Below are 72089 nucleotides of genomic sequence, written 5' to 3'. Positions count from 1 at the left end.
AAACACAGCAGCCAATCTGAACAGCAAGATTCCACAAACAGCACTGAGGTTAATCACCAGAGAATCTGTTTTCGTGATGTTGGTTCAGGGGTATATGTTTGGTCAGGACGTGGGCATGTTTTCATGTCAACATTTCACAACTGTTTAAAAAGTCATTATTTAACTCCTTTGTAATGTAGTGTTTGGGATCATCTACATCCACGTGACTGGAAACCCAGCACCTCTGATTCACATCCCACCTTAACGGCGGCTATGACAGCGCCATACCCCCTTGGCTCGGCTCATGGATGTGAGCACCGAAGCCGTGAGAGGGATTTGAACATGCATTCTCTCGGGCTGTGACACCAACCTGAGAAATCCGACAGATGGGGAAACTGCAGCACCTGAGGTTCCTGTTGATATCACCAACTTACAGAGCACAGGCTGCCAAAAACTACAGCCCAAACCCCATCACAGGGACCTCACCTCGATCGGGGGGGGGGGGGAAGGTGGGTCTACACAGTGTAGTTGCCATGACATTGGGAGATTACCACTTACCAGTGCTCAGCTTAGCCACCAGTCAGTGCTGCAGGTTTAATACTCACGACAGGTCTCAGTGAGTGGCACTGACCCGTTGGCTAGTGTTAACCCTGTGAAATGTGTTCTTTTCTCAATCATACAGCAGCAAGACCTGTGGGTCAACCATTCCGCAGACACATTATCCTGTCTGTGCTTGGATGTGGGAGTACACTGGCTCACAAAGGGAGAAACAATCAGAGCTTTCCAGAAACTCACCCCAGGACAGAGGCTGGAGGAAAACCGTGGCCCAACTCACTAGCCATGGGCACTCGGTTCTACAGCACCAGCACCTCCCACCATCACCGTGGGAATCACCTCCCACCATCACCGTGGGAATCTGAGATGCAAGTGACGACCATAACAATATTAATGTATAAAGTGTCTCGATCAATAGGAATTTAATGCATTAGGACATTTGGCAGGAGGGAGGAGTTTGCAGTCACATGACATGAGGTGGTGTGTTTAAGAGGGGGAACCACCCCCTCCTGCCAAGAGCACCCGCCGCCTGCCTGCAGCCCTGGTAAAGGTGGAGTGGTCTGACAACCGAGTGCCCCTTAGGAACCCGAACCACACTCCGAACTCAAACCAGCCTCTTGGTCACTTCATGCTCCTCCAGATTTCCACAGACATCGACCCAGAAGCAGCTGCCAAGATGTCCCCCTCCACACTGATCTGAAACACACCAAGGTCACCATCACCCCAATGCTTCCCAACATTCCTTCAAACACACAGCCCCCTGCCCTCCCAATGCAACAGAACGGCTCTCTCCCCCCTCACCTCAAGGCAAGGTAGCCAATGGGCACAGACCCCTGGGTGTGAGAATGCCAGGGGTAAAGACAGTCTGCTTGAAGGCATTTGGTGATTCCTTCTCTGGTCAGTCTTTGTAACATGGGTGTGCCATTCGGTCCATCAAGCCAGCCTAGCCACGCACTATCGCGAGCTGTGACACCAAGGCCAATATTTCCTAGAAACCCATCGATTACTGTCTTGAATCTACTCAAGGATTGAGCTTCCACACGTCCGGAGTGGACACTTTCAAAGGGTCACTACCATCTGAGCGGGTAAATTCCTCATCTCAGTCTTTAACGGCCTACATTGTCCTGAGATGATTCCTCCCCCCTCACCCCGGTTCTAACGAGGCCAGTCCGTGGGGACATCCGGCCTGGAAGGATTTTATAAGTTTCAATGAGAGCATCTCACATCTTCAAACAGACCTCGTTTGCTCAAATCTCTTCCCATAAAACAATCCTCCATCCCCGGGATTATTCTGAGACTCCAGGTTTGAGGAAGGGTCACCAGACCTGAAACAGTAACACTGTGTCTCTCTCCACAGATGCTGCCAGACCTGCTGAGTTTCTCCAACATCTTCAGTGTTTGTCTTACATTGCCATCCTCTGGGGTTCTTTACTTGGTGTGGTTTTATTTTAATCCGGTGGATATCTGGTGCCCTGGGTCTACAGAAGGTAGACCCCTCGTTACACAAGGGATTTCAGAGTCAACACTTCTCCAGGAGAGGTCTCCCCAGGATTCTGCAGCATTTAATCCGAACTCAGATCCCCTTGCAACAAGCACCGTCAGAGCTGATAGACCACAAAGCCATGCCCAATCCAAACCCCCTCCAACACTTTCTGAAAGGGTGGGGCGAAGAGTTTTCTGGGCCATTGGTAAAACAGAGTCCACAAACCTACCCCAGGGTGAGGAGGAGTATGGCCCCAACAAGGAGCACTCTCAGTAGGAAATGGCAACTCCAAACTCACGCCACCCCCCCCCCCCCCCCCCAGCACACAATCCACTCAACATACTCACCCCATTCATTACATCAACGTGGGGTAAAGTGCAAATTGTGTGGGGGGGCTCTGTTGGCACATGCACCTGGAAAAGGAGAGAGACAGGTATCAGCTCCTGATCAACACAGACAATAAACCGACACGGTGAATCAAGCACCAACGTTCCACACACTGCAGCTGTGTACCAGCTCGAAGGTGGCAAAGGGACAGGGAGTGGTCAGCTGGAGGTGGGTCTTCAAATGGTAAAGTAATTCAGGATAAGAGCAAACTGGAGTCAGGGGAGCGTGACACCATTTCGGAGTGAACAGGTGAAGCACAGGGACCCCAGAAAGTGCACTTCACTCCTACAATCCCTCTGGATGGTGGGAGGCCCAATGGTTGACAAACACGATATGGGACAACAGCTGAATGCAGTTAAACTGCAGGTCAGTCTCGATTGATGTGAATCAGATGACCAGTGACCACAGCCTGGACTCTATACCCATCTCGAAGCCAGTGTACTCCAACTAGTAGATAGAATACAACATGGGGGTCATTGAGGAAACCAACGATCGCTACAGACCACGTCAGTGCCAAGAATCAGACCCTCAATAACCCCCTCGAGCTTACCTTGATGCTTTTATCAGTTGACGAAGTGTACAAGGTTCCGAGGGAGTGTTTGATCCCTGTGAGCTGGGAGCGGTGACCAACATTAAAACACTGAGGGAGAAGCCAAAGAAATGGTCACTGAGAGAGAAAGGTGGAAAGACTGCACTTTTTATATTTCTGTACTTTTGATTATGGTCTGAAATGGGGAAAGAATTGTTGAAGGATTGCTGCACCTTTTTAAAAGCAAAGTCCTTGACCCTCACTATTAGCACTATTTACACAGCTGCTGGTTCAAGGAGCATTTCCAAATGACCTTTGACAAGGTGCCGCACAGGAGGCTGCTAAATACCAGTCTGTGGTGTTGGGGCCAGTACTGGTGTGGTTCGAGGACTGGCTGACTAGCAGAGGTAGAGCGAGGAGAAAGGAGTCTCTCTCAGGATGGTATTCAGTGGGTCATGGATTCCTGCAGGGCTCAGTGTTGGGATCACAGCTACTCACATCATACTTTAACAACCTGGACGAAGGAACTGAGGGCACTGCTGCTACATTTGCAGGTGGAGCATAGGTGGAGGGACAAGTTATGTTGAGGAAGCAGGGAGCTACAGAAGGACATGGAGAGGCTGGGAGAGTGGGCAAAGAAGGGGCAGGTGGAAAACCATGTGGGAAAGTGAGAGGTTATGCATTTTTAGGTTGAGAAAAATACTATCCATGATTGAACAGCAGAACAGATCGGTTGGGCTGAATGGCCTAATGCCGTTCTACTACCTGTGGCCTATTGTAGTGAAAGCAGAGTTTGCAGATAATAGACAATAGGTGCAGGATTAGGCCATTCTGCCCTTCCAGCCTCACCACCATTCAATATGATCATGGCTGATCATCCTTAATCAGTATCCTGTTCCTGCCTTATTTCCATAACCCTTGATTCCACAATCCTTGAGAGCTCTATCCAACTCTTTCTTGAATGAATCCAGAGACTGGGCCTCCACTGTCCTCTGGGGCAGAGCATTCCACACAGCCACCACTCTCTGGGTGAAGAAGTTTCTCCTCATCTCTGTCCTAAATGGTCTACCCCGTATTTTTAAGCTGTGTCCTCTGGTTCGGCACTCACCCATCAGCGGAAACATGTTTCCTGCCTCCAGAGTGTCCAATCCTTTAATAATCTTATATGTCTCAATCAGATCCCCTCTCAGTCTTCTAAACTCAAGGGTATACAAGCCCAGTCGCTTCAGTCTTTCAGTGTAAGGTAATCCCGCCATTCCAGGAAATGACCTCGTGAACCTACGCTGCACTCCCTCAATAGCCAGAATGTCTTTCCTCAAATTTGGAGACCAGAACTGCACACAATATTCCAGGTGTGGTCTCACCAGGGCCCTGTACAGCTGCAGAAGCACCTCTTTGCTTCTATACTCAATCCCTCTTGTTATGAAGGCCAGCATGCTATTAGCCTTCTTCACTACCTGCTGTACCTGCATGCTTGCCTTCATTGACTGGTGTACAAGAACACCCAGATCTCTCTATACTGTCCCTTTACCTAAATTGACTCCATTGAGGTAGTAATCTGCCTTCCTGTTCTTGCCAAAGTGGATAACCATATATTTATCCACATTAACCTGCATCTGCCATGCATCTGACCACTCACCTAACTTGTCCAGGTCACCCTGTAATCTCCTAACATCCTCCTCACATTTCACCCTGCCACCCAGCTTAGTATCATCAGCAAATTTGCTAACGTTATTACTAATACCATCTTCTATATCATTAACATATATTGTAAAAAGCTGCGGTCCCAGTACTGATCCCTGTGGTACCCCACTGGTCACTGCCTGCCATTCCGAAATGGAGCCGTTTATCACTATTCTTTGCTTCCTATCAGCCAACCAACTTTCAGTCCAAGTTAATACTTTGCCCCCAATACCGTGCACCCTAATTTTGCTCACTAACCTCCTATGTGGGACTTTATCAAACGCTTTCTGAAAGTCCAGGTACACTACATCTACTGGATCTCCCTCGTCCATCTTCAGAGTTACATCCTCAAAAAATTCCAAAGATTAGTCAAGCATGATTTCCCCTTCATAAATCCATGCTGACTCTGACCTATCCTGTTACTACTATCCAGATGTGTCGTAATTTCATCCTTTATAATAGACTCCAGCATCTGTCCCACCACTGAGGTCAGACTAACTGATCTATAATTTCCTGCTTTCTCTCTGCCACCTTTCTTAAAAAGTGGTACAACATTAGCCACCCTCCAATCCGCAGGAACTGATCTGAATCTATCGAACTCTGGAAAATAATCACCAACGCAGCCACGATTTCTCGAGCCACCTCCTTCAGTACCCTGGGATGTAGACCATCAGGCCCCGGGGACTTATCAACCTTCAGACCTAACAGTCTCTCCAACACCAATTCCTGGCAAATATAAATTCCCTTAAGTTCAGGTCCTTCAGCCACTGTTACCTCAGGGAGATTGCTTGTGTCTTCCCCAGTGAAGACAGATCTGAAGTACCACTTCAATTCTTCTGCCATTTCTTTGTTCCCTATAATATATTCACCTGCTTCTATCTTCAAGGGCCCAATTTTAGTCTTAACCATTTTTTTGCTTTTCACATACCTAAAAAAGCTTTTACTACCCTGCTTTATATTTTTGGCCAGTTTACCTTCATACCTCATTTTTTCTCTGCGTATTTCCTTCTTAGTAATCCTCTGTTGTTCTTTAAAAGCTTCCCAGTCCTCCGTTTTCCCACTTATCTTTGCTATGTTATACTTTTTCTCTTTTATCTTTATATGTTTCTTAACTTCCCTCGTCAGCCACGGCCACCCATGCCTCCTCCTAGGATCCTTCTTCCTTTTTGGAATGAACTGATCCTGCATCTTCTGCATTATACACAGATATATCTGCCATTGTTCCTCCACTGTCATCCCTGCTAAGGCATTGCACCATTGAACTTTGGCCAGGTCCTCCCTCATAGCTCCATAGTTCCCTTTATTCAACTGAAATATTGTCACTTCCGATTGTACCCTCTCCCTCTCAAATTGCAGATTGAAGCTTATTGTATTATGGTCACTACTTCCCAATGGCTCCTTCACTTCGAGGTCCCTATCAATTCTGGTTCGTTGCACAATACCAGATCCAGAATTGCCTTCTCCCTGGTCGGCTCCAGCACCAGCTGTTCTAAGAATCCATCTCGAAGGCACTCCACAAAGTCTCTTTCTTGAGGTCCAATACCATCCTGATTCTCCCAGTCTTCCTGCATGTTGAAATCCCCCATAACAACTGTAGTAACATCTTTCTGACAGGCCAATTTCAGCTCATGATTCAACTTACATCCAACATCCAGACTACTGTTTGGAGGCCTGTAGATAACACCCAAGAGGGTCTTTTTACCCTTAGTATTTCTCAGCTCTATCCACACTGACTCTACATCCCCTGATTTTAGGTTCCCCCGGCGCTAGGGACTGAATATCATCCCTTGCCAACATGACCACCCCACCCCCTTCTGCCCGTCAGTCTGTCCTTACGATAGCACGTGTAGCCTTGAATATTCATTTTCCAGGCCCTGTCCACTTGAGGCCACGTCTCAGTTTTCCCCACAATATGGTATCTGCCAATTTCCAAAAGAGCCTCAAGCTCATCCATCTTATTTCTAATGCTTCGTGCATTCATGTATAGTATTTTTAATTTGTTACTGCCCTCACCCTTTCCATCAACTCCTATTTCACTCAACCTTACAGCATGATCCCTTTCTGAATTTTCTGCCTCATTGATACAGTTGTCTTTCTTGACTTCCCTTGTTCTAACTTTCCCTCCAATTTCCTTCTTAAACATCCAGTTTGTCCCCTCTCTCCAGATGAGCTGGAGCCGAGAGGGGTGTCTACAGGAATCTGCGGTTGGCAGTAAGGAGATGGTTGGTCTATGGACTAGTGACCAGCTATCCATGACAAAAGACTCCTGCCCAAGAACAGCTAGGTGATTGGCTCCCAGCTAAATGAACATTTTGAGGGCATGAATGTTTGGAAAACATCAGAGGTCAAGAGAAGGTGCTGTTGATATTTGCTGTAAAAAACATGTCACCCTGAAGCTAGCCTGTCTCTATCCTCTGCACAGGTGCTGTATGAGTCAGGGACCTTTCGAAGAGTGAAAGCGTCATCCACTACCTCCTGCACGTAGTGAATGTATCCAGTGAAGACAGATCAAGTAGTAGTGCTCAGGTCAACAAAACAATAATCGCAGCAAGTTGTGAACACCGACTCACTCAACTGCCTTCCCAGTTTCTCCATCCATCAGAACACCAAACTTTATTGTGAATGTTTGCATCTGTATAGAGGGAGAGCTTTATAAGGGGATTAAAATTTTCACCAGTAGACAACGGAGCTATGGGCGGCACGGTGGCACAGTGGTTAGCACTGCTGCCTCACAGCGCCAGAGACCCGGGTTCAATTCCCGCCTCGGGCGACTGACTGTGTGGGGTTTGCACGTTCTCCCCGTGTCTGCGTGGGTTTCCTCCGGGTGCTCCGGTTTCCTCCCACAGTCCAAAGATATGCAGGTCAGGTGAATTAGCCATGCTAAATTGCCCGTAGTGTTAGGTGAAGGGATAAATGTAGGGGAATGGGTAGGTTGCGCTTCGGTGGATCAGCGTGGACTTGTTGGGCCGAAGGGCCTGTTTCCACACTAAGTAATCTAAAAAAAAAGTCTGGTATCGGTCTTTCTGACATCTGGGTCTGAAAGTCAGGTCAGACGGAGAATTCTGCATATTTTTGACAGTCTTTACCTTTTGTGAGAAGAGCAGTGACCCGAGGGAGCGGGTTTATTGTCGACACTGTAAGGGCCAACAGATTTATCCTTTCAGACAATAAACTGGAAGGAAAGTCCGAGACTGTGACATCCCTAAAATACCAGGAGAGGTTTGCAACTTGAAAAAGTCAGGTGCCGTATATTTTTATCTGTACAAGATTGCGTTGCTTTAGGAATGTTACAACGTAATAGAAACACAGTGACTCGGGGAGTCTGGGAGTTAAAGAAACAATGACAGCCCTTGGATTAGTTCAGCTGCAGTCTGCCCCGCAGCACTGAGAAACAGCAAAGGGATTGTGCTAACAGCATGTCATCATTACTAAAACCAAAATAAAACACAAGAGATATCTCGTTAACTTGAGATCTGGACTTTTGATTGACAGAAGTTGTTTTCCCTGACAATATTTTTCCAGCCATAATATTTGTGTCTGATGTCTTTTGAGTGAATGCATGTATGCTTGACATGTTAAAGGGTGAGGGTTAAGTTGCATAGTCATGAAGTAATTTGTTACTTTCCTGACAATGATGGAAGCTGGTGTGAATTAGTTTTGCCCTTGAATAGCACTCAGCTAGGCCGATCACCTTAGCAGTTTAATGGAGTATTTACACATCTGTGTCAGCTCTAGAATAGTGAGACTTGATCATTGGGCATTCTGAGCAAATGGAACAGCTGCTTGCCTGGTTCCTGTTAAATACCCCACATTACAGAGCTAAACAGCATCAAGGCCCATCAATACCATCCCCCCTCTACTACCCCCCCCCCCCCACCCCCCCCCCCCCCCCCCCCCCCCCCCCCCCGGCCCGGTGTACCGGGTCTTACCTTGACGTGTTGAAAGCTGCCACCCTGTTCGTCAAAGACATGGACCAGCCCCCACTTGTCCCCGGCCCACAGTTCACCGTGAGCGTAAGACATGGTCGATAGATAGGAATCCAACTGAGACAGAGAGAGAGAGAGAGTGAGAGAGAGACAGATAGTGTATCAGAGAGAGAGAGAGAGAGAGAGAGATACTCTCACTCACACAGACAGATAGAGTGAGAGAGAGACAGTGTATCAGAGAGAGAGAGAAAGAGAGAGATACTCACACACACACAGACAGACAGACAGAGAGTGAGAGAGAGACAGTATATCAGAGAGAGAGAAAGAGAGAGATACTCATACACACACACACACAGAGACAGAGACAGTGTATCAGAGAGAGAGGAGACAGAGAGAGAGAGACTCTCACACACAGACACAGACAGAGACAGACACAGACATATAGAGAGAGAGAGAGAGAGAAATATAGACACAGAGAGAGATACAGAGAGTGAGAGAGAGATCTTTTGACCAGGAAGCAGTTACAGAGTTGAGGGGTGGATTGATGTGAATTGAGGTCTTACAAGGATTTACAAACCTGGGACAGTTTTTATATCACGGCTTTTCTCAGGAAAGTGTGGTCAGGTACCGGGTGGCATTTGACCAGGAGAGGGGAAGAATGTTGTTACTGCTTTAAACTCTCAGGGACCAGGTCAGTGCCGCTATCGAGATTAAACTCTGGGGGACAGGGTCAGTAACGTGACGGTGATTAAACTCTGGGGGACAGGGTCAGTAACGTGACGGTGAATAAACTCTGGGGGACAGGTCAGTAACGTGACGGTGATTAAACTCTGGGGGACAGGGTCAGTAACGTGACGGTGATTAAACTCTGGGGGAGAGGGTCAGTATCGTGACAGTGATTAAACTCTGGGGGACAGGGTCAGTAACGTGACGGTGATTAAACTCTGGGGGACAGGGTCAGTAACGTGACGGTGATTAAACACTGGGGGACAGGGTCAGTAACGTGACGGTGATTAAACTCTGGGGGAGAGGGTCAGTAACGTGACGGTGATTAAACTCTGGGGGACAGGGTCAGTAACGTGACGGTGATTAAACTCTGGGGGACAGGGTCAGTAACGTGACGGTGATTAAACTCTGGGGGAGAGGGTCAGTAACGTGACGGCGATTAAACTCTGGGGGACAGGGTCAGTAACATGACGGCGATTAAACTCTGGGGGACAGGGTCAGTAACATGACGGCGATTAAACTCTGGGGGACAGGGTCAGTAACGTGACGGTGATTAAACTCTGGGGGACAGGGTCAGTAACGTGACGGCGATTAAACTCTGGGGGACAGGGTCAGTAACGTGACGGTGATTAAACTCTGTCTGGATGTACCTGAAGCTTTTGGAGAATGTGATTTGTTCGTCGATCAACCACAACTAATGTCCGATCCTCACTGCCTGAAAGGACAAAGTGGTCATTGGCAGCGAGACACAGCACCGCGCTGGAGTGGAGCTTCCAACTGGACAACATTGGGTAACCAGCTGCAATACACAGGAACAAAGAACATTACAGCACAGGAACAGGCCCTTCGGCCCTCCAAGCCTGCACTGATCCATATCCTCTATCTAAACCGGTCACCTATTTTCTAAGGGTTTGTGTCCCTCTGCCCCCTGCCCATTCATGTATCTGCCTCGATGCACCTTAAATGACGCTATCGTTCCTGCCTTTACCACCTCCGTTGGTAATGCATTCCAGGCACCCACCACCGCCTGCAGAAAGAACTTCCCACACATATCTCCCCTAAACGTTATCCCCTCTCACTTTGAACTCCTGACCCCTCGTAATTCAGTCCCACACTCTGAGGGGAAAAAGCTTCTTGCTATCCACCCTGTCTGTCATCGACCTCAATCAGGTCTCCCCTCAACCTCCATCTTTCTAATGAAAATAAACTTAACCTACTCAACCTCTCTTCATAGTGAGCACCCTCCATACCAGGCAACATCCTGGTGAACCACCTCAGCACCCTCTCCAAAGCATCCACACCCTTCTGGTAATGTGGCGACCAGAACTGTGTGCTGTATTCCAAATGTGGCTGACCCAGAGTCCTATACCCCTGTAACATGACCTGCCAACTCGTGTACTCAATGCCCTGTCCGATGAAGGAAAGCACGCCATATGCTTTCTTGACCACTCTACTGACCTGCGTCGCCACCTTCAGGGGACAACGGACCTGCACACCCAGATCTCTCTGTACAGCAACTTTCCCCAGGACTTTTCCCACTCACTGCATAGTTTGCTTTCAGATTGCATCACATTTGCTCGAATTGAACTCCATCTGCCATTTCTCCACCCAGCTCTCCAATCTATCTATATTCTGCTGTATTCTCTGACAGTCCCCTTCACTATCTGATACTCCACCAATCTTAGTGTCACCTGCAGACTTGTGATTCAGACCACCTATACCTTCCTCCAGACCATTTATGTATATCACAAACGACAGCTTGGTCCCAGCACCGATCCCTGTGGGACACCACTGGCCACAGGTCGCCATTTGGAGAAACACCCTTCCACTACGACTGCCTGTCTCTGTTGCCCAGTCAGTTCTGTATCCATCCAGCTAGTACACCCTGGACCCCGTGTGACCTCACTTTCTCCATCAGCCTACCATAGGGAACCTTCATATGCCTTACTAAAGTCCACGTAGATGACATCTACATCCCTTCCCTCAACTAACATCGTCACTTCCTCAAAGAATTCTATTAAGTTGGGAAGACATGACCTTCCCCGTATAAACCCATGTTACTTATCACTGATAAACCCATTTTCTTCCAAATGGGTATATACCCTATCCCTCAGGATCCTCTCCAGTAGCTTCCCTACCACTGACACCAAGCTCACTGGTCTATAATTACCTGGATTATCCCTGTTACCCTTCTTAAACAAGGGGACAACATTAGCAATTCTCCTGTCTTCAAGACCTCACCCATGTTCAAGGATGCTGCAAAGATATCTGTTAAGGCCCCAGCTATTGGTTAGCACTGCTGCCTCACAGCACCAGGGACCTGGGTTCAATTCCCGCCTCAGGCGACTGACTGTGTGGAGTTTGCACGTTCTCCCCGTGTCTGCGTGGGTTTCCTCCGGGTGCTCCGGTTTCCTCCCACAGTCCAAAGATGTGCGGGTCAGGTGAATTGGCCATGCTAAATTGCCCGTAGTATTTGGTAAGGGGTAAACGTAGGGGTATGGGCGGGTTGCGCTTCGGCGGGTCGGTGTGGACTTGTTGGGCCGAAGGGCCTGTTTCCACACTGTAAGTAATCTAATCTAATCTAATCTAATCTATTTCCTCTCTCACTTCCCTCAATAACCTGGGATAAATCCCACCCAGACCTGGGGACTTGTCCACCTTAGTGCGGTTTAGAATACCCAACACTTCCTCCCTCCTTATGCTGACTTGACCTAGAGTAATCAAACATCTATCCCTCACCCCAACATCCATCATGTCCCTCTCCTTGGTGAATACCGATGCAAAGTACTTGTTAAGAATCTCACGCATTTTCTCTGACTCCAGGCATATTTTTCCTCCTTTGTCCTTGAGTGGGCCAACCCTTTCTCTAGTTACCCTCTTGCTCCTTATACATGAATAAAAGGCTTTGGGGTTTTCCTAAAGATATCTCATGCCTCTTTTTAGCCCTCTTAATTCCTAGTTTCAGATTGTTCCTACATTCCTGATATTCTTCCAGAGCTTCACCTTCAGTCACCTAGACTTTCTGTACACTTCCTTTTTCCTCTTAGCTAGTCTCTCACTTTCACCTGCCGTCCATGGTTCCATAACCTTGCCATTTCTATCCCTCATTCCCACAGGGCCATGTCTCTCCTGCACTCTAAGCAACCTCTCTATAAAAGCTTATCAAATCTGGATTTACCGTCAAACTGCTGCTCCCCATCCACATTCCCCAGCTCCTGCCAAATTCTGCTATAGTTGGTCTTCCCTGAATTTAGCACACTTTCTTTACGATCATCCTCGCCTTTGTCAATGAGTATTCTAAAACTTATGGAACGGTGATCACTATTCCCAAAATAATCCCCGACTGAAACTTCAACCACCAGGCCAGGCTCATTCCTCGATCCCAGCTCCAGGATGGCCCCTTCTCCTGATTATTCCCATAATGCTCTAGAAAACCCTCCTGGTGCTCCTCACAAATTCTGCTCCATCCAGAACACTAACACTAAGTGAATCCCAGTCAATGTTGGGAAAATTAAAATCTCCCATCACCACCACCCTGCTGCTCTGACATCTTTCCATATTTATACCTCGATCTCCCGCTCGCTGCTGGGAGACCTGGAGTATAGCCCCAACATTGTTACCACACTCTATTTCTAAGCTCTGCCCATATTGCCTCACTGCACGAGTCCTCCACACTGTGATATCCTCTTTGACCAGTCGTGAAATTCCTCCACCTCTTTTACATCACTCCCTATCCCATCTGAAGCATTGATATCCTGGGATATTTAATTGCCGATCATGCCCTTCCCTCAACCCAGTCTCAGTAGTAGCAATAATATCATACTCCCACGTACTAATCCAAGCCCCAGATCCATCTGCCTTACCTGCCACACTTCTTGCATGTACCTCAGACCACCTGTCCCTTTGTGTTCATCATCGTTGTTAAGAAAGCATATAGTATTTTGGCTTTCATTAATAGGGGGATTGAGTTTAAGAACCGCGAGGTTTTGCTATAGCTCTACAAGTCCCTGGTGAGACCACACTTGGAATATTGCATCTAGTTCTGGTCACCCTACTATAGGAAAGATACAGAGGCTTTGGAGAGGGTGCAAAGAAGGTTTACCAGGATGCTGCCTGGACTGGAGGGCTTGTCTTATGAAGAAAGGTTGAATAAGCTCGGACTTTTCTCTCTGGAGAGGAGGAGGAAGAGAGGAGACCTGATCGAGGTGTACAAGGTAATGAGTGGAATAGATAGAGTCAATAGCCAGAGACCTTTCCCCAGGGCAGGATGATTGGTACGAGGAGTCAGAGTTTTAAGATATTAGGAGGATGGTATAGAGGAGAGTTGTGAATGCATGGAATGCGTTGCCAGCGATGGTGGTGGAAGCAGAGTCATTGGGGACATTTAAGTGACTGCTGGACATGCACATGGATAGCAGTGAGTTGAGGGGTGTGTAGGTTAACTGATTATATTTTACATTAGGATTAAACCTCAGCACAACATCGTGGGCCTGAGGGCCTGTTCTGTGTTGTACTTTTCTTTGTTCTAGGTTCTATCTGCTCCCAGCCTCCTCTTCCCCTTAGTCACGCTGACTCCATTATCTAGTTCCTTACAGGCTTTAGTTACTACCTCCTTCCTGTCCACTAACCACCTCATTTGGTTCCCATCCCCCTGCTACATTAGTTTAAACCCTCCCCAATAACAATAGTAAAAACCCCCCCAAGGACACTGATTCCAGTCCAGTCCAGATGTAGACCATCCACCTCCCCCCAGAACCTGTCCCAATGTCCCAAAACTCTGAACGCCTCCCTCCTGCACCATCTCTCAGGAGGTAAACAGTCAAGAGGTGGAATTAAACAACACAGAAACCAACCTCAATCCACACTGTTCACAATGAGTATGAGACTCCCTCTCTCTCGCTCTGAGGCAGAGCCAAGGAGGGAAAGTCACTGCACAGAGTCTGTGGGAGATGAAAAGGTCAAAGCTCTATCAGTGGGAATGGAACAGCAAGAGAAAGTGATTGGACTCAACATCATTCTCAACATCTACCTCTCCTGGTGGATCGGACTCTCCCCAGGGTATAGATCCCCCCCCTCTCCTGGTGGATCTGACTCTCCCCAGGGTACAGTTTTTCCCCCTCTCCTGGTGGATCTGACTCTCCCCGGGGTACAGCTCCCCCTCTCCTGGTGGATCTGACTCTCCCCGGGGTATAGTTCCCCTCTCTCCTGGTGGATCTGACTCTCCCCAGGGTATAGATCTCCCCCTCTCCTGGTGGATCTGACTCTCCCCGGGGTATAGTTCCCCTCTCTCCTGGTGGATCTGACTCTCCCCAGGGTACAGCTCCCCATCTCCTGGTGGATCTGAATTTCCCCGGGGTATAGGTTTTCCCCCTCTCCTGGTGGATCTGACTCTCCCCGGGGTACAGCTCCCCCTCTCCTGGTGGATCTGACTCTCCCCGGGGTACAGCTCCCCCTCTCCTGGTGGATCTGACTCTCCCCGGGGTACAGCTCCCCCTCTCCTGGTGGATCTGACTCTCCCAGGGGTACAGCTCCCCATCTCCTGGTGGATCTGAATTTCCCCGGGGTATAGGTTTTCCCCCTCTCCTGGTGGATCTGACTCTCCCCGGGGTACAGCTCCCCCTCTCCTGGTGGATCTGACTCTCCCCGGGGTACAGCTCCCCCTCTCCTGGTGGATCTGACTCTCCCCGGGGTACAGCTCCCCCTCTCCTGGTGGATCTGACTCTCCCCGGGGTACAGCTCCCCCTCTCCTGGTGGATCTGACTCTCCCCGGGGTACAGCTCCCCCTCTCCTGGTGGATCTGACTCTCCCCGAGGTACAGCTCCCCCTCTCCTGGTGGATCTGACTCTCCCCGAGGTACAGCTCCCCCTCTCCTGGTGGATCTGACTCTCCCCGGGGTACAGCTCCCCCTCTCCTGGTGGATCTGACTCTCCCCGAGGTACAGCTCCCCATCTCCTGATCCCTGTTCTATGATGATCAGGCTCCCACTGTTCACACTTGGCCCGAATCTGAAGATCCCCATATCAAACAGAACGTGCTCGAGTCGGTGGTCTCACCTCGTGGGTCATACAAGGTGACCGTCTTGTCATATGTTCCCGTAACCAGTACATCAGGCCGGTAAACCAGGCAGAGCACAGCTGCCTTCCCCCTGTGGAAATAAAACTTCAGTCAATCACCGTACTGCTCCTGCTGTAACTGGGCAGCACTGTCCACCTCCTCCCCCCCCCCCCAACTCTCCTCCTCCCCCACCCCGTACTGAGAGCAGCCCAGACTCAGTCACAGCCCTCTGCCCCCTCCCTGGCAGATCCACACAGTCAGACTGGAGGGCACCACAGCTGGCATTCCCAATGCAGCCTCCGTCGAGGCACCGTGCAGCAAGGGGAGGGGGTCGTCAGGACGGTGGGGTTTCTCAGACTCCCATTCCCCAGGTGCTGAGGGTACACAATAACCTCCCGAGAGTCAGCAAAGGTATCGGACATTCGGAAAGGATAAGCAGAAAAGGAGCAGGAGGTGGGGCAGCTCAGATAGACAAAAATGAAACCAGAACAGCAACAAGAAATAATTTTGGTTTGGAGAATTGAAATGTCAAATCAATTGGGTGGAGATGAGAAATATCAGAGGACGTAGACACTAGTCAGAAGCAGCTAATAGTCCCAATTCGCCCAACAGTGGCTCCACTCCACAACAGTTCATACACGAAACGCTCACAGAATACATTCGGGAGTTTCTTAGAATAACACACTTGGGAAGCAATCCAAGAGTGGGCTCGTTTTTGTACTCAGCAATTTGTAATGCTGCAAGATTAATTAACAATTTCATAGGAAGAGTGATCATAACTTAAAAAATTACACATTTACTTTAAGGGTGAGAAATCTGAGTCTAAAGCAAGTGCTTTAAACTTTGCCAAGGTGTGAAGTTGGAGTTTGTTAAAGTGGCCTGGGGAAATAGGTTACAGGTTAAGACCAGAGAGAAGCAGTGACAGGCACTGAAGGAGATATGTCACAGCTCAACAAAAACATATTCCATTCAGAAGGAACCCCTCAGTGAGAAGTGTGAACCGTCCATGGATGACTAAGAAAGCTGGCATCATGTCAGGTTTACAGAACACAGATACATGCTGCAGAAATTAGAGGATTGGTAACATTTTACAAAACAGCAAAGGATGGGTAAGAGAATTATAAAGAGGGAGAAATTGGAATATGAAAAATAATTAACAGTATATAAAGAGACAGTAAACATTCCCCAGTACTCAAATGGTATTGGTTTATCTTGGCTTTCCCAACATATTAAGGAACTTTGAAAGGTTACGGAGGGAGATAAGGGCTCGTGGTGTCAGTGGTGGTTTATTAACATGGTTGAGAATTGATAAACTGACAGGAAACTGTCGCTTAAAGGAATAACTGGTAAACTGTAACCAGGGGAGTGCTGCTGTGCCTTAACTAACACAATCTGTATTAACGACCTGCAGGTAAGGTCATAGAACAAGTTAGTTAGTGATTGAAGTCAGACAGGAAAGCAAGTTGTGAGGCAGAACCAAAGTCTGTAAAGAGACACGGCCCGGTTGAGTGAGTGACAGGAGACGTGTAACATGAGAATTCAGGAGGCTGCCCACTTTGGCAGGAAGAGGAGAAAGGCAGTATATTATTTAACTGGAGAGAGGGTGCAGAACTCTGAGCTATGGGGGAGCTGGTAGCCTGGGACAACAAGTCATTCAGACCGCACATCGAAGTTTGGCCTTTATCACAGGAAGGATGGAAATGTAAAAGGAACATGACAGCAGCTGTAGGCCTTTTGAGCCTACCCCATCAGACAACTGATGGGCCGAATAGCCTACTCCTTCTCTGATCTGAACTCAGGGAACAACCTGATCAGACAGCGGCCCAGTTTACTTCCAGCTGCCTTTGCAGGATGACGAGAATCATCACAGGAACACTTTCAGATCGTGGGAGCAAATTACTGCAGCTGCTGGAATCTGTCCCGACATCACAGCGTAGTGTCCACGGGGAGGCAGCAAGCTAACATTTCACAGCTCTGACAGTCAGAAAGACTGGCAACAGGAGCTTGCTCGCACTCCACACTTTCTGCCTGACTGGCTGTGATCTCCAGTATTTGTTGTTTTCATCACTTTCAGTTCTCCCTCCTGGAACCAGACTGGGTTGTGACAGAGGGGTTAGGGAGGGAGAGAGACACGGTCAGCTTCCTGGTCAGCTGTAAACCTGACTGACAGCATAGCTTCAGCCTCTCCCCCTTCAATGGAGGAGGCCGGAGCGGGGCCCAGTGGGATCCTCAGCTGCCCTCAGGGAACAGCAGGAAGGACAAGTCCCGTCAGGGCCAGGCAGCATCACCAGAGGGGGCCTGGGTCAATCCGCACCCCACCCCCTCCTGACACTCACATCACTGGAGCCAATGACTGAGGCACAGACATTACCTGATCTCTCGCACTCCTGCCCCCTCTGAAGCCATGTCCCAGAGCTTGACGCTACTGTCCCAGGATCCAGAGCAGAGTATGTGGTCCTGAGCTGCAAGAGCCCAAACCCAACCCTGTAACAAGAGCAGAGGGTCACACTGGTCAAGAACAGGCAGAGAACTTCACAACAGAATCTAGAACACAGCTTTCCAGAGCATCTTTCCTGACCTCCCAAAGTGCATGACAGCAGAAAGGGGTGCCCTGAACTGGAGTCAAGGTTCGCACAGCAAGATCCCATAAAACTGTGATACAATATTAACCAGATGAGATGCTTGGGTAATAGTGATGGGGCAGGACCCAGGTGTGAAAATATGTTGCAGCAGGTCAGGCAGCATCCAAGGAGCAGGAGAATCGACGTGTCGGGCATAAGCCCTTCTTCAGGAAACCTAATTTCCTGCACCACATTTCCAGCTCTGATCCCCAGCATCTGCGGTCCTCACTTTCTCCAGGACCCAGATGTCCCAACCGAGGGGACAGACATCATCCCTCTCATGCCTGGCAGCAGCAGCAGCTTTTCTCTCCCTAGCTGCAGGCCTGCTGTTCGGGCGATGAACTAGCCCAGTGCCACCCCCACCCTCAGCAGCTCAGCCCCCACACCGCTCTCCTCACCCTGTGTGTCCCCCGGGGTTGGTCTCCGAGAGTTTTCACCAGCACCTTCTCCCCATCCTGTCCTAAACGTCTCAGGTCCCAGATATTCACATTCCGATCCCTGGATCCAGAAACACACAGCGAAGCGTTCTGTAGGACAGCAAGTAACAAAACGGTTACAATCTCAGCCATCAGCAGTGAGTCTGCCCCGGGACGGCAAGGATGGGAACAGGCACCCTTACCGTTTGTCATTTACATAAATATTAAGTGGGTTGGGTAGAGAGGTTAATAGTGAAGATGGTTGTAGGTTACAGGAAGATACAGATGGGTTGGTCAGATGGACAGACCAATGACAGATAATCTTTAACCTGATAACTACGAGGTGATACACTTTGGAAGAAGAAACAAGATGAGGGAGTATTTAATGAATAAGGACACTGGGTAACTTAGAGGAGCAGAAGGATTGGAGGGTAATTATTCACAGATCCCTGAAGGCAGCAGAGCACGTGAACAGGAGGGTTAAGGCCGTATATGGGACACCTGCTTTCACTTAGTCATGGCAGAGAGTACTAAGAACAAGGATGTAATGCTGGAGTTGTACAGAGTGTTGGTCAGGCCACAGCTGGGGTAGTGTGTGTGTTTCTGGTCATCTCACTATAGGACGGATGTGCTAGCACTACAAGGGCTACAGACAGACAGACAGACCGGGAGGCACAAGGCGGGCAGACTGACACAAAGACCCTGCCCTGTGGACCCTGCAGTACTGATACAGTAGGTTTGGTGGGATCACTTGCTACCAATTTACCTGAATCAGCAAGACAGTGTCGACTGAGGCAAAATGTCCATCATTTAATGAGAAATGTTGAACCTTTGGATTACTCGTGGACCAAAGGGACAGATGCTCCTCAAGCTCGATACAAGCTGAGGGCCAATCAAATTCCTTTCCTATAAAAACAGAAACAGAATTAGAAAGAGACAAGTCTGACCAGAATCCAAACCACAGCTCTAACCTAAAAGTCACCCATTCACCCACTCTCTAACCTCAACACACATCCTGCCCTCAACCCCACCCAATCCCCCCATAACAGTCATGTCTCAGACAGGGACAGACCCAGACAGACAGAGACACAAACCTTCCAATACTGGGTAGCTCATCCCCAAGATCTTCTGGGCCCGGATTCTCCAAGTCACCTCATCAGTCAGGACGTACTGGAATGCTCGACAAACCAACGGCAACACTCCGAGCACAAACCTGGCATCCAGGTATGAGCAGATCTCCAGCACCAGCTCCCAGGGGAGGGACAACAGACCTGACTGATCAGTGTCCCCAGCCAGCACCTGGCTGGAACGCAGTTTCACGTTCAAGTCTGACGCACTCGATTTGGTGATGCGAGTCTGGCTCTCGCTGCTTGGCTCTGGGGGACAACTTTGAGGTCTGGGGCCAGACATTTCAGGGTTCCACACCCGGTCCACATACTCCTGGGCCTGGAGTTCCAGCTCATCCTCCTGTTCTAGATCAGACTCGCCCTCTGGGGTATGATGAGGCTGGGTGCTCAGTCTATCATGAGACTCACTCGTCATAATTTCTTCACTGCTCGAGTCTCAGTGGAACACAGGCTGCAAAAACAAATCGAACAATAATTCACTCGGTGAATCCTAGAAAGAAGCCACAGGTTAAAGTAACTCAGGCTGATGAAAGAATCTTTCCCCTTTCTGGGGAATCTGCAAATAGGGAACACAGTGTCAAAATAATTTAACAGGAACTCAGCAACAAGGAATTCCTTTTCTCAGAGAATGGATAGTTTTTGGAATTTTCATCGACATGAAGCCAAGCCTTTTCCATTCAACTGGTTTGAATGGAAACAGGTTTATGATTGTCAAAGAAGTCAATGGTTATCAGGGAGTAGACGGGAGAATGGAGCAGAGGCCAGTGATGATCATACTGACTGATGGAGCAGGCTTGAGGGGTTTAATTGGTTCTTCCTGACTCCTCAGCGTGCTGTGTTATGGGAAGTTATTGAAACACTTGTTCACAAATCACGTCATGGCACACTACATTTCATCAGCTTGACAAATCACCAGCATGACAGTTTGTCCTGGACACTGAGAATTACCTGTCCTGCACAAAGTGAGGCTATTTTCTAAGATCCAGTCTCAGGTACCTAGATTAAAAGCATTTTACCCACATTTTAAAGAGCAAATAGATATTTTGCTGCTTCATTGATTCTCACGCAATGTACAAAATATATTTAATGGAACATCCTACAAACCCATTGATCTGAGGAGAACGGGTAACTTCACTTTTTAGACATCAGTTTCTTCTCTGCTCTAAGGGGAGGAGATATGTTTGATATTATGAATAAGTAAAGGTAGAGTTAGTTCAGAGTATGTGAATGGGTGGCTCACATTTAAACTAAGTGATAAAATAATGAGCAACAACATGGAGAAAATAACATTGACATGGGGTGGGTTGTGATCTTGAACACGCTGCCTAAAGGGGCTGTGAAAGCAGACACCATCAGAACTTTCAAAAAGGAAGCAGATAAATGCTGAAAGGGAGAGGTTTGTATGGCTTGGGGAAGAGAAACTGGACTCATTTCAGAATCAAATCCGGACAGTGACCTCTCCGTGTGAAACTCCGCCCAATATAAACCAACCCCTATCCAGGGACTGTCAGAGCCCTGCCTCAGGAACACACTGCACCCCCTCCCATACACCCACAAGCAGGAATACCCCCCCCCTCAGGAATAATTCCCACTCCCCCCCCCCCACACACTCCCCCCCCACCTCAGGAATAATCCCCACTCCCCACACACTCCCCCCCCCCCCCCAGGAATAATCCCCACTCCCCACACACTCCCCCCCCCCCTCAGGAATAATCCCCACTCCCCACACACTCCCCCCCCCTCAGGAATAATCCCCACTCCCCACACACCCCCCCCGCCCCCCCCCCAGGAATAATCCCCACTCCCCACACACTCCCCCCCCCCCCCCCAGGAATAATCCCCACCCCCCACACACCCCCCCCCCCCCCTCAGGAATAATCCCCACTCCCCACACACTCCCCCCCCCCTCAGGAATAATCCCCACTCCCCACACACACCCCCCCCCCCTCAGGAATAATCCCCACTCCCCACACACTCCCCCCCCCCCCCCTCAGGAATAATCCCCACTCCCCACACTCCCCCCCCCCCTCAGGAATAATCCACACTCCCCACACACTCCCCCCCCCCCTCAGGAATAATCCCCACTCCCCACACACTCCCCCCCCCCTCAGGAATAATCCACACTCCCCCCCCCTCAGGAATAATCCCCACTCCCCACACACTCCCCCCCCCCTCAGGAATAATCCCCACTCCCCACACACTCCCCCCCCCCCCTCAGGAATAATCCCCACTCCCCACACACTCCCCCCCCCCCCCTCAGGAATAATCCCCACTCCCCACACACTCCCCCCCCCCCCTCAGGAATAATCCCCACTCCCCACACACTCCCCCCCCTCAGGAATAATCCACACTCCCCACACACTCCCCCCCCCCTCAGGAATAATCCCCACTCCCCACACTCCCCCCCCCCTCAGGAATAATCCACACTCCCCACACACTCCCCCCCCCCTCAGGAATAATCCCCACTCCCCACACACTCCCCCCCCCCTCAGGAATAATCCACACTCCCCCCCCCCCTCAGGAATAATCCACACTCCCCACACACTCCCCCCCCCCCTCAGGAATAATCCCCACTCCCCACACACTCCCCCCCCCTCAGGAATAATCCACACTCCCCCCCCCCCCTCAGGAATAATCCCCACTCCCCACACACTCCCCCCCCCTCAGGAATAATCCCCACTCCCCACACACTCCCCCCCCCCTCAGGAATAATCCACACTCCCCACACACTCCCCCCCCCCTCAGGAATAATCCACACTCCCCACACACTCCCCCCCCCCTCAGGAATAATCCACACTCCCCCCCCCCTCAGGAATAATCCACACTCCCCACACACTCCCCCCCCCTCAGGAATAATCCACACTCCCCACACACTCCCCCCCCCCTCAGGAATAATCCACACTCCCCACACACTCCCCCCCCCCCTCAGGAATAATCCCCACTCCCCACACACTCCCCCCCCCCTCAGGAATAATCCCCACTCCCCACACACCCCCCCCCCCCTCAGGAATAATCCCCACTCCCCACACACTCCCCCCCCCTCAGGAATAATCCCCACTCCCCACACACTCCCCCCCCCCTCAGGAATAATCCACACTCCCCACACACTCCCCCCCCCCCCCTCAGGAATAATCCCCACTCCCCACACACTCCCCCCCCCCCTCAGGAATAATCCACACCCCCCCCCCCTCAGGAATAATCCCCACTCCCCACACACTCCCCCCCCCCCCCTCAGGAATAATCCCCACTCCCCACACACTCCCCCCCCCCCTCAGGAATAATCCCCACTCCCCACACACTCCCCCCCCCCTCAGGAATAATCCCCACTCCCCACACACTCCCCCCCCCCCTCAGGAATAATCCCCACTCCCCACACACTCCCCCCCCCCTCAGGAATAATCCCCACTCCCCACACACTCCCCCCCCCCTCAGGAATAATCCCCACTCCCCCCCCCCCCCACACACACACACACACACACACACACCCCACCCTCAGGAATAATCCCCACTCCCCACACACTCCCCCCCCCCTCAGGAATAATCCCCACTCCCCACACACTCCCCCCCCCCTCAGGAATAATCCCCACTCCCCACACACTCCCCCCCCCCTCAGGAATAATCCCCACTCCCCACACACTCCCCCCCCCCCTCAGGAATAATCCCCACTCCCCACACACCCCCCCCCCCCCCCCCTCAGGAATAATCCACACTCCCCACACACTCCCCCCCCCCCCCCCTCAGGAATACCTCTCCCTCTGTGGACATCACTTCCCTGATCCCGCCCCTGCCCCTGCCCCCGCCCCCGCCCCCGCCCCCGCCCCTGCCCCCGCCCCCGCCCCCGCCCCCGCCCCCGCCCCTGCCCCCGCCCCTGCCCCCGCCCCCGCCCCCGCCCCCGCCCCCGCCCCTGCCCCTGCCCCTGCCCCTGCCTCTCTCTCCGTCCCCACCCCCTCAGGGTTGCGGCCTAGTGCTGTCAGGCCGGGCCTGCCCCGCGGCTGAGGCCGGGGATTTTCCGCTACCTCAGTCCCACCCTCAGCTTCCGCATCGCCCTCCGCCTCCCGGCGGCGCAGTCAAAATACGTCACTGACACAGGTCACATGACAACTGGAGCGCCATATTATGACGTCATATCAGTCAGGCCGCAGCCGAGCGCCGCAGCATTTGATTGGAGGATCGACACTCACTGGGCGTGGCCTCACGTACGTCACTGGCCTGCTGACTGGAGTACAGGCGGGTGGATCGCCAGACCCCCTGCGTGATTGGAGGATTGACCCTCACTGGGCGGGGCGTTCGACAGCCGAATGGAGAACAGGTCCTCAGTGGGCGTAGCGCCGGGCCTCCCACCTGATTGGCGGAGCGGCCCTCACTAGGCGGGGCACTAGCCCTCCCGCCGGTCTGGTGCAGTGGGCGTGGTATCAGGACACCCGCCTGATTGGCGGAGCGGCCCTCACTGGGCGGGGCACTAGCCCTCCTGCCGGTCTGGTGCAGTGGGCGTGGTACCAGGACACCCGCCTGATTGGCGGAGCGGCCCTCACTGGGCGGGGCACTAGCCCTCCTGCCGGTCTGGTGCAGTGGGCGTGGTACCAGGACACCCGCCTGATTGGCGGAGCGGCCCTCACTGGGCGGGGCGATAGATGATGCGCCGAGCTGGGGATTTGCGGAAGTCCGGCTCTAGGGTGGGACACAGTGGGAGCTGCAGCCCCGCTCATCGCTGTCGCTGTCCTGGAGTGTCCCCCCCCCCAAACAACTCAGGCCCCTGGAGCTGAGGCACAGGCCTTCCCCTTGAAGCCCCTTACCCATTGTGTAGGTCAGGGGGAAACACACTGAGCCCCTTGATCTAAACAGTGAGCTTCCTGTTTAAAGACGGTGGTTGGTTGTCTACCCTCCCCCTATTGCTAACTTTATAAAACAAACCTCACGTCATGCAGCATCCAGGAACAACCACTCTCTCCCCTCACAGCAGCTGATCATTTTAAGGTGCCAGCTCTTGGTTTACTTTGTTAATCTTATTGGAAATGCCATGTCACAAATGCTAAAGCATAGCAACATCCCAGACACGGCCAGCTCTGGTCTAGCCCCTGTAACACACAAGGTGCCTGAACTCAGTTACATTGTGAGGGACAAAAGAACGGCAGATAGTGGAAACCAAGCAGCATCACGCGCTATATCCCCTTCTTCAGGTCTCGGGGCTGGGTATAGGGCGAGCTGCAGATAAAGGGAGTGGGGCAGGGTGGTGAGATTCGGATAGGTGAAGACAGACGGTACGACCTGGGTGGTTAAGAGGAGGAATGACTCCGGTTGGTGGCTGAGAGGAATGGTAGGGAGGGTGAGGAGGGTTTCTTGAATTCCGAGCCACTCCAACCATTACAAAAACCTCATTTAGCATTAAGTACACTAGTTGAGAGAAACTTTAATCACTCACCAGTACACTATAAGCAGTACCTATTACAGAAGGTCCTGCACTCGGGATAAAGCAATGGGAATAACCAAGTGAGAACTAATAAGGGGATAAGGGAACTACATAGCTACGGTACAGGGTTAATACTTTCATCCAAATGACATATCTTTAGACTCAAAATGACTGCACCCAGCACTCACCCAGAGTGCAAGAGGAAATGGTCAGTAATCAGCAGCCTCGCATCTTAACATTCTCTTGAATAAACTCTTTATGCTTACTGCAACCCAGTCCGTCTCTGCCGCAAATTTAGCAGCAAGCTCGGTTTATTCAAAATATCGTTTCATTTGCATGACAGATGTTTTGCAACAAATTGTGCCTTTGATCCTGTCCCACAGCTACGTGATGAAGGACCAATGCTCCGAAAGCTACTATTCCAAATAAACCTGTTGGACTATAACCTGGTGTTGATTTTTAAACTTTATTCACCCCAGTCCAACACCAACACTTCCACATCAAAGCTGCAAGACTGAACAATCAAGTATACAGCAAAGCCTAGGAGCCCGTCTCCACTACAAAACCAAGACTGAAGTCACAACCCCAGGCACTTAAAAACTTCGATACTAAAAAAAAACAAGTGTCAAACAATTTAACTGCGTACAGTTTCCTGCACAGAACATGGATTTCTATTACAGACCAACCCACTATGCTAAGCATCTCTCAGAGCGATCAGTTTCAGTTAAACTGCGTTCACTCCCACCCTTCATTACCGCAAGCATAAGATCATTCACAATAACACTCCAGTTTGACTCAGCATTTACTGTATTCAAAGTGAGAAGGCTGTGCTGCCGCTCTTTAGGTTGTCTTTCAGATGAGATGCTAATATGAAGCTACATCCACCTGGCCCAGTGGTATACAGGCAGTTACTGGTCCAGTCAAGCCATTTGAAGCAACATCAGCAAATTCAAAAATACTCAGCATGACATTATTTTCAAACAACACCCAAAAAAGTGAAGTTGCTCATTTACCCATACCACTGGCTATGACTGCTTCCATTACCCAACAGTAGGAATGCCTTCCCACATCAATGTACTCCCACGATTTAGATACAGCATCACTGCGGTAACAGCAATAGGTCTACGAAATCGACAGGGTGGGTAATCGGAGACTTCTTCCACAGGTGGCAAGGTTAACTCCAAGAGGACCCAGGTGAGAGAAGGAATGTTTGGGGAGAATTGCAGAGAACATTTGTCAGAGACTGCACCTGGTAATAAGCAGTGGATCAAAATAAGGATAAGGAATCCGCGCAGGCATGGTGAGCCCCTATGCTGTATTGCATATTTGCAAGTAAAAAGTGAGGTCTGCAGATGCTGGAGATCAGAGCTGAAAATGTGTTGTTGGTTAAAGCACAGCAGCTGTTGCATTTACACATATCACAGCAGATTGAAATCAAGCACTTGAGGATAGAATGTAGGTTTAAATCATGATGAACACCAATTCCAATGGGCTATAACAGCACATGGACAGATGTGGTCAGAGTTAACACAATGTTTTCAAATTAATTAGACCTGCTTCCAGCTCCTGAGCTATTCCTCAGATGAAAAACAAATTGCTGGAAATACTCAATTCAGGCAATATCTGTGGACAGAGAGAAAGAGTTAACGTTTCAGGTTAATGACCTTTATAGGCTTCAGCTTCCCAGTATGAAACAGGACCTTCCAGGTACAAACTAGTGTCGCTCCTTATTTGTGCTCAGACCACATCCTGGAGAGGCCACAGTGAGATCATTAATTTCCATAACACAAGAACAACAAGACTGATACAAACTACAGTCGTGACAAAACAAATCTTGGTCCTTAAAAAAATACATAAAAATCAAAAAATCTTAGTTAAGGAAAGGTGCAAGCAGCTGGAATTACAACAAACATGCTGCACATTTACAATGTAACTCTGCTGGAAAAGGGCATGGAAGGGACAGGGCAGAGCTGAAAGTTCAGCAAGAGAATCGGAGAAATTCATGACTGAAACAGACAGCCCTTAACACCCACTGACCCCACCCCTTGCTGCATACCTCATTCAGTTAAGCCACCCATTAGTGTACAGACTTTCCCTCTCAAAATGACATCCTTGCATTACTGCCCCCACACAGGCTGGACAGGGCCTGCTGTGTTCAGGTCAGGTCTCTCTCTGGTTTCTCCCTCTCCCTGGACAGAAAAGGAATTAAATGTGGAATGACCTCCATCTCGATGCTGTAACAAAATGGCAATTGCAGGCTCCCAGGATCAGACTGACTGCTTTAATAAAAGGAGTGGGGTGTTTAAACAGATTGTTCTTGGATTTTCCACTCAAATCCAGACTGCTGATGGTGACAGGAACACAAACAGGGAATGGCAAAAGGCATGATAGGCAACTGCAGCCTGTTCGAGAATATCCCTTTCCTGAAACCAACGTCCAGTTTAAAAGACAGCCCTGCTCATTCCCTACTCATTTTGTAAACACAACACAAAATAAACATGGTTAGTTTTCTCAGTCTGGCAAAAGGACAACCTCAATTTACTACGGACAGAAAATAAAAACAATTGTAAGTCACCATAACAAGGGTTATGAAAACCTGTGTCAGGGCACTCCATCTCCAGCAGGACCTGCGATCCTCAAATGAGGAATATTCCTGAGCTGCAGAAGACCATGACAATCAGGCCGCCAGTACACAGCCAGTCAGGTCAATACAAACTCCCCACTCAGTGGCAGGGCCCCCATCTGGGAGGTGTACAGAAACTCCAGACCTCACGTATCAGCTTATCTCCAGCCCACCACCCCCAGTTACAGATACAACTAGATTTGCTGCTGTAACTAGGACCGCAGACAGGAGGCCTAGAATTCAAATTCACAAAATGTGCTTCAAATGATTTATTGAAAAAAAAACTGGAATTGTTACAAGTAAACACAAGAGTCCCATGGAAAGCTGCCATTTCTCAGTTAGCTTCCACCAACAGGGAGAGAGTTAGACAGATTGATATATCTTTAATCCCACTACAAAACATCTGCAGCAGCAACATCAGCAGAAAAATCTGAAAGGATCTTTCAGACAATAAGTTTGATAAATGGTTTCAATTCTTCCCCTTTCAATAGAAATGATCGAGTGCATAGAAACCGTTGATTCCATTAAAACAAAGCAGCCGGATTGGTCTCTTGTAATGTTTCTTTGCTTCCCGCCCCATCTCACCTCCCCCTCTGTTAGAAACAGGTTACATCTTGATTACACCAGCATGACATAAATACAATGCTGTTTATTTCTACGAATGATATTTAGGAAGATACACTGTATTGCGCATGCAACATTCACAGCCCACAAATAGCTAATCAGACAGCCCCAATTCACAGCCAGATAAATCCAATCCTTTGGGTCCAGTGGACAGGCAGAGGAACATTATTCACAGATTTACCCATCTCTCATGCTCATTCTCACTTGTGCTGTTGCTGAGGCCACAGCTATCAATTAAACAAACATTAATAAATTAACAGACACAGAATCGACTGGCAGGAAGATCAAGCCCAGAATTAAATCAGAATAAGAGCAAAATACTGCTGATTCTGGAACTCAAATAAAAACCATGTAGCACTGGAGAATCTCAGGCCTGATGACTCTCTTTCTCCACCCACAGATTAAGTCCAATAGGTCTTCTATCTGTGCCTGTGAAGAGTCACAACTCCAATTGGACTTCAAATGTGAACTCTCTCTCTCCAGATGATTCCAAACTGCTGAACTGCTCCAGGACTATGTAGCCAGTACTGAATTCATCATGGTTGATTGGAACCACAAGGAGACTTCCCCACTTGAAGATTTTGGGTCAGAGATCAGGGGAATCAGCTTAATCATTTTTCCCGGAGGGTATTCCATAGTAAATCACTGCCTGAAAGATCCCAGTCACCCCCTGGTGCTGCCTGTTCCTCCAGCTTTATGGCCATAGTGCACTCTTCCTTCAGGGTCGTTCTAGAGTTTGTTCCGACAGCCAGCTACAGATGTACCAGACACGGGTCCAAACACTTACACACCTGAGCGGTAAGAATCTATACTTGTAGGAAGTTCAAACGCTGACATCAACCAATTATAACGAGTAGAGATTCTTCCAAGTTTAGAACAATAAAAAGGAACATTTAAGGGCAGATGGGCAACAGAGAACTTATGTCAGCATGCTGCAGTGAGGATACAGGGTGGATGGGAAACATGAGTAGTTCCCAATAGCATGGGATAAGGAACAAACCTCAAGCTATTACCAGACCCTTCTCCACCCTGAAGGGTCAACACCATTTGTAACCTCACCCAACATTCATGCACCACCGATATGGTCCACACAGCTCATGTGCCCTAAATCTGACATACACACCTCAAACACCCCACTGGAAGAGCAAGGACTCACACAATCATCTGAGAAGCCACAGGAATGACAGACAGAACACTTCAACCTGAAAAGGAACTCCATTTTCCCCACCCAAACCCAGGCTATGGCCCCCAGACGAGTGACAGCTCCACTGCACATGGTGAGGTTTTCCCAGTCAAGGACAGGGTTTGGGTGAAGGCTCTTTCATTGAGCACCACAGACTTAGAGACAAGACTGGGAGACTGTAGGCCTCCCAACTGACCAATGGTGACCACAACAATGGTGACCAACATTCACCAAGTTCAAAAATCTGTGGAGAGTCAGGAAGCTAAATAATTGACAGGATATTGATCCAGGATTTACACAGGTGCAGCTGAATTTCCACACATCATCCCTCCAGCTGGTTCTCAGGTTGTGTCTAGCCCACCTTCAGGCAGCAGATTCTGCATTAGGGAAGAGTTGCCACAGGAGCATTAAAACCACAGAAAGCGATTTGTTTTTATTTTGAGAGAAAGAAAGTGACAGGCAGGCACATCCACAAGTGTGTTCGACACGAAGTTTTGCTTAAGATTGGAAATAAATTACATAAAACATCCAAGAGGAAGGGCTCAATCTGGCAACATGAAATGCCAGCCAATCAAATTAAATATCCTCTTGCCAGCCTTTGATCCCCCGCAGTTCCCACCAGCTAATTCACACTGGGGCTTTACCTGCCTATCCCAATACAGGAACAACTGACACGACTGACTTAGGATAAGGTCAACACTGCAGCATCTGATGACACGTGCTGGTCATGTTGTTCTGTTACATGGAGCTAACTAAACATCTTAAAAAAAGGCCACAGAAGCAACTAAGTCTTTTTATAAAAAGTTTGCTTTTTTTTCTCTTTGAACACTTGCCATTTAGTTTACACGTTTGCATTAAGGATATGGAGACGGGAGGATGCAGCAGCACATTATCACAAAACAAACCCAACAGTTCATAGTTCACCAGGGCATTGCCACAGACTGACAGTACAGACTTGCTTCATTACAGTATCAAGGTTACAGGCTTTCAGACCGGCCTCTCCTGTCCACTTCCGGCCTCGAGGGGAGCGCAGGGCTGAGTGTCTCTCCACGTTGTGACTCATTGGAAATGGTAGGGAAGCCTTGATCTACACACACATTACGACTTATTATGTTCTATTCAGAGATCACTAGACTATTATAGCTCACCTCCATGCAGTCTGATTTTAAACAGTGACTCTCTTGGATGACTGCTGGGGTATCTATGCGACAATACAAAGCTTGGTACACTCTCTAGTTTTAATGTGTTAAAAAAGATTTGTTTTCCTTTTAATTTTAAAAACATCTACTCTTAAACCACAGCACAAGCATCAGACTTGCAACTTTCCAAATTTAGATGTGGACAAGGCTGCTTGAATCTAGCTGATTGTTAATCTTGTGGAATTCTTCACTAAGCTTGCCTATATTTAATGTTTTTTTCCCTAAAATCCCCACACTTTGACCCCTCCCGAGTTGTCCAACTGAGAGATTTGACCCTCGAGAACTTTGGAATGTCCGTGTGTAGTGGAAGATTCTCTTCAGAGAGAAGGCGTGCAAGATCCCTCCGCTAATTAATCCAGTTTGCTCTGGTTTAGAGGCTCTATCCCCCCCGTATTTTCAGAGAAAGGGAGCTTGTTTTTGTCCCACCAACTCCACCCTAACCCCCCAGTGACAGGGCAGTGCAACTCCAAGATGTGGATGATTTCCCATTAGCCCGCCCAGCGACAGAAACCTGAAAGAGAGAGAGAGAGACACAGAATTTAGTATCAATCCAGTGTATAAACCAGCCAACAAATAACATTAAAATAATCACATGACCCCAAACAATTAAGAAACCAGTTTGAAACTGCCACAGTTACGCTCCTAAATGCTGCAAGCTATGCCTTCAAACAGATCACAGCCAGGCACAGAGATTTCTTTCAGCACTGGGGTAAAAATGAGAAGGAGGGGGGATCCAAGATGGCGGCGACCCAGCAAGACTGAGTCCACAGTGCTCTACCCAAAACTTGGGAAAAGTGGGCTATCCACCCCCACCACACTCACTAAACCATTTATAATAGTTGTTAACCTTAAATAGTTACCTATTAGTACATTTAAATAGTCTAATACTAGCTGGAAAATAAGTAAAGGGAAGGGAACAGGCGGCTCTAAGAAAGCAGGGACCCCTCCCCCACCCTCTCCCTCTTCAGCTGCAACAAAGGTGTCTTCAGCTACTTCAGGAGAGTTACCAATGAAGGTGAGCTTTGAGGAGATGTTTGCCAGGTGGGAGGCGAAGATTGATGCTTTTATCGATGAGTCTCGGCAGAGCAGAGAAGCACTATCAGCCGAGCTGCAGAAGCAGGGCAGAGACATTCAGGAATTGGAGTGCCGAGTCAGAGAGGTGGAGTCGAAGGCCGCAGCCTCAGAGACTGCGATAAAATCAACAGCCGACCACGTCCGTTTTCTCGAGAATCGAGTCCAGAACCTAGAAAACCACATTGATGACCTCGAAAATCGATGTTGTAGAAAAAATATTCGGTTGTTGGGCCTGCCCGAGCAGGAAGAGGGAGGCCAGCTGACAGCATTCTTAGAGCATTGGCTGCCACAACTTTTAAATCTGCATAATGGATCAGGCCAGGTAAGGGTAGAATGGGCCTACCGGGTCACAGTACGTGGGCCCGGCTCAACCCAGCGCCCACGCCCGGTCCTGTTCCAGCTGCAGAGCTATAGGGAGAGGCAGATGCTCCTGGAAGCCTCAAGAAATCTGGGAAAAGATCCCCAAGCTATGACCCACAAAGGATCCAGGATCATGCTGTTCCAGGACTTCTCCCCAGCTTTGGTCCGAAAGAGGAAGGCATTCGATGAGGCGAAGAAGCGTTTAAGGGACTTAAATATCCAGTACTCCTTACGATATCCAGCAACGCTACGCCTTAGCCACGAAGGATCCATATATAACTTCGGATCACCGGAGAAGGCTAAGGAATTCTTGGACTCTCTTAAATAAACTGTAAGAGATTGTGGACGCTGGTCTGCCTTTCCCATTATTTTGGTTTACATCCCTTCATCTTTTCTTATCTTTCCCCCTATGTGTGTATGTATATATATATATGTTGGGGCGTTTGGTTAATGTTGATGGGGAGAGGTGGTTACCTTATTCTATTTTACTTCTGTTTTTAGGAGCGGGGTTGTTTTTCTTTCCCCTGTTATTTTGTGGTATTATATTTAAGTATTACATGTTGAGATTGTAATCTTATAGTTATATATGGTATTAATATTCCCAAATATATTTAGATGTGGGTGTGGGTGGTGGTGGGGTGTTCACTGTTAACTCTAGCTTTATATTATATTTGAATTCTCCTCATTTTATTGAGGAACACCTGGGTCAAGGGTGGGGCACTGGTTGGAAGAGGGTAAGATGGACTGTGGGAGAGGAAGTGACGCTCCCTGGGAACAAGGGAGAAAATCTCCAATTCGGAATGTTTTATATCTTTTATACTTAGAAAGAGTTTTTTGTTATATTGTTTTGAGCGTATCAGAGAATCTTTACTTTTGTAAATCTTGTATGCTCCATGCTCGGGATGTTCTAGATAGGGTTTCCCCTCCCGAGGGTTTCTCGGATCTGTCCAGATGATTATGGCTGAACAGTCGGTTAAGTGGTGCACCTGGAATGTCAGGGGGAGTAATTCGCCAGTTAAAAGGAAGAAAATATTATCAAATCTTAAGAAGGAGAGAGTTGATATAGCTCTCCTACAGGAGACACACCTGTCGGATAAAGAACACTTAAAATTACGACAGGGCGGATTTGATCAGGCCTTTTTTTCCTCTTTTAATTCAAAAAGCAGGGGAGTCGTTATCCTTGTCCGGAAGAACTTCCCTTTGAAAATTCTAAATCAGATAAAAGACGAATCTGGACGATATATTTTGATTAAAGCCCTCATAAATGGAGAGGAATATGGGATCTTAAATGTATACTGCCCCCCGGCACACCCCTTTAAATTCATAACGGAAGCTTTTTCAAAACTGATGGCCTTTGGTGCTCGTCATACAATTATAGGGGGAGACTTTAATTGTATTATGGATCCGGAAATAGACAGGATTCCCAAGAGTGCCGCTGGAGTATCTCCCAGATCTAGACAACTGGCGGACCTGAATAAAGAATTAGGATTGGTAGATGTATGGAGATGTCTCCATCCACAGGGTAGAGATTTTTCTTTCTACTCTAATCCACATAAATGTCACACAAGAATTGATATGTTTTTTGCCCCATCGATTTTTCTAAACTCTATAGCAACCTGTAAAATAGGTACTATAGCAATCTCCGACCATGCCGCTGTATACATGGAAACTAAGGTAAAGAACAATGGGACATCTGTTCGGCATTGGCGTATGGACCCCTTCCTGATAAAAGATAGCAAATTTTTAAAGTACTTAGAACATAGAACATAGAAAAATACAGCGCAGTACAGGCCCTTCGGCCCTCGATGTTGCGCCGACCGAATCCTACCTAACCTACACTAGCCCAATAACTTCCAAATGCCTATCCAATGCCCGCTTAAATGACCATAAAGAAGGAGAGTTCACCACTGCTACTGGCAGGGCATTCCATGAACTCACAACCCGCTGTGTAAAGAATCTACCCCTAACATCTGTCCTATACCTACCACCCCTTAATTTAAAGCTGTGTCCCCTAGTAACACCTAACTCCATTAGCGGTAAAAGGTTCTCAGTGTCGACCCTATCTAAACCCCTAATCATCTTATACACCTCTATCAAATCTCCCCTAAACCTTCTCTTCTCCAATGAGAACAGCCCCAAGTGCCTCAGCCTTTCCTCATAAGATTTTCCTACCATTCCAGGCAACATCCTGGTAAACCTCCTCTGCACTCGTTCCAATGCCTCCACATCCTTCCTATAGTATGGCGACCAAAACTGCACACAATACTCCAGATGAGGCCGCACCAGAGTCTTATATAGTTGCAACATGACCTCAGGACTCCGGAACTCAATTCCTCTACCAATAAAGCCCAGTACACCATATGCCTTCCTCACAGCACTATTTACCTGGGTGGCAACTTTCTCCCAAGAACTTAAAACTTTTTTAGAAATTAATACTGGTACGGCTAGCAATCCGTCAATGATGTGGGAGACCATCAAAGCTTATGCACGATGTTTGATCATCTCCTATTCAGCGACCCAGAGGAAAATGAAGGGAGAGCAACAGCGTCTGCTCGAAGCTCGCCTAAAAGCAGCCGAAACAGCATACGCTGATAGACCTTCTATCACAAAATTGCAGAGGATTACAGCTCTTAGGACAGCTTTAAACACCGCGCTTACTCAAACGACTAAAAGGGAAATATTATTTGCGAAACAAAGATTATATGAATATGGCGACAAACCGGGTAGATACTTAGCATTTCTTGCAAAGAAAAAGAAAGCCCCTCAAACTATTCCGACCATCAAGGAAAGTACAGGTATCCTGACTCATGATCATAAAAAGATCAATGCGACCTTTAAAGAATTTTAATCTGAACTATATAGATCGCAGGATTGTGAAGATAGGATTAGGAGGATGCAGTCATTTTTTAAAAATTTGACCTTCCCGGGCCTGACTCCGGAACAGGTGTCGGCCCTAAATACCCCTTTAACAGTCCAAGAAATACTTGAGGAAATTAGGCAACTTCAGAGCGGAAAAGCACCGGGCCCGGATGGTTTTCAAGCTGAATTCTATAAAGAATTTACAGGAATATTGGTTGACCCACTTATGGATATGTATAATTTTGCGCATAGTCAGGTCTGTCTCCCGCCCACGCTGAAAGAAGCAAATATTTCTCTTATCCTCAAAAAAGGAAAAGACCCAGAAGATTGTGCATCTTACAGACCAATATCCTTACTAAATGTAGACTTTAAAATTCTCTCAAAAATGTTAGCACTAAGACTAGAAAGGGTACTGCCATATATTATAAAGGAGGACCAGACGGGATTTATTAAGGGCCGCAGATCATCCAATAATATCAGAAGGGTCTTGAATATGATCCAAGCCTGTCATCAGGGAAAGATACCAGGAGTAGTAATTTCATTGGATGCGGAAAAGGCATTTGATAGGGTTGAATGGTCATACTTATTTTACACATTGGAAAGGTTTGGCGTTGGACAGGTGTTTACCAAATGGGTTTCAACATTGTATAATGACCCCAAAGCAGCTGTTATTACTAATGGGTTAAGATCGGATGGCTTCAGTGTGGGTAGGGGCTGCCATCAAGGATGTCCTCTCTCACCATTGTTGTTTACACTGATAATCGAACCATTAGCAGAAGCCATCCGGACTGATCCTAATATAACGGCCCCGAGGATTGGTACAGGTAAACACAAAATTACCCTCTATGCAGATGACGTTCTCTTATTCCTCAGTAATCCTTTAATGTCAGTGCCTCGTCTAATTCAAGTTATTAATACATTTAGTGCATTCTCAGGCTATAAAATTAATTTTTCAAAATCGGAAGCCATGCCAATGGGTGGTCTGGCTATGATACCCCACTTAATGGACGGATCCCCTTTTCCCTTCCGTTGGTCCCTGGAGGGCTTCTTATATTTAGGTATTTTTATCACGCCAGTATTTGATCAGCTGCATAGGGCTAATTTTGTACAATTAATGGAAAGGATAAGGCAGGACCTCCAGCGATGGAGAGACCTTCCGATTTCCTGGCTAGGGAGAATAGCATTAATTAAAATGAATGTTCTGCCCCGTCTCTTATATCCTATGAGAATGCTCCCGCTGATGCTGCCAAGGCTAGCCCTACGTAAATTATATGGCTGGTTGGGCTCCTTTATTTGGAACCATAGAAGGCCCCTTATTAAGCTGAAGAAGCTACAGCTTCCACAGGCAAGGGGAGGACTGGACTTCCCAGACTTTAGGAAATATCAGTTAAGCTCCCTACTAAGTTACATAGCTGATTGGGTTTCATCTGATCCACAATCAATTTGGCTGGATATCGAAGCCTCCCAAGTAAAATACCCACTTATTAACCTTTTATTTTCAGATAAGAGGAAAATCATTACAGACCACTGTAAAAATCCCATAATATTAAACACAATTAAGGCCTGGAATATAATGCGGCAAAATGAGGGTAACTCACATAAAACATCCCCCCATGCACCAATAATAGGCGCATGGGGATTCCAACCGGGGATTACAGATGCCACCTTTAAACTCTGGAGATCCAGGGGCATCTCATGCTTAGGGGACCTATTTAAAGATGGGATCCTGATGTCCTTTGAGCAGCTGCGTCTGAAATTCGGAATACCTAATGGGGATCTCTTTCGATACTTCCAAGTTCGAGATTATATACAGAGGAAGACTACATTAATAGATAGTCTTTATAAATCAGACAGAGAACGTAATGTCTTACGACCAGCGGGGGCATCCTCCGTTAGTACTATATACCATTTGCTACATGATGGAGTCTCAGGAGACATGGATGACCTGCTTAAAACATGGGAGCAGGACTTGGGGCTAGAAATCTCTGAGGATATGTGGAATGACATTTGGGAAAATGCTAGAAGAATTGCTATCTGTAACAGAACTCAGGCTATCCAACTAAAGATACTTCATAGGGCCCATATAGCTCCGGCTCGACTGGCAAAATTTAAGGCAGGAGCATCTCCAATGTGTCCTAAATGCAAAATAGAGGTGGGTAGTCTTGCACATTGTCTGTGGACTTGTTAGAAAATCCGCAGATACTGGACTAAAGTGGCAAATACCCTGACAGAAATTTTTGGAACAGAAATTAGGGTGGACCCTGTATCTCTCCTTTTGGGCTTTTCGAACCTCTCATCTCTGGATATGCATGGGAAGAGACTATTTTCTATTCTCTCTTTCTGTGCAAGGAAAAATATTTTGGTGAACTGGGTGGCTGAGGGCCCCCCTGGACTTTCAAATTGGCCCAGATTAATTATGGAATATATCCCCCTTGACTTCCTCACAAATATGGTGCACCGAAAGACTGAATTATTTTATAAAATATGGCAGCCCTTTTTGAATTATATAAATGCAGATATTTCGGCTATCCTAACAAGGGCTTTTATTTAGTGAAGATTTCAGACCGGGCTGCTCCGGGGCCCCTTGGGAGAGGAATCCTGCGCGAATACGGGTTTTATTATATTTGATGTTTATACATTCCGAGCATGTAAGAGACTTAGGTATAGACTCTGGTTAGTTATAGGTTAGATTAGTAGAAAGTTGAGTTTTTTTTTCTTTCTTTTTTCGTTTCTTTTTTTTTTTTTTTTTGTTTTCTTTCTTTCTCTTTTCTTTGTTAAATTGTGACTATTGTATATATGATTTAATTGTACATCAATGTTTGTATTTGAGAGTTTTGTTTATTTTTGTAAATTTGCAAAAATGTTAAATTTCAATAAAAATATCTACAAAAAAAAAATGAGAAGGAGGAGGAAAACACAACAATCTTCCTAACCCACATCTCTATCCAAAAAAACCTCACTCAGGCCATAGGAATCAAACACCAGGGTTTGCTGAGGGAGATACTACATACTGGAAAGGGGATGGATCAGTAATGTCTGGCCCTAACCGATGCCAGTGCAGAAGGCCCACCTGACATGGTATCCATTAATCTCAGCTATACGCCATAGAATGCAGACAGCCTGTCCTTCAGAAGTGGTGGGAACTGCTCTGAAAATTGCTGCCAGTTCTCCTCACCAACCTGCTCCTTGAAGCCATGTAGGATCTGCAAGACAACACAGTACATGGTTAGAAAGCAGTGAATAGTAGGTCTCTCTAAAGACATGGCATTTGGAACATGCTTTCTGGGTGGGAATACAAGTATCATTGATAAACAGCCTATTGCCACACAGAAAATACCATTTTCTAAAGTTAAAAAAGGTGAAGTAAAGGAATTATCCAGGTGAACAGTTAGCCTTCCATGGCAGGGATCCTGACTCAATGGTCAGCCTGCTCGATGCAAGCTGCATCAGCCAGGGCTCTGGGAGGTGGAGGTTGGGTTGGATGATGGCAGGTTCCTAGTGCACCTGCACTAGACAACATTTATCCATTTACCAGCTGCCAGGACCTACACAACAGCTCGAATTAGTACAGCCCTGCTGCAAAAAAGCATCTGGTGCATTATCAACAGAATTAACATGGAGCCAAAGAGTCACTCAGTAGTAGCTAGGCAGAACTGAAGACCATGATCACCAAGACAACCAGGCAAGTTCAGCTCCAATTTAACGGAATTACTAAAGGCAGTGAACAGCAAGATGGAATGGTTAGGATTCCAGTCATTCAATGAAATGTGGTCAAAGTCTGCCAGGGAGAAGGGAGGCGTACTTCAGGAACATGCAACTGAGGAAATGCTGGAAACTGGTAATATACACACATTTCTCACTTGGATGAGTTTGAGTGTGTCTCAGAGATGCTAATATCCAGTCTTAAACAACACCATACCAAAGGGGACAAGGCACACTGCCATAGAGAGAGAAGTTAAGTCCTCAGTCTCGACCATAGAGCAACTATGGACACAGCTTGCTTTGCTCTTTATTCAATAGCATAAAGAGCATTCCACAGAACAGAAACACATGGTCACAGCATCGTTCAAACAGACAGACTGCTAGCTGGGAACTAACTGACAGCAGGTTTGGGTGGTGCAGAGAGGACATTGTCCACCGAATGAACACCCACCTTGTAAAACATGTCACGTAGGTCATCCTTTGGGTTCACCCATGAAGCAACTGCATCGCAGAAGAAAATGAAATCCTGTAAGAAACAAAATGGTCAGTTTTAATTAGCTTGCAAACTGCTTTCCCCATAAATGCAGTAAACATCCTTCCCTGGAGGAGTGTAGCTGCAACACGACAAAGAAGCTTCATATCTTCCGTAACAAAAGTAGCACCACACTCACTTCCAACAATATTCACTGTCCTTACCAATGACAGCATGTATTACTGCTGCTGCTGCGTCTACAAAGTGCACTTCAGTAGCTAACCAAGAGTTTCCCAACAGCACCTTCCAAACACATAGCCACTACCCTCCAGAAGGATGTGGGCAGCAGATCATGGGAATACTACCTGCTACTTCCCCAAAGTCAAACCATCCTAATTTGGAACTATAATCACTGTTCCCTCGCAAAATTCTGGAGCTCTCTCCCTAACCATGGGTCTGTAACTACAAATGGATTGCAGTGTTCAAGGGAGGCAGCTCACCACCACCTTCTGAAGTCACATTAGCGATGGATGGGTAACAAATGCTGACTTATAACAGTGACACCCAACAACCCATGCCAGAGGAGAACATACGAAAACACCCACTGGTCTGACAGATAATCAATCTGCCTGACATTAGTTAACTCAGTGACCCAGGACAGCCTCTCAAACACACAACGTAAAGATCTTCTTACCTGCACCACACCCCCTGGATTCACTCCAATCATCATACAGATCCCACGGAAGGCAGAGTCCTTCTCTTCATTATCACGGATATTTCTCAGAGATGTGCACCTGGGAATTACAAAGCCACAATGGCAGTTAAATGCAGCAAAATCCAAATCTGCACTAGGCTTATGACTCATCAGGATGTGGGTTTCAGGAATGACTGGCTCTGAGGAAGCTTGTAAGAAGCAGAACAGCAGCCCACACACAGCGACAGAGCTCACTCCTTCCATCCACACTGTCAACACTGAATGGTTCCAAGTGGAGATGGAAGGAAAAGGAAATGAATACTCACCATGGTCTGATGAACTGCTGTAACATTGGTGCAACTTCCTGGGGACACACATATCCCAAACGGCCAATAGTAATAGCTGTGGGGAGGAGAGATAGAAAGATGATTTTTGATTTGATTTTTCAATGGGATGGCTGCTGCTAAGAGCTACCCTCAAAGCCAACACGCTCAGAGTAGAAAAAGTTCAACATTCCTTAGTTCAGGATTCAAATGTCTGCGCTTTCTAATCATCACAGCAGTGTGGCACAACAACACACTAAACCATCCCAAAAAGGTATTGGACTGAACTTCAATACGGAGTGAACCAACCAAATGGCAGAATCGTTTCGGACAGACTGGGATGCTGTGGCAGAAACATATTTTCAGTAAGTTATCTATAAATGAGAATCCCATAATGGGATTTATAAGTCACATGCCTGCCCTAAAACCCACAAACCTCACAGGTCTGTGTACTTGCCAAGGGTTTTGGGAGACATAACAGATTTTGGCTGCTTCAGAATGCCCTCAATATTGCTGTTTAGCCTGAGACCAGAACTAAACATCTGCCATGAGGTGAAGTACAGATAGTGAATATCTACAGCATCCAGTGGTAACACACTTCATGGAGCGGAGGGTAGTTCCCAACTTGTCCTGCACTTCCTTTTACATCCAGCTCTTAGAGTTGGCAAATGTGTTGGGCAAGCCTAAATCCGAACAACCGTTTTATTAAAATCAGGTGGTCACGTGACTCCAAACAAGGACAGCACAGAGTGCACTTCTTTTGCGATCTTACCAGTGTTCTCGAGTAGAGTCTTGGGAGTGTTTGGTCTGTTGATTATTTCCACCAAGTTATTCAGAACCAGTGATACATACGGCTGCATCTCAGCACCTGTCAGGGCAGATCAATATTTATTTTCTACTTCCATATCATTCCAGTCATTTCCCCACACACCAAGATACCAAGAGGCTTCACATGAATACTACCAAATACATCATCTTCACCACCTCCAAACTCAAAACAAACTACCTCAAACTGCTGCAGACTGTGGGTACAAGGACCTCAGTGCTGATAGCAAGGAAATTCCCAGTATTTTGTGTACATTCTATGTGGCTCTCTGTTACCGTTATGCAACGGGGGGAAAAGCAAATATGAAAGTGGTGAACAGACTGCTTTGTTCTGGATGGTGTCAAGCTTCTGGTGTGTTCTTAGAGCTGCACTCACCCAGGGACAGGGAGGGTACTCCATTACACTCCTGACATGTGCCTTGTAGATGGTGCTCAGCAAGTCAGCTACTCTCATGGCTCCAAATTGCGCTTGGAAACACTATGTATATGGTTGGTCCAGTTCCCTTACTGGTTACATCCTGGTAATTGCCAGAATATTCACAGTGGAAATGAATTCATATGAACTATAAAATTCATCTGAAGGTTACCTTTGTTCTCAAAACAGTATGCTAGGAACACTCAGTAGGTAGCAACAATTAGAAAAACAAAGCAACTTTCTAGAAGATCTTCAATAAATCTATTTTCAATTGCTGCTAGTTCTCTCCCACGATAATGTTCAAACTTCAGCTCAAAGCAGCTGGGAACCTCTGGGATGAGATTCTCCCAACATCAAGAAACAGTTCACCTCACTGGAACAATGAGTAACTTTCACATCTCCAATCTGGTTAGATACACTTAACCAACTGATAAAACCACTAGAGCAGGTGGAACTTGAAAGCAAGCCCTCTAGCTCAGAGGTAGGGACGCTACCACTGCACAAGTGTTCCTCAAATCAGATTATATTATAAAATAGATTCAATCAATACCCCAACCTCCACTCCACGCTCTATGTAAAACAAGGACTTACCCATCTGCATGCAAATCTCCCCAATCGCCCAGGTGGCATTATTGCACACAGAAATAAACTCCGGGTTCAAGTTGGTTCCCAAGATTGGCATGAACTCCGCTAAAACAGAGAAGGAAGTAGTCAGGGACCCAAATGACACAGATTCACATCATTCCACCAACAGGGTAATGTTTCAGACTTGACCCTACTTTCTAAAGTTGCATTACCTTCCCCAGGACAGGGGTCATCCTGAATCTGGGTTGGAGGCTCGAGCTTCGAAGAGGACAGTGTCTGGTTTAAATAGCTCACTGGGATCTCTAAACCACTCCAGAACCATAAGCTAAGGTAACTAGAGGGCAGCTGCCAGCCAGGAGCTGCACAGGGATGGCAACATTCATCACAGACAAAGCACAGCAACAGAAAATCAAACAAACTGTAGAACAGACAGTACCAATAATCAAACCACAGCTCAGCAACGTGTGATCATTCATTTCCACAGCATCAAAAAATGACCCCCACTCAGGAGTTCCCCCAACTTTCACCCACCTGACAGTTACAGCAGGGAAGCACCTAACAAACTAGGAAGAAGCCAGCTCTGTACAAGAGGTCAGAGACACCCGGGGTATCCAACAGCACAAAACTTACCTATACACTGTTTGACATGCTGGAAACAAGCTTTGGTAAGATCCCCCAGAAGCGCAAACGAACTCTGCCGAACCTCAGGCATTGTATCCTACAGGGAGGGATATAATTAGCAACAGATCACACCACCATACAGTCAACATTATCCTCTGCCTCACTCAATAAGCCCAGCTTCCCATACGATAAGGGGCTCCTTCCACTGCCCATCAAGTTAATCAGGTCACAGGTATACAGTCCACAGGAAACATGGGGCTGCAGTTCAGGAATGACCTTGTCTGGTTTCAGCAGCAAGGCCAGGATCAGGTTACCCAGTGATTGAGTCACCCCAGTGTTAGTGACATGCTCACTGAGAAACTGTGGTGGCACACATTGCCAGGAGGTCAACTATTCAAGCACCAATTGATCACAAAATCAGCCCCATAACAAGGGGAGTATTGCCTTTAAGAGAAGAAGCTAAATCAAGACCCCTTCCGTCCTATCAGATAGTTGTAAGATGATCACAGGTAAATGGAACGGATGAAGTCTCCTGACATCTGGGAGGCAACGTACCCCTCAACACTGCTCAAACAAGACACAGTCAAAACATGTATCGACGGTATCACTTCAAGCTCATCCATACCACAACAGCCCTGCTACACTCTCATGCACACGGGTAAGAATGGATTTAAAAAAGGGGGTTACAGCAATATATTCAGGAGAACGGTTTGTTCAGCAACGCTTTCTATTCACACTAGCGATTCTTCACAATTGATCATCTTGGTGTCGGTGTAATTTCTCCACGTTCCCTTTTCAGTCACCTGCATACACTGGAACAGAAGAGTCATGATATTGCTTCGAGCCACTAGCTGCTCCACGTGACCACCTAAACCCTCTGCCAAGCCACTCAGCAAGTCCAGGGCCACAATCATGAAGTCCTTGTCCGGAGCCTCGTACTGGTCTGGTTGTGTGTTGTACATCTGGAAACACCCAGGTTAAAAAAAAGCTAAATCAGTGGAATGCATGAAGCCTACAATGATATAACACAGTCAGGCAGTCTTGTAATTGACCTAACAGCATGGATGGTTGGCTTACATAACCATTACTGTTCCTACATAAAACCAGTACATCGTAGAACAGGGACAGGCAGGTGTCAGCATTTGACATTCCCACACAAGGTTACAATCAGAGCCAACCCCCCAATGTCCCCCATTTATAGTAAGCAAAGCAGTTAATCTATTACATCACCAAAGGAGAGAGGTGTGTTTCTGGTCCCACTTGCCAAAAGCTCAATACCAACACACACCGTTTTCCACCCTATAACCACCCTACATCTAAACCCAAAGTCTGGAGGAGAAGACCAAGGAGTTTGATCCCAGGTCATTCAAATTCACCCAAAATTCCCACCGAACTTCACAAGAGTGCATTTCCCCCAATTCAAGCTCCAGTTAGAAAGCAGCTTACCATGGCCTGGGCAAGTGTCTTCTGCACAAGGGTTACACAGCGTTGATAGACAGGCTCACAATATGGGAGGAAGCCACTCTGCAGTGCAGTGGCTACCGATGAGAGGCACTAAGGAAGAAGGAAGAATGAATACCAACACCACAAAGGACATCCAGCATGGCAGGAGCAATAGTAAGGTCAGCAAGGAAACTATAACACCACGAGCCTCAAACAGACAGGCTACATTGGGACCACAGGCTGTAATCAGACATTACAAGGACACATGGGAGTCTCAACTCACAGCAGAGACTATCAGAGTAATCGGAAACATTGACAAACAGCTGCTAGTGAACTCCTACCACCCAAATGGAGTGCTCTCACTTTCTGAAGTGAAAACTCTGCAAGACAATGCTACAGGCACCAGTGGAGAGTGTGGTGGGATTCCATAAAGCTCTGAGGTGGTTCTGGACTGAAATAAGCAGTAACCCCAGTTCCTGCCCATATCCAAGCCCACAGATACCTCAGTGCAGAGATCAGCACAGACCCAGGATTAACAAGCACTTTCCTGGCCAGTAGGGTTCAGTAACCAACACTGCTAGCATTTCAAACCTTCGTGTACAGCAATGACATTTATTCGGGAGCACATACAGCACTAACATTTAAACCAAGTAGACAGTGAGTGTCCATGGGAAATCTGCAGTTGGACCCAGATTACCCAACCAGAATCCATAACTTTACAAACCAGAGGGAGAAACATCCAATAAAGATGAATTTAAAGGTTAGGGAGCAAGCGCAGAAGATAAGAAATAGGTGGAGAGCTCCTTCAAAAGGAGCAGAGGATCAAAGGCCAGTTTCCTACTGTGCAGTAACCTTGTGTTCTATGAACTGAAACACAATGGTTTAGTAGATGCAGGCGTGCAAACTGAATAAAACCACTGCTCTTCCACATAGGAACCACTTTAGAATCCAGTGTGGAAACAGGCCCTTCAGCCTAACAAGTCCACACTGAGCTGCCGAATAGTAACCCACCCAGACCCATTCCCCTACCCTATTACTCTACATTTATCCTGACTAACGCACCTAATCTACACATCCCTGACCACTATGGACAATTTAGCTTGGCCAATTCACCTAACCTGCCCATCTCTGGATTGCGGGAGGAAACCACAGCACCTGCAGGAAACCCATGCAGACATGGGGGAGAATGTGCAAACTCCACACAGACAGTCACCGGAGGCTGGAATTGGACCCAGGTCCCTGGCACTGTGAACACTGCTCACCGCTGAGCCACCAGGCCACCCTTCTCTGACAAAGAATTCCACATCTTCACTGAGGGAGAAGCAATTTCTCATCTCAGTTCTAACCAGCGTATCCAATCAATGCAAACATGCTCCCTGCATTTCCTCTTGGAAGTTTATAGATGTTTAGGTAATCCCCATTCACTCTTGTAAACCCCAGAGAACAGAGCCCTATCCCATCCAATTACTGTTCCCACATCAGTCCTGCCATCCAGGAATCAGTCTGGGAAAGGTTTGCTACACTCCCTCCACAGTCAGAGCATCCACCTTTAGATCAAGGGGACCAAAACTGACAATACTCCAGGTGCCATCTTCACAAAGTATGATCTCCCAGGCACAGGACAGTCCAACAGATAGACACTCACCTCCAGCAGAGGAAAGAGATCCTTATCTTCATCCTTCAGCTCGTTCCATTTCTGAATGAGGGGGGGCATTAGCTTCTGGATGTATTCCTGAGTGCAGAGTGGAACATTTTGCCATTAAATGCTTGGGACTGGCAACAAAACCAAAACCTCTCCGATACAGTAAAAACTACACATTAATTACATAAAGAAACACAACCGCCAACCACATGCAGAACCCTAGCCTTTACGGATCGCTTATGATTATTGCTGGCATCCCTCAGAGTCCAAATAAAATCACAGCGTGAACTCTGCACTGGCCTCGGTTGCCCAGCATAGAGTTTGAGATTCACGCACTGCACCATTTGAGCCCATCCCAGCCACTGTATAAAAATCAGAGCTACTGCCTACTGGCTGATTGAGGTGATGTCCCACGGAATCAGCCAAAGTACCGATGGCATCGTACAGAATCAGCAGGTTCTTGTGTTGGTATTTCCCAAACGCAAAGACCAGGGTGTCGAGGATGTAGCTGAGATATGGGACCAGCTCAGTGCAGGCTTCCTCCTCTAACGTAGCAAACGCACTGCAGGGAGAAGAAAGGGAGGATCAGGGTCACAAACAGCAGTCAGCAAAGCCAGACTGAAGGCAGTTCCAGGTACTCAAAACATGGAAAGGGCAGCTGGTTGTGGCTGAGATCGGTTTTATGATAACATACCCTCTGTCAGCTTCTAACCTCCCAACACCCCGAAAGGTTACCCACCACAGATATCTCACATTCCACTCTCCAGATAAAGCGAACGTACAAGTCATGCACTGAAATTATTCATCAGCGAGTCACAAACAGTGCAGAGTGGAGACTGAGAGATGTGCCCACAACTCAACGTTGGAGGCCACCCCATCACACCTCAGGCTAAAACTGGTACTCTTCAGTTTTCTTGCTCAAAAAGACACCACAGATGTAGAACCCCAACATCTGGCTCATTTATCAGACAATAATGCTTCAGCCAGTAACAGTGGAACAGCCTTCAGGCACTCATGGTTATTCCGGGGCACAGTCACTCTGTAGTACCTCAGGAGCCAGTCTCTAATCTGGCAGGGATCACCCAGGTAATACCCATACTTACAGGAGACAGCAGATAGCCAATCAGTGGTGGATCCCTTGCTGCTCTACTAAACTCTTAGCAGAGGAAATAGTCCCTTTCTGTTCGCTGTTTCAGTAGGAGGCTCTGTCCCTCCTTGTCAGGACTGAGAACAGCTTGACAGAGGTTCAAGATGACCAACGGCTCGATACTGTGTGTTGAGGAACTCAGTTGACTCAGCTCACCTGCACGCTGCTTCTTGTACTTTCTTGTTTCCATCCAGGATTCTCTTCAGAAGTTCAGTCATGAGTGGTTTGAGATACTGGTCTGGGGGCTGGCTGACCACCCAATGCGCATAGCGACTGAGTGTCCAGCAGGCAATTGAGCGTACTAGCGCCTTCTTATCTGGCAGACACTGTATAAGGTGTGGGATCAACTCAGGGAGATATGGGACCATTCCCTGCATACAACCTAGGAGCAGAAAGGAAGCAGGATTATTTACAATCCAACAGAGGGGCTGAGTGAGGTCACCCTCCACAAGACAAACAGGAACAGGCTGGCTGACTGTTCAATAGAATCATGGCGGACCTGACACACACATCCACTTTCCTTCAAACCCTCAAATGGAGGAGAATATATTCTCAGCCTTAAATATGCACAAGGACTCTGTCCCCATAGCTCCCTGGGAAGAGGAATGAAAGGCTCTCCTTCCTCACCAAGAGTTAAATTGGAACCCTCTGTTCTGATAATATGCCCTCGGTTCCCAGACTCTCAGCGTTTACCCTGTCAAGCCCTTCAAGAATCCTATTCATTTCAATAAGATCACCTCACAGACTTCTCATTTCCAGTGAACAGAGTCGCAACCCATTTAGCATTTGCTCATAAGACAATCCCTTCAAACCAGGGATCATCCTAGTGACCTTCTCTGAAAAGCCTCCAATTAAATTATATCTTTCCATAAATAAGGGGACCAAAACTCCCGTCAGATGTTGTCTCTGCAGCACCTTGCTCCCTATTCTCATGTTCTGGTTAGTAACAGGCTCTACAGTGTGACAGCAGCCAGAAATGGCGACAGGGATGGGTACAAGTTGACAACCAGTACAGGACGCAGTCACTGCTGGCAGAGTGAGAGGAGAATTAAAAACTGTAGATTTGGACCATTGGGGGAAAAGTTGTGAGCCTGGGTCTGACAACACTTAGTCATGCAGCCTGCTGTTATATGGCAGCACAAGGGTAACATGGGAGCAGCTATCCAGAATACAGGCACTGACACACCCAATCGAGTTGTATAGTTCAGACAGCATGCCCCATGAGAACTGTTCTCACCCACAGTACAGTACAGCTCAGCTCCTGCTTCATACCTTCTGCAATGGCTCCCAGAACCAGGATCCCAGATTCTTTGATAACCCAATCCGGATGGAACAGTAGCCCCTTCAGTAGTGGGAGCAGGTGAGGCAGAAGGTCATCCCGGAAAACATTCGCCAAGACATCCAATGCAGCAGCTGAACATTTTCCTGGCAGAAAGACAGAAGTGTGGTGTTCACCTGATACACAGCAGTTTGCACATAGTGGCACAAAGCGAGTCCAAACTACACACAACATACCAGAACCCCCAAAAGGTTAAAATACTCCCACTGTCTACACAGTACCTCAAAACAATCCCGCAGTAGAAGCCAAACACGATGGCAGGCTGGCCTGGAGTGAGCGGTTTCAGACACATTGGTGAGGTCCTTCAAACAGTCCATTCCCTTCCCTTCACACGGACTGTCCCCCAGCCCATGACTGAATTATCATTCACACGGACTGTCCCCCAGCCCATGACTGAATTATCATTTACACGGATCGTACCCCAGCCCACTACTGAATTATTATTTACACGGACTGTACCCCAGCCCACTACTGAATTATCATTTACACGGACTGTCCCCCAGCCCACTACTGAATTATCATTCACACGGACTGTACCCCAGCCCATTACTGAATTATCATTCACACGGACTGTACCCCAGCCCATGACTGAATTATCATTTACACGGACTGTACCCCAGCCCACTACTGAATTATCATTTACACGGACTGTCCCCCAGCCCATGACTGAATTATCATTTACACGGACTGTCCCCCAGCCCACGACTGAATTATCATTTACACGGACTGTACCCCAGCCCACTACTGAATTATCATTTACACGGATCGTACCCCAGCCCATGACTGAATTATCATTCACACGGACTGTCCCCCAGCCCACTACTGAATTATCATTCACACGGACTGTCCCCCAGCCAATGACTGAATTATCATTTACACGGACTGTACCCCAGCCCATGACTGAATTATTATTTACACGGATTGTACCACAGCCCATTACTGAATGTAGAAACTTGCACAAACTTAGGGTCCTTTGCAGTTTCCAGCTGAACTGCTTTCTCCCCCACTGACCTCTCTGCTTCTACAGGTGCTGACTATCAGTCATCGAATGATTACGTATCCAGAATGTCCCAAAATCAGCTCATTAGCCGAAGAATTCACTCAGTGACATGAGAGGAGATGAGAGTGTGAGTTTACCTCCCTGGCCTATCCAACAGAGAGGTCAGGAGGAAGGCATGTCAGTTTGAGTGGTACATCAGCACAGGTCATGGGACTACATGATCATAACATCTCAGGACTCTTGATACTTTGCCCAATAGAAAGTGATGATCCTGCACAAACATACTCAGGTTCCAGTCGGAGAGTGTATCGTCGTCATCATCATCAAAATCCTCATCTTCCTCAGCAGCATCTTCCTCATGCTGGAGTGTAACTGTGCGGGATTTATGAAAACGGGGTTTGATATCCTGCTCACTATCTGGAACTGCTTCATCCTCTTCTACATCACCCTATGTACAACCACAAAGAAAAGAACAAGACCAATCAACAAATCAAACAAAACTCAGAGGGTGCTGTACAGTCTTGGGGTGCTACAAATGCAGGTCAGGGTTCTACAGAAACTCCACTGAGTTAACTTCAACTCATTCCTTCCAAGGCCTGTGACTGGGTTTAGAACTGAAAGTGAGACAAACTATCTCACTGGTCAATCCTCCGCTCCCACACAATTCATAAAGTTAGTACAACTATTCTTACCTTTAGAAGTATGATATCAATCTCAGAGTATTTCATCCCATTCACCAAGATAGGAATCAATCTAAAAAAAAGTCAAACATAAAATTGTTCATTAACGAAAGAACCCCTTTGAAAGCACCACACATCGATGGAACATGTTCTATTAGTGATCAAGCACCTTATTCACATGGTGAATCTCTCACTTGCTGACACTGTACCCCAATATCTGTGTCATCTTGTCCACAACAGGAGAAGCAGAGGACAATTCCTGCACAGACCTTTTGAAATACATTATATTGCGCTACACAATCAGCTAACATCTGTCGCAGAGTCAGCAGAAGGGGCTTGGGAGGAACTGGAGTTTGGACATATGATTCCCAATTCTGTCTCCCACCAGGAATCATCATCATCATCATCATCTATATAATTGGGTGTGTTTTCAACTCACTGATGGAGACTCATCACCGATTAGTCAATAACTCCACCACTAAGGCTCAGGAACATAGACCATTACAGCACAGCATAGCCTTTCAGCCCTCGATGTTATGCCGACCCATGAACTTAGTCTGATGTCCATCTAACCTACACCATTCCATTATTATCCATATGTATGTCCAACAGCCATTTAAATGCCCCGAACGTAGGCAAGTCTACTCCTGTTGCAGGCAGGCTGTTCTTCTGACTATAGAAGCTACCCCTGATATCTGCCCTATATCTACCACCCCTCCATTTATAGCTTTGCCCCTCGTGTTAGCCATCACCATCTGAGGAAAAAGGCTCTCAATGTCCAGCCTATCTAACTCTCTGATTATCTTCTATGTCTTGTACCCTGAAGGTTGCTGCACAGGTGGATAGAGTGGGCAAGAAGGCACATAGTACGCTTGCCTTCATTGGACCGGGTATTGAGTATAAGAGCTGGCAGGTCATGTTAAAATTGTACAAGACATTGGTTCAGCCGCATTTAAAATACGGTGTGTACAGTTCTGGTCGCCACATTACCAAAAGGATGTGGATGGTTTGGAGAGGGTGCAGAGAAGGTTTACAAGGATGTTGCCTGGTATGGAAGGGGCTAGCTATGAAGAGAGGTTGAGTAGGTTAGGTTTGTTTTCATTAGAAGAAAGGTGATTGAGGGGGGGGGACCTGATTGAGGTTTACAAAATCATGAAGGGTATAGACAGGGTGGATAGAGACAAGCTTTTTCCCAGGGAGAAGGATTCAATAATGAGAGGTCACACTTTCAAGGTGAGAGGTGGAAAGTTTAAGGGGGATACATGCGGTAAGTACTTCACACAGAGGGTGGTGGGTGTCTGGAACGCGTTGCCAGCAGAGGTGGTAGGGGCAGGCACGGTAGATTCATTTAAGATGCGTCTGGACAGAGGCATGAGTAGGTGGGGAGCAGAGGGATACAGATGCTTAGGAATTGACCGACAGGTTCAGACAGTGGATTTGAAGCTCAGGCTTGGAGGGCTGAAGGGCTGTTCCTGGGCTGTAAATTTTCTTTGTTCTTTGTCTCAATTAATCACCTCTCAACCTTCTTCTCTCCCAACGAAAACAGCCTCACATCCCTCAGCCTTTCCTCCATACCGGCAACATCCTAGTAAATCCCTTCTGCACCATTTCCAAAGCTTCCACATCCTTCCCATAATGCAGTGACCAGAGCTGCACGCCATACTCCAAGTGCGGCCTGACCAGTGTCTTGTCCAGATGAAGCATGATCTCATCGCTTCGAAACTCAATCTCCCCACCAATAAATGCCAATGCACCATATGCCTTCTTAACAACCTGATCAATTTCTCAACCATCTTCAACCTCTCCCTGCAGCAGGCCACAGTCCCTGCCTGTTTCAAGAGGCCAACATCATCCCTGTGCCTCAGAAGGCTCATGCAGCATGTCTCAATGACTACCGCCCAGTGGCCCTAATGTTGGTGGTCATGAAGTGCTTTGAAAAGCTGGCCATGGCATTAATCAACTACAGTTGAAAAGTGTGGTGCTGGAAAAACACAACAAGACAGGCAGCATCTGAGGAGCAGGAGAATCGACGTTTCGGGCATAAGCCGTTCTTCAGGAATGAGGCTGGTGTGCCTAGCGTGCTGAGATACAAAGGTAGGGGGGCGGGGCACTGGGAATACAATAGGTGCAAGGAGGGGAGGTTGAGGGTGATAGGCCGGAGAGGTCAGGAAGATGATTACAGGTCAAGAAGGTGGTGCTGAATCCAGGGGTTGGGACTGAGACAAGGTGGGGGAAGGGGAAATGAGGAAGCTGGAGAAATCTACATTCATCCCGTGTGGTTGGAGGGTTCCGAGGCGGAAGATGAGGTGCTCTTCCTCCAGGTGTCGTGTGGTCAGGGTCTGGCAATGGAGGAGGCCAAGGACCTGCATGTCATTGGCGGAGTGGGAGGGGGAGTTAAAGTGTTGAGCCACGGGGCGGTTGAGTTGGTTGGTGAGGGTGTCCCAGAGGTGTTCCGTGAAACGTTCTGCAAGTAGGCAGCCTGTCTCCCACAGGAGACCACATCGGGTGCAGGTGAATTTGTGACAGATATGGAAGGATCCATTGGGGTCTTGGAGGGAGGTGAGCTGTATCCGCTGCTCCCAATGTGGCCTCCTCTACATTGGGGAGACAGGCTGCCTACTTGCGGAATGTTTCAGAGAACACCTCTGGGAGACCCGGACCAACCAACCCAAACGCCCTGTGGCTGAACTTTTAACGCCCCCCTCCCACTCCACCAAGGACATGCAGGTCCTTGGCCTCCTCCATCGCCAGACCATGGCAACACGACGCCTGGAGGAAGAGCACCTCATCTTCCGCCTAGGAACCCTCCAACCATACGGGATGAATGTAGATTTCTCCAGCTTGTTCATTTCCCCTTCCCCCACCTTGTCTGAGTCCCAACCCCCGGATTCAGCACCGCCCTCTTGACTTGCAATCTTCTTCCCAACCTCTCCGCCCCCACCCCCTCTCCGGCCTGTCACCCTCATCTTAACCTCCTTCCACCTATCGTATTCCCAGCACCCCTCCCCCAAATTCTCTCTCCCCCTCTCTTCCCCCCCACCCCATTTGTCTATCAGACCAACAGATACCATATCACTTGCCCTTCATTCCTCCCAAGAACATCTTGACATCAAGAACAGCTATGTAAGAATCCTACTCATTAACTACAGTGCAGCCTTCAACACTATTATCCCCTTGAGACTGATTATTAAACTTCGTGATCTCGGACTGAGCCCCACTCTCTGCAACTGGATCATCAGTTTCCTGACCCACAGGCCACAATCAGTGAAGACTGAGGACAATACTTCATCCTCACTAACACTCAACACTGGAGCCCCCCAGAGGCGAGTACTCAGCCCCCTACTGTACTCACTGTATACCCATAACTGTGTCACCAAATACCAAACTAATGCCATTTACAAGTTTGCTGAAGACACCACCATAGTCGGTTGAATCTCAGATGGTGATGAAACAGACTACAGACAGGAGGTGGAAGACCTGGAAAAATGGTGCACTGAGAGCAACCTAGCTCTCAATGCCGGCAAAACCAAGGAACTCATTATTGACTTTCAGCAGGATGTTACTCACACCCCCCCCCACACATTAACAGCACAGAGGTGGAATGAGTGGAGAGTGTCAAGCTCCTGAAAGTGGGCATCCACAACAAGCTTTCTTGGACTCTTCATATGGATACACTGGTTATAAAGGCTCAACAACATCTCTTCTTGCTCAGGCAGCTGAGGAAATTTGGCATGACGGTGAAAATCCTTGCCAACTTTTATAGGTGCACCATTGAGAGCATTCTGTCTGGAGGTATCACTACCTGGTATGACATATGTACCATTCAAGATCAGAGACGGTTACAGAGAGTGGTGAACTCAGCCCGGACAATCACAAAGGCCAACCTCCCATCTATAGAATCCATCTACCAGGCCCACTGTCAAGGAAAGGCCGGCAGCATTCTCAAAGATCCCTCCCACCCTGGCAATGTTTACCTACAACCTCTACCATCGGGAAGAAGGTACAGAAGCCTGAACACGCACCAGCTGGTTTGAAAACAGTTTCTACCCTATTGTTGTTAGAACACTGAATGGATTCACAAACTCTTAACATTTGCCTGTACCTGTGTTTTGGTTTTTGCTGCTGTTTGCCTATTGCTACCTAACTCGGTGATCTGCCTGTATTGCTCACAAGACAAAGCTTTTCACTGTGCCTCGGTACACGTGACAATAAATTCAATAAGTAAATAAATACCGAGGGTGGCAACTCTCAGGGATTTATGCACCTGGACACAGATCTCTGTTCATCTACACTACCCAGAATTTTACCATTAGCCCAATACCCTGCATTCCAGTTATTTCTTCCAAAGTGAATTACCTCACACTTATCAGCATTAAACCCCATTTGCCACTTCTCAGCCCAGCTCTGCATCTTATCTATGTCCCTCTGTAACCCACTGTCCATAACTCTGCCTACCTTAGTGTCATCCACAAATTTACTAACCCATCCCTCTCCACTCACATCCAGATCATTTATAAAAATGACAAACAGCAGTGGACCCAACACAGATTCTTGCGGCACACCACTGGTAACTGAACTCCAGGATGAACATTTCCCATCAACCATCACGGTCTTCTTTCAGCAAGCCAATTTCTGATCCAAATCACAAAATCACCTTCAATCAAGAAATTCCATATTTTGTGCATTAACCTACCGTGTGGAACCTTAATAAAAGCCTTAACAAAGTCCATATACACCACATCAACTGCGTTACCCTCATCCACCTGTTTGGTCACCATCTCGAAGAACTCAATAAAAGGTTGGGAAGCACGATCTCCCCTTCACAAAACTGTGTTGACTATCTCTAATCAAATTATTCCTCTCCAGATGATTATAAATCCTATCTCTTATGACCATTTCCAACACCTTACCCACAACTGAAGTAAGGCTCACCGGTCTATAATTACCAGGGTTGTCCCGACTCCCCTTCGTCAACAAGGGAACAACATTTGCTATCCTCCAGTCTTCTGGCACTACTCCTGTTAACAATGATGACGACATAAAGATCAAAACCAAAGGCTCTGCAATCTCCTTCCTGCCTTCCCAGAGAATGCGAGGATAAATCCCATATAATTTTGTAGCCTGTACCTCCGTATTCTCACTAACATTGCCCTTTCCCAATGGGAATACTGATGAAAAGTATTCATTAAGTACTTCCCCTATGTCCTCAGATTCCACACACAACTTCCCACTTTCTGTCTTTGATTAGCCCTAACCTTAGCTGAAAATGTGTTGCTGGTTAAAGCGCAGCAGGTCAGGCAGCATCCAAGGAACAGGAAATTCGACGTTTCGGGCACAAGCCCTTCATCAGGAATGAGGAGAGGGTGTCCAGCAGGCTAAGATAAAAGGTAGGGAGGAGGGACTTGGGGGAGGGGCGATGGAGATGTGATAGGTGGAAGGAGGTCAAGGTGACGGTGAAAGGCCGGAGTGGGGTGGGGGCGGAGAGGTTAGGAAGAAAATTGCAGGTTAGGAGGGCGGTGCTGAGTTCGAGGGAATCGACTGAGACAAGGTGGGGGGAGGGGAAATGAGGAAACTGGAGAAATCTGAGTTCATCCCTTGTGGTTGGAGGGAACCCTCCAACCACAAGGGATGCGCCTGGGAACCCTCCAACCACAAGGGATGAACTCAGATTTCTCCAGTTTCCTCATTTCCCCTCCCCCCACCTTGTCTCAGTCGATTCCCTCGAACTCAGCACCACCCTCCTAACCTGCAATCTTCTTCCTAACCTCTCCGCCCCCACCCCACTCCAGCCTACCACCCTCACCTTGACCTCCTTCCACCTATCACATCTCCATCGCCCCTCCCCCAAGTCCCTCCTCCCTACCTTTTATCTTAGCCTGCTGGACACACTTTCCTCATTCCTGATGAAGGGCTTGTGCCCGAAACGTCGATTCTCCTGCTCCTTGGATGCTGCCTGACATGCTGCGCTTTAACCAGCAACACATTTTCAGCTGTGATCTCCAGCATCTGCAGACCTCAATTTTTAGCCCTAATCTTACACTAGTAATTCTGTTGTGGTTCTGTTCGCCGAGCTGGAAGTTTTTGCTGCAAACGTTTCGTTCCCTGGCTAGGGAACATCAGTGCTATTGGAGCCTCCTGTGAAGTGCTGCTTTGATGTTTCTTCCGGTATTTATAGTGGTTTGTTCTTGCCGCTTCCGGGTATCTGTTTCAGCTGTAGTAGTTTGTATATGGGGTCCAGGTCCATGTGTCTGTTAATGGAGTTTGTGGATGAACGCCATGCCTCTAGGAATTCCCTGGTTGTTCTCTGTCTGGCTTGTCCTATGATGGTAGTGTTTTCCCAGTCAAATTCGTGTTCCTGGTTGTCTGAGTGTCATTTTGTGGCTAGCTGATGTTCATGGATGCGGATTGTTAGCTGTCTTCCTGTTTGTCCTATATAGTGTTTTGTGCAGTCCTTGCATGGTATTTTGTAAACTACGTTAGTTTGGCTCGTGCTGGCTATTGGGTCCTTTGTTCTAGTGAGTTGTTGTCTGAGTTTGGAAGTTGGCTTGTGTGCTGTTATGAGTCCTAAGGGTCGCAGTAGTCTGGCTGTCAGTTCTGAGACGCTCCTGACATATGGTAGTGTGGCTAGTCCTTTTGGTTGTGGCATGTCCTCGTTCCGTGGTCTATCTCTTAGGCATCTGGTGATAAAGATGCGTGGGTATCCGTTTTTGGCGAATACCTTGTATAGGTGTTCCTCTTCCTCTTTTCGCAGTTCTGGTGTACTGCAGTGTGTTGTGGCTCTTTTGAATAGTGTCCTGATGCAGCTTCGTTTGTGTGTGTTGGGGTGGTTACTTTCATAGTTTAGGACTTGGTCTGTGTGTGTTGGTTTCCTGTGTACCCTTGTGGTGAATTCTCCGTTGGGTGTTCTCTCTACTAACACGTCTAGGAATGGGAGTTGGCTATCCTTTTCCTCTTCTCTCGTGAATCGTATTCCTGTGAGTGTGGCGTTGATGATTCGGTGTGTTTTTTCTATTTCTGTGTTTTTGATGATTGCAAAGGTGTCATCGACGTATCTGATCCAGAGTTTGGGTTGGATTTGTGGTAGGGCTGTATGTTCTAACCTTTGCATAACTGCCTCCGCTATGAGTCCCGAGATTGGTGATCCCATGGGTGTTCCGTTGATTTGTTCGTATATCTGATTGCTGAATGTAAAGTGTGTGGTGAGGCACAGGTCTAGTAGTTTAAGTATGCCGTCTTTGTTGATAGGTTCGGCCTCCTGTGTTCTGTTATGTATGTCCAGTAGGTTGGCTATTGTTTCTCTGGCTTTACTGCGACCCTTAGGACTCATAACAGCACACAAGCCAACTTCCACACTCAGACAACAACTCACTAGAACAAAGGACCCAATAGCCAGCACGAGCCAAACTAACGTAGTTTACAAAATACCATGCAAGGACTGCACAAAACACTATATAGGACAAACAGGAAGACAGCTAACAATCCGCATCCATGAACATCAGCTAGCCACAAAACGACACGACCAGCTATCCCTAGTAGCCATACACTCAGACAACCAGGAACACGAATTTGACTGGGAAAACACTACCATCATAGGACAAGCCAGACAGAGAACAGCCAGGGAATTCCTAGAGGCATGGCGTTCATCCACAAACTCCATTAACAGACACATGGACCTGGACCCCATATACAAACCACTACAGCTGAAACTGACACCCGGAAGCGGCAAGAACATCCATCAACAGACACATCGACCTGGACCCCACATACAAACTACTACAGCTGAAACAGATACCCGGAAGCGGCAAGAACAAACCACTATAAATACCGGAAGAAACATCAAAGCAGCGCTTCACAGGAGGCTCCAATAGCACTGATGATGTTCCCTAGCCAGGGAACGAAACGTTTGCAGCAAAAACTTCCAGCTTGGCGAACAGAACCACAACAACGGACACCCGAGCTACAAATCTTCAACCAGACTTTAAACTAGTTATTCTTTTATTCCTGATATACCAATAGAAGGCCTTAGGATTTTATTTGATCCTATTCTCCAAGCTGGAGGCAAACTGGGCAGGTATCTGCCTAACATTTGGTGTGCTCTGAAGGCAGTCCAAGCCCTCCGTATGATCAATTCCAGCAACTGGCCCTTACTGTATTAGATGTCCTGACAGCGCCTCCTTACAGATCGGTTGTTCAGCCAGTGTCAGCCAGAACTCGCACGCTTCTAATGCCACGTTTTCATCAGCATCTTGTGTCCTCTGCAGCATATACTGAGTGTGTGAGGAGAGAGAACAGCAGGGAGTTAGAGAGTTCCTCAGCCTGACAGGCAAAAGATCCGCCAATGACTTAGACACCACCCAGCAACCCTACACCATACCCCCGAGCCTTCCAGAGAGCCAACTGCCCCAACCTCCACAGCAAATCCAGAAAGTCCATCCAAACTGTACCCCCCCCCTCAGAAATGTTCCTGCAGCCAGTTTGGAATTGGAGCTACTCTGATATCACCACCAGTCAGCGACTTGGATGGGTGTGGCTGTAGCCCACATCTGGCTCAAGTCCATGGACAGTGACTACACTCAGGGGCCTTCCCCACGGGGAAGAGGGAAATTCCACCCAAACCTGGCTGGGACCTCACCCACAGGGTATTCTAAACAGATGTTGGAGGATAAAATAAAAATAACATAGATGCTGGAAATCTGAAACAAATAAATCACTGGGTCGAGCTTGCTGAAGGACATGCCTTAATTCAGGACAGGACATCACACCGAGCCACTGCTACACTGGTGGGTATAGCACCTGAACAGTGCGGCTTTGTTCAAGGGGCTTACTTTGTGAGACGTGTGTCCAATTATTCCCCAGGTTCACTGCATGGGATATGTAACAAGGACTAAGTTTTCCTGGTGTCTTGGCCAATGTTCTTCATGAAATAACACCATAAACACCGTTTGGCAGTCTCCTCATTGAAGGATTCCATCTGCTCCATCAGAGACAACCCTTCTAGATCACCTCCTGATGCTGCATACTCCGTGTGAAAGTCAGCTGGAGAGCCGGTTTGCAGTGCACAGTGATGTCAGTCTGGGTTCAACTCCCACATTGGCTGAGGCTATCATAAAGGACTCCCTGTCTCAATCTCTCCACTTGCCTGAGCTCTTTAGGTTAAAATCACCACCAATGGGCCTCTCTCTCTCTCTGAGCAGCTTCATGCTCTGATAAGACTATGGCAATGTTACCTTTATCGTATAGAATACATTCACTCATATACATCACCACATGCCTGAACCATGTGAATACTACTTACATTGCAGTAAACACAATCTAGACACATACCTGGATTATGCTATGCATGTGTGGGATAAGTCGATCTATCCGAACCTCCAGCAGCATCACCAGCGCCCGACACACGTTCTTCCTCACCTCAGAATCGTCATCTGTTGCCAGTGCAAAGAGATGCTGCAGGAAACAAGCAGGACTTTCAGCTTCAGCACTGCTTAATGGAGAGGCTTCTGTTTAAGGGACTCATCACTGTTACTGGTCACTCCCAATGGCTAGCTAGGAACAGTTTTTAGTTGAAGGCTTGAAAGGGTTCAGAAAAAATTTATAAGGATGTTGCCAGGGTTGGAGGATTGGAGCTGTAGGGAGAGGGTGAACAGGCTGGGGCTGTTTTCCCTGGAGTGTTGGAGGCTGAGGGGTGACCTTATAGAGGTTTATAAAATCATGAGGGACATGGATAGGGTAAATAGACAAGATCTTTTCCCTGGGGTGAGGGAGTCTAGAAGTAGAGGATATAGGTTTAGGATGAGAGGGGAAGGATATAAAAGAGACCTTAGGGTCAACGTTTCCATGCAGAGAGTGGTGTATACATGGAATGAGCTGCCAGAGGAAGTAATGGAGACTGATACCATTTTAAATGTTGCAATTGTATCTGAATAGAATTTGGAGGGATATGGGCTGGACACTGGCAAGTGGGACGAGATTAGGTTGGGATACCTGTTCAGCACGGACGAGTTGGACATCTCGAAGAATATGACTCTAAAGTGACTTCTATACAAGCAGCTCACCTAGGCAGGTCGTGTCAAAGTTCAGCAAGGACATGAACACGATTGGCCTCTACATAACGACAGGGGCATCTCCAGGTTTCCCAGTGTAGTCACCATCACCATCAGTGGTAAAGTCACTGGACTAGTAACTCAAGGTCCCCATACCAATAGTGAAATTTGAATTCATTTAATACCGGAAATTAAAAGCTAGTCTAACAACCACCATGGAACCAACGTGGTTTAATAATATTCTGTGGGAAAGAATTCCACCATCTTACCTCACCTGACCTACACATGACTACAAACCTAGAGCAATGTGGACAACTCCCATCCACCCCTTGAAGGGGCAGAGCAAGCTTCCCAAATTCAGAGTAATTCGGAACGGGTAGTAAACGTGGCTCTGTCAGCACCACCCATCTCTCTCAAATTGTTAAAAATAATCACAGCTCCTTCTATCATCACAAGGACTGAAAGCCGAAGAGACAGCTGTGATGCACGTGCTCCTTCTTTAACACTCAAATAAAACAACTGAACTGTGACCCCAGTAAACTGTAGCTTCCTTTTAATGACAGCCATGTTTGGAATACATTTCATGGAAGTAAACTTTTGCAACATCCTAATATTTCACAGTTCTCAGTTATGTCATCAAATTACACCATTTTGGTCTGACCACTGTAGAGTAGCAAATTGCTTCAGTAGTATTCTGACCAAACAGATTTCCTTGTGATACTAGGCCAAGTGCCTTAAGACACCTTCTGTCAGAAAGCCAAAGCACTACTCAACGCCTCAAATCGGGCATTTCAACGCGACATAAAAAGACTTCGGGTACAAGGATCTCCGGGAACAAAGTCTGCACTTTGAGGCCCCACCACCTCTGCCATTGGGCATGTGTAGAGTCAGCTCGGTTTATACAGACTTTCAGCTGGATTCTCTCGATAGCAACCACAAGAAAGATCCTGAACTGCCTCCAAATCAGCTGCTGGTACTTCTGCCCAGGGTAGAAAGAGAGCTGTTGGCATATATATTTGAAGAAGTAACAAAGGGGATTGATGAGGGCAGATCAGTGGGCGTGATCTATACGGAGGGGTGACCTTATAGAAGTTTATAAAATCATGAGGGACATGGATAGGTAAATAGACAAAATAGTTTCCCTGGGATGGGGGAGTCCAGAACTAGAGGGTATAGGTTTAGGGTGAGAGGGGAAAGATTTAAAAGGGGCCTAAGGGGCAACTTTTTGACACAGAGGGTGGTGCGTGTATGGAATGAACTCTCAGAGCAAGTGGTGGAGGCTGGTACAATTATAACATTTAAAAAAGCATCTGGATGAGTTTATGAATAGAGAGAACTTCGAGGGATTTGGGCCAAATCCTGGCAAATGGGACAAAGTTAGTTTAGGATATCTGGTCAGCATAGACTGCAGGGTCTGTTCCCATGCTGTGCATCTCTCAGACTCTATACGACTGACTGAGACAATAGTTCTTATCTATTACACAAATATTCTACCTCAATGAAGGTATCGACATTGTCCATCAGTGCCTGAGCCCTTCCGATGATGAACTGATTCACACAAGCGATTGCGTGGGACCTAGGAGGAAAAAGAGGTACAGGTATGAATTGTGACCTTACGCTATTCCAGGTCATTTCCTCTTCACCACAGTTCAGGAACAGGATGCAACAAACTCGTACCTGATTTTAGGACTACAGTGTTTGAAAAACTGCAGGAACTTGGGAATCATGATGTTGAGGGGTCTATTCAGGGCATCACTATCCAGCATCTCTGATGAATCCTCACAAATCTTCTGTAGAGCTCCAAAGGCTCCCTCACAAGTATTATAGTCCTCAGAATTGAGTAGGTTACAGAGTTGAGGCAGGAGCTCTGGCCAAGCTTGGAGCTCTCCCTTTGAGGCAATGGTAGTAATCAAAATACCTGCAGAAACCAGACTATAAAAGGTCAGGCACATACCTGCATTTTAACAGAGCAATGATTCTGGCAAGGATCACTCACACAATGACCTGGGTGTGTGAAAGGCAGGTTGGGGAGAGAAACAAATGCTGATCAGAGCACTCAAACCCACAACTGTATTCCAGATCAACGATCGCTAATTTTGAATCCTAAAACATGATGAATTTGAAGGAAAGCACTTGGATTCCCAGACATGGGCAGATATACAACATGCAACCAACTGAGTCAAATCTGTCTACGGCTTCAATAGGTACATGCAATGATTAAAGCACTACACATACATCTACATCTTATTTGCCTGTAGCTCTGCATTGGGACTCCATTAGAACTAAGATCCTGCAGCAGATTGCAGCCCTCAATATTGAAGACTGTACAGATATAATCACTGTGACAGTACAACTACAACACACAATTATAAAAGTGCTTACAATGCAGAAGTACAGCCCATGAGTTCTGAAGAAACTACTGAACTTCAGAATTAAACTTAACCACAAAACCTTCTGACTACAAGAGGACACAGCCTGAGGATATACTGCCAGGCACGTTCTTTTAAGGGTGGGGGAGGGTCTAAGACTTGTGCCTCGTTTATTGAGACCAAGTTAAAATTAGAGCAAGTGCTAAAACTTGAACACTGTCAGAAATTCTCATTTGCTTGACGAGCAGTTATTCACAGGAAGAAAGCACTGTGCAAGATAAGAAGGAACTCTGCGGATGGTTACAACTGTTGAGAGATATACTATCATTTACGCGGAAGTTCTCAACTTAAGCTCGTAACTAATTAAGAATTCAACTTAATCAAATTATCAATAAAGTAAGAGCTTACTGTATACTTGCGGCTCACAGTTACTGTTTGCACAGTCCATTCTGCATATACCAAAAGGGGCTATATGAATGCAACCAGCAGGATTTGCAGACATATCTGAGGTTTGGCAGACATGTCAAGTCAAACGGTGTGGTGTTGGAAAAGCACAGCCAGTCAGGCAGCATCTGAGAGCAGGAGAATCGACATTTCAGGCATCAGCCCTTCATCAGGAATTTCTGATGCTCCTCGGATGCTGCCTGACCAGTTGTGCTTTTCCAGCGCCACACTCTGACTCTCATCTCCAGACCTCACTTTCTCCTAGTGATGTTGAGTCTGTTCATTTCATGCAAAACAGTATAAGCAAAGTTTAAATTGCAGATTAATAAATGAGAGAGAGACACAGAGAGAGACACAGAGAGAAAAATATAAAAAATAACGGCATTGCTCATTTCAATATTTTTGAACTGGATGTTAAGCTGCCATTGCTTTCTATATTTCATTTGAAAGCTGTTAAGGAAGCATTATTCCTATTGTAGGCTGGATTAGCTTTATATTAAATCAGACAGAAATGCTTCAATACCAAGGGGTTACTTTTACTTGAACAATGCATCTCAACAAACAGGAGTCACTTGTATATGGATAAAGTGTTAAAATTGGTAAGTTTCAAAGCAAACATTAAAATGGATAATCTTTAATGCACTTTGACAAGACTTCAATAAGGCACTCAGCAATTTTCCTCAAGGTAGACTATTTAGCAAGGTTAGATCACACGGAATACAGGGAGAACTAGCTGGAAGGTGGGTGGTGGAGGGCTGCTTTTCACACTGGAGATCTGTGACCAATGGAGTGCCACAATGATCGGTGCTGTGCCCACTGCTTTTCATCATTTATATAAATGATGTGGATAGGAACATAGGAGGTATAGTTAGTAAGTTAGCAGATGACACCAAATTTGGAAGCATAGTGGACAGCAAAGAAGGTTACCTCAGATCGCAATGGGATATTGATCAAATGGGCCAATGGGCTGAGGAGTGGCAGATGGAGTTTAATTTCGATAAATGTGACGTGCTGCATTTTGGAAAAGCAAATCAGAGCAGGACTCATTCACTTAATGGTAAGGGGAGTGTTGCTGAACAAAGAGACCTTAGAGGGCAGGTTCACAGTTCCTTGAAAGTGGAGTCGCAGATAGATAGGATATTGAAGATGGTGTTTGGTATGCTTTCCTTTATTGGTCACTGCATTGAGTATGGGAGTTGAGAGGTCATGTTGCAGCAGTACGTTAGTTAGGCCACTTTTGGAATACTACGGGCAATTCTGGCCTCTCTGCAGTAGGAAGGATGTTTTGAAACTTGAAAGGATTCAGTAAAAGATTTACAGGAACATTGCCAGAGTTGGATGCTTTGAGCACTTGGGAGATGCTGAACAGGCTGGGGCTGTTTTCCCTGGAGCGTCGGAGGCTGAGGGGTGACCTTATCGAAGTTTATAAGGTCATGAGGGGCACGGATAGGATAAATAGACAATGTATTTTCCCTGGGGTGAGGGAGTCCGGAACTAGAAGGCATAGGTTTAGGGTGAGAGAGTAAATATATAAGAGACCGAAGAAACAACGTTTTCATGCAGAGGATGGTACGTGTGTGGAATGAGCTGCCAGAGGAAGTGGTGGAGGCTGGTACAATTACAACATTTAAAAGGCATCTGGATGGTTATATGAATAGGAAGGGTTTAGAGGGATATGGACCAAGTGCTGGCAAATGGCACGAGATTAATTGAGGCTATTTGGTCAGCATGGACAAGTCAGAGCAAAGGGTCTATTTCTGTGCTGTACATCTCGATCACTCTGTGCCTGAGAGCTTTATATCACTCATCACTTCAGGGGTTTCTATTGGTCAGAGTGTTTCATGCCAGGCTTTGAGCCAAAATTCCCATCTAACCTTTCGTGAGGATTTAACCTGCCAATTTTTCCCTTCAAATCGAATGAAATAGGACTCTTGGCCCTTCGAGCCTGCTCTGCCATTCAGTAAGATCACGGGGGATCCAAGTAGCTGATCTTCACTTCAACTCTACACTCTTAAGATTTCTGCCCACCGGCCACGGCCCTGATAATATTAAATCTGTCTCCTGCAAGTACAGTTACCAGTGTTCCAGACCAAGTCTTCGTAATGCTCTGTATAACTGAAGTATTCCCTTGCATTCAATTCCCCTTCCAAAAAACAGAAAGCTACAGTATTAGCTTTCCGAATTATTTGCTGGACCTGCATACTAACTTTTGCAACTCATGCATTGGAACACCAAAATCTTTGCTGACTTCTGACCATGTACAGGACTTCTATTTGTGCCATGTACAATTTCACGTCGTTCCACATTTACACCATTTGCTAGATCTTTGTCCACACATTTAACCTATCCCTATCCCCTTGGAGGCTTCACAACTCACTTTCCTGTCTGGGTGTCACCAGTAAATTTAACTACGGTATGGTCAGTCCTTGCAATTTATAAGAATTATTTTGAAAAAAAAGAGTTGAGACCCCATGACTGACATCACTTGTGAAATCCTGTCAATCAGAAAAAGACCCATTTATTCATTCTCGGATGTTAGCTAGCCAATCTTCCACCTCACCAACACATTACTACCTACACTATGAGCTTCTCATTTACACAATAACTTTTGTGCCACTTTATCAAATGCCACAATAAGTACAAAACATCCACTGATTCACCTTTCCCACTATGCCAGTTCTTGTTCAAATCATTCTAATTGAGTTAGTTAAACAGGATTTTCCTTTGACAAAACCATATTGGCCCTGCCTTGAAATTATCCAAGTGGCCTGTTATAACATCCTTAATAAAAGCTTCAACATTTCCCCGATGACAGATCTTAAGCCAACTTGGCATGCTGTTTCTTTTTCTGCTTCTCTCCTTTTGAAGGAGAGTTGTATTAATTTTCCAACCTAAAGGAGCCTTCCTTGCACGCAATGAGTTTTCAAAAATTACATTCAACTATCTCACTAGCTTAACTATACAAGAGGTCTAAACCAAAAAAAAAATCGCTGCAGAAAATCAGCACGACTGGCAGTATCGACTAAGAGAAAACAAAAGAGTTCAGTGACACTTCTTCAGAACCCTTACCTCACTTACAACTTCTTTTAAGACACCAAGATGAAACAAGGTGTTAGGAACTTGTCAACTTGCTGTTTTAACATTTTACTCAGTAATGTCTGCTGGTAATTGTAATTTTCCTGTGGTTTGTCCTCCCTTTCAACTCCTATTATTTTTAGAATCATCGAATCCCTACACAGTGTGGAAGCAGGTCATTCAGCCCATTGAGTCCGCAGTGACCCTCTGAAGACCATCTCTCCCAGATCCACCTCCTGCAGCCTATAACCCTGCATTTCCTATGACTAACCCACCTAACCTGCACATCCTTGGACTGCAGAAGGATGCCAGAGCACCCGCACAGACACAGGAAAAACATTCAAACTCCATACAGACAGACAGAGTCACCAGAGGGTTGACTCAAACCTGGGTCCTTGGCACTGTAAGGCATCAGTGCTGACCACGAAGCCACTGTACCACGTTGTCCTTGGTAAAGATCAATACAAACTCTGTTCAAATTGTCCCATCTCTTTACTTTTTAGTGTTTCCTTAAAGCACCTGAAGACACTTTTCCTGTCTGCTTTTATACCTTTGGCTAACTTACTCTCATTGTATTTATCCCCCTCAATCTTTTAGTAACTTGTTTTTGGTTTTTTTTTCCTATATCCTAACCGATCTTTAGACCTGTCACTCATCTTTGCACGGTATGACTTTTCCTTGAATTGTATCCTCTGACTTTGTTAACCCATCCCAACTTGCCAGCTCACCTTCACTAGCTGTGCTTTCATGCCCTTAACTGCCCTCATTTTAACTCAAAACAGTTTTGGACCCACACAGCTCTCCCTTAAACCGAATGTAAATTCGATCAGATTACAGTCACTGCTATTCAGGGTGCCTTCACTCTGGGGTCAGCATTTACTGCCGTCTCTCTGCCCAAACCCAGGTCTACAACAATCTGCTCTCTTGGCCAGCATCATTATACTGGTTTAAGAAATGGTCCCAAAGATATTCAATTCACTCACCCAGACCATTTTCATCTTTTTTCCCCTCCAGTCTACACAGATAAATAATTGCTGCACCCTTTGGATAAGCCAGCATTTGTTTTTCTTGATACTCTGTCCTACTGATTACTGTTGGGGGACCACACAGCTCCTACATCTGGGCTTTGTGAAATTAGGTCATCCCTCTTCATTCTGTTATTATCACCTTTAATTAACAGAGGCACTCCTCCACTGTTTCCTGGCTGTCCTAAAAGCCAATGTACCCTTCAATATTCAGGTCATCTTGCAGCCACATTTCAGTAACGGTCAAAAGATCATAGTTATCTCAATTTTTCCTCCTGGCTCATCTTTTGTTTCACATGTTATATGAATTTAAAATAACCTTTAAATTTTGCTCTTATGTTTGAACTCTATAGTTTTATCTGATCCACTCTTAGATCTGTATTCTCTATCCCTTCCTGTTAAAGTCCTAGCATATTTAACAGTAATTCCTTCCTCTTGCCCACCTCCCCCCTCCCCAACTCACCCACCCCAGTTCACAACTTCCCAAATTTAGGACATTGTCCCCACTATCTAGTTTTAAATCTACTCTACTTCACAAGACCACCAATCCCAGTACAGTTGGAGTGTAGATCATTCCAATGGTGTAGTTCACTTTCCCCAGGATCGGTGTCAGTGTCCCACAGGTCAGAGAAAATGTCTGCCACATCTTTGTTCTTTTGTTTGACATTTGGGCATAGCTGACAAAGCTCATGTATTGCCCATCTCCAATGGCCCCTGAGCTGAGTGGCTTGCTGGGAGTGTTATCAATTGTAGCCCAGGCTAGAGGAGGGTGGCAAATTTCCTTCCCAAAGGCCACTTTTACAGTAATTTAAAACACAGTTACAAACCCAGATTTATTATTTGAATTCAAATGCCATGAGCTGCCATGATGCATTTTGAACCCTGTGCCCAGAGCAGAAGCCTGCATCTGTGGTTTACTAGTGAGGTAACATCAGTACTCCTCTATATTTCCTATAAATAGCTAAAGGAAACATCTAATTGCGTTCTCACAATGTGTAGATAAAATGTTCACTCCACCAGCAGTTGCCTGTCATGCTGGATACTGCAGACCATCAGGATTCATCAGCAGAGAGAGACAGGACAGAACCAGGCAGGCACACCATACCCCCCAACAGGGTGGCCTTCAACACAATCATTGAAAACTTTGTAAACAGGCCACGGCCAGAACACAAGAGAGAACTTCGTATTCGACTATACAGGTTGCAATGTTACGTAGGAGTTTCTCAATCAACTCCTGGCAGAACATCAGATCCCACAAAGCAGTGATTCAGAGAAGCCAGTGTCTGGTTAGTTCAGTTACCTATGGTCGCTCTGATGAGTGGAGAGGCATCCCCAATGTTGTTCAAACACTCCTGCTTGATAAAGTCAGCAACACCCTGTGGGAAACTCTGGTAGTGAGCCTTGACATTGTTCTTCAGAATGAGGCCACTGAGGGACCGGGTTGGTTCATCTAAAGAGGGAAACAACACAACATTACTGGAATGATCCCATGTCATCAATACCATCGTAATAAGCGGCACACTCGGAGGGCTGTTACTAGTTAAAAGCAACACTAGCTTGTTACATTGGATACAGGCACAGCATTTGGCTTTTCAGCCCACCCAATCAAGAGTGTGCCTTTGGAAACACCATCAGGCAGTAATGTCGGGAGGGCAGCACAGTGGCTCAGGGGTTAGCACTGTTGCCTCACAGCACCAGGATCCCAGGTTCGATCCCAGCCTTGGACAACTGTGTGGAGTTTGTACATTCTCTCAATGTCTGCCTGGGTTTCCTCCCACAATGCAAAGACGTGCAGGTTAGGTGAATTGGCCATGCTAAATTGCCCATGGTGCTCAGGGATGTATATGTTAGGTGCATTAGCCGGGGGAAATTTAGGGTTGGGGAATGGGTTACTCTTTGGAGGTTGGAGTAGACTTGTTGGGCCGAAGGGCCTGTTTCCACACTGTAGGGAATCTAATCCACACTGTAAATGGTTACAGAGGGCAGGCAGCATTCACCTTGTATCCTGGCATAGACTGGCTGAATCATTGTTTCACCAGGAGATTGGCAAAGGGGAAATAGGCATGTCTTTTTAATGAAGTAAGGAATGTAAAATGAACAGCACCTTCAGATTTCAGTCTGGTCAGGACGAAGATCAAGTAGTTGTTGAAGTCTGGATACTGATTCAGCTGCTCCAATTTCTGGAAGTGAAGCTCAGGATAAAGCAACATAATACTGAAATTCTCACCCAACAAACTAAAAGGTGTGATAACACAAACAAAAGCAACTAAACTCAATCATTATCCACTTCCTGCACTAGAAGAGACAGAGGATAGCGAGCAAGATCAAATCCATACAGCTACAGATGGCTGACACTGCAGGCAAATTCTGAATGGGGAAAATTTCCCACAAACAGCCACGGCACAAGAGCTGACTTCTCTTCCCAACATCCAAAGTCTCCACTAAAAATGTGCAGTGTGCATCAGGTACTAGACAGTATCACAGTAATTGCCCAATGATTATGCAACATCATCTGTCAAACTTTTAACTGTCATTCAGAAGCTCAAAGGCAGCAAGCATGACCAAAGAGGGAGATGAAATTAAGTGAAAATTAGGACTATACAGATAGCTGAACAGTTTGAATCTTTGAACAGACAGGATACTTGTTGCACTGCACGCTGTGTTGCAGTGTCTGGCGACTGAGAGTCTTTGAGCAGCTGAAGAACTTGCTGAAGACCCTGCTCATCAGGCTGCCACTCCATCACGAATATTCCTGGAAAGAGAAGCAAGTTACTGAAAGACCGTCACAAGAAATGAGGATGGGCTAATTCACCTGACCACAACGCAGACACCTCACCAACACTTCCACCTTTTGCAAAAATCACACCGCTATCCCTGCATCATGCCACGCTGCCTACATTCCCCTTTCTCCTCCCCCTGAATGCCTCATTCCAATCTCTGAAAGAGTCACTAGCAGCACAACAGATCTTTACAAAAGGATGAGTGTTTCCTGTTGCGCTGAGTGGGATTAGACTGAGCAGCCTCAGCCAATATTGAGAAACCGCAGCCATTTGACCCCAAGAGCCCTCAGCAACCCCTTCCATAGCGTTGCATTCAGACCCATGGGGCATCACAAAGGCCGGACTGCCCTTTACCAAGCACCAGAATGTCTGCTCCTTAAGCAAGGTTTGGTTAACAGCAGCATCACTGTCAGAAGGTGCTGACCGTGAGCTCTCACAGACAAGAAGCTGGTCATTTGAAGCACAGCCACAATTGCCCAGATCGACAGCACAGTATTCAGCAGGAGGTACCAGTCATTACAGTACACTCCTGAGGGGCGGAAGGGTCACACAGAGATGTCCTGCCTCATGTAACAGGGGGTTTATACAGAAGGGTTTATCCCCACGAGGCAAACTCCTTATCCCAAAGAGAGGCCCCGGGTCCATGGTCTAATACAGTCTGGGTGGTAATTATAACACCACCCCCACCCCGGGGGGGGGGGGGGGGGGGCAGCCGCTCTGGGAGCAGGCCCCGCTCCAGGAATGGAGCCCGGGGCCTAAGGCCTGCACTCGAGGCTGCGGCTGGAAACGGAGCACAACGCAGGCCGCAGCCTCGGGCTGGCGGAGGATCGGGATGCCCTGCCCCGGGGCCACTCCCTCCTCCCTCCATCCTCCATCCATCCAGGCCCGGTGCCGCTCACTCACCGGCCGCAGGCCAAAGCCCCGGCGTCCTCTGACGGTCCCTCCCCACAATGGGCTGCTCGCTGCCGCCGCCGCCGCCGCCTTGACTCCGCCCCCTCCCACAGACCCCGCCCCCTTCTCGCGCGCGCGCGCACTCACTCACACGCAGCGACCAATCGGTGCCAACCTGCACGTCACCCGGTGTCGGGGTCCCGCGCTGTCCGGCCGCCGCCGATGCTCGCGCGCGGTGTCGTGGCCCCTCCCCCGTGTCTGATATCGCGGTCCCGCTCCCCCCCCCCCCCCCCGGTGCCCGGTAACACGGTCCCGCTCCCCCCCCGGTGCCCGGTAACACGGTCCCGCTCCCCCCGGTGCCCGGTAACGCGGTCCCGCTCCCCCCCGGTGCCCGGTAACGCGGTCCCGCTCCCCCCCCCCCGGTGCCCGGTAACACGGTCCCGCTCCCCCCCCCCGGTGCCCGGTAACACGGTCCCGCTCCCCCCCCCGGTGCCCGGTATCACGGTCCCGCTCCCCCCCGGTGCCCGGTAACACGGTCCCGCTCCCCCCCCCGGTGCCCGGTATCACGGTCCCGCTCCCCCCCGGTGCCCGGTAACACGGTCCCGCTCCCCCCCGGTGCCCGGTAACGCGGTCCCGCTCCCCCCGGTGCCCGGTAACGCGGTCCCGCTCCCCCCGGTGCCCGGTAACACGGGCACGGTCCCGCGGTGCCCGGCTCCGGGTTTAAATTCTCTCTGACCTATGGGAGTTGCTGCTCTCCTCACGTGATCAGGGCCCGCTTTTACCCGGCGGGCTCTGCGCCCTGGACCATGGTGCCAGGCGGAAGGTCAGCCGTCTCCCTTGGCCAGTGGTTACCATGGAGACGGGGCCTACTCTTGGGCCCCTAATTGAGAGAGTGTGTCTGAGTGAGCAGCAGGTAGGTAGGCGGGTGGGCTCACACTGATAACCGCCGCAGATCGGGGTGAGGTGGGGATGATTAAAGTCAATACCCACCTTTCATCATGCACTGGGACAATGTGTTTAAAATAACAACAATTACTTAGTCCATCAATGGGACTAACCTTTCCAATGGACAGGCTCAGGACTGATCCCAGCCCTTGTCTACATCCACCAGTTGTATGGTCAGTCCTTGCAATTTATATGAATTAAAAAAAAAGTTGAGGCCCCATGACTGACATCACTTGTGAAATCCTGTCAATCAGAAAAAGACCCATTTGTTCGTTCTCGGATGTTAGCTAGCCAATCTTCCACCTCACCAACACATTACTACCTACACTATGAGCTTCTAATTTACACAATAACTTTTGTGCCACTTTATCAAATGCCACAATAAGTACAAACCATCCACTGATTCACCTTTCCCACTATGCCAGTTCTTGTTCAAATCATTCCAATTAAGTTCGTTAAACAGGATTTTCCTTTGACAAAACCATATTGGCCCTGCCTTGAAATTATCCAAGTGGCCTGTTATAACATCCTTAATAAAAGCTTCAACATTTCCCCGATGCCCCAGATCAAATTTAAACCCATCTCACAAATGATGAAGAGTCTGGAGGAAGTAAATGATAACCCATTAATCCATTGTCAATTGTTGGAAAATCCCATCTGGTTCACTAATAACCATCAGTGAAAAAAAAGCCATCCTTACCTGGTCTTGGACAATATGTGGGTCCAGACCCACAGCTAATGTGGTTGACTCTTAACTGCCCTCTGGGCAATTAGGGACAGGCAATAAATTCACACCTAGCCAGTGACGCCCTTG

At 47.4% G+C, this 72089-nt stretch overlaps 2 protein-coding genes across 8 annotated transcripts in view; both read right to left on the bottom strand.

Annotated features, from left to right (window-relative positions):
- The window catches only part of fbxw9 (F-box and WD repeat domain containing 9), a 27318-nt gene extending 3755 nt beyond the window's left edge, over positions 1–23563 (bottom strand). Inside the window, exons 1-12 of one of the 6 annotated variants that reach the window (XM_060855329.1) lie at positions 23503–23519; positions 20591–20648; positions 19454–19937; positions 19126–19265; positions 18342–18470; positions 17694–17806; positions 15322–15413; positions 9919–10067; positions 8546–8659; positions 2955–3044; positions 2365–2430; positions 1–1230 (exon numbers count right to left, since the gene is read on the bottom strand). The exon at positions 1–1230 is cut by the window's left edge and continues 3755 nt beyond it. In XM_060855329.1, coding sequence (XP_060711312.1) covers positions 1156–1230; positions 2365–2430; positions 2955–3044; positions 8546–8659; positions 9919–10067; positions 15322–15413; positions 17694–17806; positions 18342–18470; positions 19126–19265; positions 19454–19901 — 1416 coding nt within the window. In that variant the 5' untranslated portion in view covers positions 19902–19937; positions 20591–20648; positions 23503–23519 and the 3' untranslated portion in view covers positions 1–1155. Of the gene's footprint in view, positions 1231–2364; positions 2431–2954; positions 3045–8545; positions 8660–9918; positions 10068–15321; positions 15414–17693; positions 17807–18341; positions 18471–19125; positions 19266–19453; positions 19938–20434; positions 20457–20590; positions 20984–23233; positions 23260–23502 lie in introns of those variants that run through there. The other 5 variants (XM_060855328.1, XM_060855331.1, XM_060855333.1 and 2 more) reach the window with 5 other exon arrangements.
- A 4207-nt stretch (positions 23564–27770) lies between these two features.
- On the bottom strand, positions 27771–70559 carry LOC132836056 (transportin-2). Of its 2 annotated transcripts, none has more exons than XM_060855298.1 (24): positions 70506–70559; positions 69302–69411; positions 68764–68839; positions 67960–68109; positions 61424–61664; positions 61241–61322; positions 59028–59150; positions 57852–57970; positions 49716–49776; positions 49309–49471; positions 47957–48109; positions 46841–47066; positions 45928–46099; positions 45541–45627; positions 43899–44006; positions 43256–43414; positions 42462–42549; positions 41838–41936; positions 40779–40874; positions 40010–40085; positions 39684–39783; positions 38969–39043; positions 37886–38018; positions 27771–31033 (listed from the first exon to the last, which is right to left on the bottom strand). In XM_060855298.1, exons 2-23 carry the CDS (start codon positions 69398–69400, stop codon positions 37911–37913), a joined length of 2661 nt encoding a protein of 886 aa, XP_060711281.1. In that variant the 5' UTR covers positions 69401–69411; positions 70506–70559; the 3' UTR covers positions 27771–31033; positions 37886–37910. The 2 variants fall into 2 exon arrangements, with proteins under 2 accessions (XP_060711281.1, XP_060711280.1); XM_060855297.1 differs by lacking the exon at positions 70506–70559 and adding an exon at positions 70343–70429.
- Between the last annotated feature and the right edge of the window lie 1530 nt (positions 70560–72089).

Source organism: Hemiscyllium ocellatum, chromosome 45, assembly GCF_020745735.1.
Source record: "Hemiscyllium ocellatum isolate sHemOce1 chromosome 45, sHemOce1.pat.X.cur, whole genome shotgun sequence".
Classification (NCBI taxonomy): domain Eukaryota; kingdom Metazoa; phylum Chordata; class Chondrichthyes; order Orectolobiformes; family Hemiscylliidae; genus Hemiscyllium; species Hemiscyllium ocellatum.
Note: the sequence above shows the minus strand (reverse complement) of the source record. Positions and strands in the feature narration are given on the sequence as shown.

Coding starts and splice junctions, on each gene's coding strand:
- LOC132836056 (XM_060855298.1), bottom strand. CDS start 69,400: ATGGAGTGGCAGCCTGATGAGCAGGGTCTTCAGCAAGTTCTTCAGCTG. Junction 61,665..67,959: donor ACTCATCAGAGCGACCATAG/GTAACTGAACTA, acceptor TGGTTTCTGCAG/GTATTTTGATTACTACCATT. Junction 38,019..38,968: donor TACGTGACATGTTTTACAAG/GTGGGTGTTCAT, acceptor GTTGTCTTGCAG/ATCCTACATGGCTTCAAGGA.